Consider the following 65,918-nt stretch of genomic DNA (forward strand, 5'->3'; position numbering starts at 1 on the left):
AAAAGAAGAAGAAATTAGAAATCTAAAAAATATTGTCGGGAATCTACAGGATACTATTAAAAAACCCAACATTTGGGTTCTAGGAGTTCCTGAAGGCATGGAGAGGGAGAAAGGATTAGAAGGCATTTTCAGTGAGATACTAGCAGAAAATTTCCCAGGTTTGGAGAAGGACAGAGGCATCTTAGTACAGGAAGCTTATAGAACCCCTAATAAACATGACCAAAAGAGATCCTCACCACGACATGTTGTAATCAAACTCACCACAGTGAAACATAAAGAAAAGATCCTAAAATGTGCAAGAGAGAAACGTCAGATCACTCTCAGAGGATCTCCAATTAGACTCACAGCAGACTTCTCATCAGAAACCCTACAAACTAGAAGGGAATGGCGAGATATAGCCCAGGTACTAAGAGAGAAAAACTGCCAGCCCAGAATACTATATCCTGCAAAGCTCTCATTTGTGAATGAAGGTGAAATTAAGACTTTTCATAGCAAACAGAAACTGAAAGAATTTGTTGCCACTCATCCCGCCCTGCAAAAGATGCTTAAAGATGTCTTACACACAGAAACACAGAAACATGGTCACCAATATGAAAGAAGGTAAAGGAAGGAAACTTCACAGCAAAAGATCACAGGAAGCTCAATTTCTCTTTGACATAGAATTAAACTCTGATGCTCTGTTAAAGCAATGTGTTAAAGTAATATATTATGTTCTCTTGATGTCTGTTAAATTCTAATTGTTCAAAAACAGCTGAATTTTTATTAAGAGCTATGGGTTATTGAAATATGTGCTTTTTTCAAAAATTTGAATAATCACCTTGTAACAATGATCAAATTTGGTCTATGTTATGTCATGATTTTAAGGAATCTTATTTCAACCAGATATTTTGGATTTTGAGCCTTCTTGGCATTCTTGACAGGCATTCAAAAAATCAAAGTTTCAAACAATCTGGTCTCTAAAATTTCCAGTAAATCCTGGACTTTGGTTTTTCCAGTTTGGGCCCAACTGAAAAAATCGAAGGACCTATGTCTCTCATCTTATAGAGACACCAACTAATCAGTCTATTTGGAGTATATTAGAAGTACTGTCAAGATGTGATGTGGTACCAGACTTTAAGTTTCTATAATGGAAAATGCTATTAATACAAATGTTTGAGAATTAAAAAGTCTAATGATCTTGTGTTACTAGACATGATAGTTATCTTAATGAGAAAGCCCCAGAGGCTTAAAGGGTTAAATACTTGTGAAATCCTACAGGTGCTGTCAAAAATACTGTGAAGTAAGCAAGTGCCTCTTGTTGGTTGATGAGTTTATAATTTTAAACGTGGCGACTTAAAGTCTTTTGTCATCCACAGTTATATATGATCTGCTGCTCATAAAACTAAAGCGTTGTTGGTTCTGTGTTTAGCTGTCCTCCTATAGGTTCCTATGGACTTTTTCCAGCCACTTTTATTGTATTCAGTATTTTGGGATGGCTCTGTAAACAGATGAAGCCAATAATGTATTAACAGTACCAACTGAGAGAAAGTATGGTTAACTGAGGTTACTAAAAAGAAAAAGCAATTCAAATCAATTGGCAATCTACAAAAAGAGTTAAAGATTTTAAAAGCTATTAGTAAAATTGCTATATTGGTCTATTATGCTATATTATATGTGTGTACATATTGTATGTCCACATGGGGAAATTTTATTAAGAGGTTTATTTTAAATGGCTTATAGATAAGATTGTCCATAAATGTAAGCTGCTAAAATCAATCAAAGATACATTTTAATTTGTGGGACCTGAATCTGTGTATCATATGTTTTAGACTTGTTGGTAGAAAGAAACTAAAAACATTTTAGATGGTTGTGCTTAAGTTTACTGGCTAAACAAACTACACCATGTTAGATATTTAAGAGGTGTTTTCAAATGCATGATTCTTAAAATTTATAGAAGGCATTGGACCTTCTGGTAAATGTTTTCTTAAGTTGTTATCTAATGGTTGAAACGGTTTGCTAAGTATTCATGTGATATTGCTATTGTCAGCAAGCGATCTAGGACTTGCTCCCTCATTTCTCTATTCTAAGCCCAACTTGTTCTTTCATTTCTCTATTCTCTTCAAGGTAGGAAACTAATTCTATTATGAAGGAATCTGTAGGATGCACAATTTAATCTTTAGACCTTATAAAAGAGATGGCTAACATTTTTCTGCAATAGCATAGCCAAAATAAGAACTCAAATAATAATCTCATAGCTAGATTCACTTCGCCATCAGCGAAGTTTACAGTAAGTAGAAAAAACCTCCCTTTCAGACCAAAGGGAAAGAAAGTTTTAAAGTGAGAATATAATTTTCCTCATGGGCATTGTCTACCTTAGAAAAACTACTACAGAACATGCCTGTGACTATAGACTTGTAGTTCAGGCCACCGAAGATTAGAGATGGGACACGGGCACTCCCTTGATTTGCATCCTCTGGTCTGCTTTAACACAAACCAGGAGGAAAAGAAAGCTAGGCATCAGAAGCAATGGGTGGCAGGCCTATTAATGGCTGATCTGTACAGTGATCTGCCCTCAAGGAGACCCAACAGGCCAGTCCACTGCAGTGGCTTTCAATGTGGTAAGCCTGGGCTTCAGCAGAAGTCAGCTTGGGAAGAGCCCTGGCAGCTCTGCCAAGAGTTGGATCACTGGAAATGGACCTGCCCTGGAGTCGAAGGATGCCCAGGTCAGAGCCACAGATCTTATTGGCTCTAAGCTGAAAAGCCCTTCACTCAGCCCAACTTCCAAAGTGACCACTGCAGCTGAGGGGATGGTCAAGTAGGGTCAGCAACATTGCAGGCAGAACTGTAAATTTCTTGTTAGAGATGCCCCCTGCCTTTACCTGGCCAGCTCTCCTCCCAGGCCAGCCAAGTAATGAAAGTCAACAGAGTGCCTTCCCCTAGTAGGTTCACACCTCCCTTAGGATATACCCCATGTGAAGAGATAGATAGGTCTGGGCCTCTTCACTTACAAGGCCTAAAGCCCACCAGATTATTATCAAGCCCCTTCTGTGAGGTTCTATTTGCCTCTCAGTCAGAAAACTTAATTGTAGCTTAGACAGCACCTTTCTTAGCTCCTCTAATAATGACTCTGTCCTTTGTTCTAGGCCCTGTCTAGTGCACTTGGGCCTCATTCCTTTGTAATCATAACCTCTACTCTACCACCAATGGCTCTACTCCCAACCTGTGTGTACTGATGGTCCTCTTCCCCACTTAATGCTGTATAATTGTTCAAACCTGGTAAATACCACTGTTAGGATCATTGGTTACTATCCTCACTCTGTCTTTTATGACCTTGTCTAAATATGATCAGAGTCGGCAAACTTGGAAGGCTTCCATAGCCTTGGCAACTCATGACGACAGCCTAGGATGGTTACTGGCGCCATAAACTAGAGTGTCAATTTGTTGGGTCAACAACAGGAGCCTCTGTGCACTTGCTCCTCATGTGGGATCTCTGTCCTTAATGTGCTGTACATTTTGATTTAATGCTATAACTTGTACTCAAACAGTATGTTTCACTTTGTGTTTCTATGTGGGTGCAAACTGTTGAAATCTTTATACTAAATTGATCTTCTGTATATAAAGAGAATTGAAAATGAATCTTGATGCAAATGGAAGGGGAGAGGGAGCGGGAGAGGGGAGGGTTGTGGGTGGGAGGGAAGTTATGGGGGGGGAAGCCATTGTAATCCATATCCTGTACTTTGGAAATTTATATTCATTAAATAAAAGTTAAAAAAAAGAAAAATAACTATTGAGGTCCTTGGCCCATCTCTTCAGTGGGTTGTTTGTTTGTTGTTGTGGATTTTCTTGATTTCTTTGTAGATTCTGGTTATCAACCCTTTATCTGTAGTATAGTTTGCAAATATTTTTTCCCATTCTGTCGGTTGCCTCTTCACTTTCCTGACTGTTTCTTTTGAAGTACAGAAACTTCTCAATTTGATGCAATCCCAAATGTTAATTTTGGTTTTGACTGCCTGTGCTCCTGGGGTCTTTTCCAAGAAGTCTTTGCCTGTACCTATATCTTGCAGGGTTTCTCCAATGCTCTCTAATAATTTGATGGTTTCGGGTTGTAGATTTAAGTCTTTAATCCACGTTGAGTGAATTTTAGTGTAAGGAGAAAGGTATGGGTCTTGCTTCAAGCTTCTGCACATGGAAATCCAATTTTCCCAGCACCATTTATTGAAGAAACTGTCCTTATTCCAGGGATTAGTTTTGGACCTTTGATCAAATATAAGTTGGCTGTAGATGTTTGGATTGATTTCTGGTGTTTCTATTCTGTTCCATTGGTCTATCCATCTGTTTCTGTACCAGTACCATGCTGTTTTGATGACAACTGCCCTGTAGTATGCCCTGAAATCGGATTGTGATGCCTCCGGCTTTGTTTTTGTTGTACAAGATTGCTTTGGCTATTCGAGGTCTTCTGTGTCTCCATATGAATTTCAGCATTATTTTTTCCAGATCTGAGAAGAATGTCTTCGGTATCTTGATTGGTATCGCATTGAATGTATAAATTGCTCTTGGGAGAATAGACATTTTGATGATATTGATTCTTCCAATCCATGAGCATGGAAGATTTCTCCATTTTTTGGTATCGTCTTCTATTTCTTTCTTTAAGGTTTTTTAGTTTTCATCGTAGAGATCTTTAACGTCCTGGGTTAAGTTTATTCCAAGATATTTGATTGTTTTTGTAGCTATTGTGAATGGAATAGATCTTAGAAGTTCTTCCTCATCCGTGGCATTGCCTGTGTATACAAACGCTCTTGATTTTTGTGGATTGATTTTATATCCTTCTGCTTTGCCAAACTCTTCGATGAGTTCCAGTAGTCTCTTAGTAGAGTTCTTTGGTCCCCTAAATAAAGAATCATATCATCTGCAAAGAGGGATAGTTTGAGTTCTTCCTTCCCGATTTGTATCCCTTTAATTTCTTTTTCTTGCCTAATAGCTCTGGCTAAAACTTCCAGAACTATATTGAATAGCAGTGGTGAGAGTGGGCATCCCTGTCTGGTACCAGATCTCAGTGGAAATGCTTCCAACTTTTCCCCATTCAATAGGATGTTGGCCGTGGGCTTTTCATATATTGCTTTGATTGTATTGAGGAATGTTCCTTCCATACCCAGTTTGCTTAGAGTTTTCATCATGAAAGGGTGTTGTATTTTATCAAATGCTTTCTCTGCGTCTATTGAGAGAATCATATGGTTTTTCTTCTGCAGTCTGTTAATGTAGTGTATTACGTTGATTGTTTTGCGGATGTTGAACCATCCCTGGATACTAGGGATAAATCCCACTTGGTCTGGGTGGATGATCTTTCTGATGTGTTGTTGCATTCTATTGGCCAGAATTTTATTGAGGATTTTTGCATCTATGTTCATCAGGGATATTGGTCTGTAATTCTCTTTCAATGCTGCATCTTTTTCTGGCTTAGGAATTAAGGTGATGCTGGCTTCATAGAAAGAATTTGGGAGGATTCCCTCTTTTTCAATTGTTCTGAATAGTTTGAGAAGAATTGGAGTTAGTTCTTCTCTAAATGTCTGGTAGAACTCAGCAGTGAATCCATCTGGCCCTGGGCTTTTCTTTGTTGGGAGGGCCTTTATTACTGTTTCAATTTCTGTGTCAGTTATGGGTCTGTTTAGGTTTTCTATGTCTTCCTGGCTCAATTTAGGTAGGTTGTATGTGTCCAAGAATCTGTCCATTTCTGATAGATTTCCCTGTTTGCTGGCATAGAAGTCCTTGTAGTAATTTCTGATGATTCTTTTTATTTCTGTGGTGTCTGTTGTTACGTTTCCCTTTTCATCTCTGATCCTATTGATTTGGGTCTTTTCTCTTCTTTTTTTAGTTAGTTGGGCCAATGGGGTGTCAATTTTGTTTATTTTTTCAAAAAACCATCTCCTTCTTTGGCTGATTTTTTGTAATGTTTTTTTGGATTCAATCCTGTTGATTTCTTCTTTGATTTTAATTATTTCCCTTCTTCTACTGGGTTTGGGTTTGGTTTGCTGCAGGTTTTCTAGATCCTTGAGATGACTTGAAAGCTCATCTATTTGGTGTCTCTCCAATTTCTTGATGTAGGCACCTATTGATATAAACTTTCCTCTTAACACTGCTTTTGTTGTATCCCATAGGTTTTGGTATGTTGTGCTTTTATCCTCATTTACTTCCAGAAAATTTTTGATTTCTCTTTTAATTTTTTCTATGACCCATTGTTCATTCAGGAGCATGTTGTTCAATCTCCATGTGTTTGAACGTGCTCTGGGGATTCCCGAGTTGCTAATTTCCAATTTCATTCCTTTGTGGTCTGAGAAGTTGCATGGTATGATTCTAATTCTCTTGAATTTGCTGAGACTTGCTTTATGGCCTAGTATGTGGTCAATCCTAGAGAAGGTTCCATGCACTGCTGAGAAGAATGTAAAGTCCTTAGATGTAGGATGAAATGTTCTGTAGATATCTGTTAGATCCATTTGGGCTATAGTGTCATTTAAATCTGCTGTCTCCTTGTTGATCTTCTGTCCTGTTGATCTGTCTATCTCTGAGAGTGGAGTATTGAAGTCCCCCAGTACTATTGTATTGGGGTCTAAGTCTCCCTTTAAGTCCCTTAACAAGTCTTTTAAATAAGCTGGTGCCCTGTGATTAGGTGCATATACATTGATAATCGTTATATCTTCCTGTTGAATGGATCCCTTAATCATTAAATAGTGCCCCTCTTTGTCTCTCCTGACAGTTTTTGTGGTAAAATTTATGTTGTCTGATATTAAGATGGCTACTCCCACTCTTTTTTCATTTCTGTTGGCATGGTATAACTTTTTCCAGCCTTTCACTTTCAGTCTGTATGGATCATTGTTGGAAAGATGAGTTTCTTGTAAGCAGCAAAAAGTTGGGTTTTGTTCCTTAACCCAGTCAGCCAATCGGTGTCTTTTAACTGGACAGTTCAAGCCATTAACATTCAATGTGACTATTGAGAAGGGGTAACTTTGCCCTGCCTTTTGCCAAAGATATTTTCTAATATCTGGTTTGAGATTCCTGTGATCTTTTGCTGTGGGGTTTCCTTCCTTTACCTTCTTTCATATTGGTGACCGTGTTTCTGTGTTTCTGTATGTAATACATCTTTAAGCATCTTTTGCAGGGCTGGACGAGTGGCGACAAATTCTTTCAGTTTCTGTTTGCTATGAAAGGTCTTTATTTCGCCTTCATTCACAAATGAGAGCTTTGCAGGATATAATATTCTGGGCTGGAAGTTTTTCTCTCTTAGTACCTGGGCTATATCTCGCCATTCTCTCCTGGCTTGTAGGGTTTCTGATGAGAAGTCAGCTGTGAGTCTAATTGGAGATCCTCTGAGAGTAATCTGGCGTTTCTCTCTTGCACATTTTAGGATCTTTTCTTTGTGTTTCACTGTGGTGAGTTTGATTACAACATGTCATGGTGAGGATCTCTTTTGGTCATGTTTATTAGGGGTTCTATGAGCTTCCTGTACTAGGATGTCTCTGTCCTTCTCCAAACCTGGGAAATTTTCTGCTAGTATCTCACTGAAAATGCCTTCTAATCCTTTCTCCCTCTCCATGCCTTCAGGAACTCCTAGAACCCGAATGTTGGGTTTTTTAATAGTATCCTGTATGTTCCTGACAGTATTTTTTAGATTTCTGATTTCTTCTTCTTTTCTTTGATTTGACTGTTTCCTTTCCTGTTCTCTGTCTTCTAATTCCGATATTCTCTCTTCTGCTTCACCCATTCTGTTTTTAAGGCTCTCTAATGTGTTTGTCATGTGATCTATTGAGTTCTTCATTTCATTGTGGTTTTTGGTCACTATCTCAGTTTCCTGTTCTACTAATTGTTTTTCATTTTGATTCCTCCTTAATATTTCATTTTCACAGGAGAGATTTTCTATCTTGTCCATTAAGGATTTCTGTAGTTCAAGAATTTGTTTTTGAGAACTTCTTAATGTTCTTATCAATTTTTTGAGATCTGCTTCTTGCATTCCCTCTATCTCTTCATCTTCATAATCTTGCATTGGCGTGCCTTGTTCACTAGGGGGCGTCATAGTGTTGCTCTTGTTACCGCAGTTTTTGCGTTTGTTGTTTGGCATGTTGGAGATAATTTATGGTGTTTGGTTTTTTTTTTTTTTTTTGCTGTGGTGTTTTTTGTTTTTTTTTTTTTCTCGTTATACTATTCCTCTAAGTGAGCTGTCTGCTTTGTTGTTGCCTTAGGGGCTTTGATGGGTGTGGCCAGAGAGCTATGCTTCAGGTAAACTCTTCAGGTTTAAGGCTGTGTAAAGAGCGTCCCAGATTGCTCACTCTCTTGCTCCTTGCTGGCTCGCTTTCTCTCTTTTTTTTTTTTTTTTTTGACTCAGTTGGGAGTGGAGTTGAGGGTAGTTGAAATCTGGCCTCTGTGAGTATTCGTTTGATCTACCCCTGGGACCACACACAGAGTTTATGCAGCCCTCAATGTGTTCTCCAGTTTCGCTAAAGTTACTGAGTTTGGCTGCGCTTTACATATGTAAAATCGCGGTGCTCTTTGTTTTGCTTGGTGAGTGAAGGGAGAGGCCTCTGTTCCCCCCCCCCCCGCCAGTTTTTCGGGTTTCTGAGGTCTTTGTCTTACCCTCCTCGGTTCCCGCGCTGGCGAGAATCTGTGGCTCTGGCTCCTCTCCCGCCGCTCGGCTTCTCTTGGTTGGTTTTCTACGCGGTGGGCTCCCTGCACGTCCTCTGTGTCCCATCCACAAGATCCGGAAGCCTTTCCTCTGCAGTTTTTTTCTTGAGTCTTTTCCTGAGGCTACAGTAATTCCACTTTTATGAAATTTTATTCTCCCAAACTAAAGGCGCACGTCCTCACTATCCGCCATCTTGGCTCCGCCCCTAGACAGAAAAAACTCTGATGATTCTTTTTATTTCTGTGGTGTCTGTTGTTACGTTTCCTTTTTCATCTCTGATTTTATTGATTTGGGTTTTTTCTCTTCTTTTTTGAGTTAGTTGAGCCAATGGTGTTTCAATTTTATTCATTTTTTCAAAAAACCAGCTCTTCGCTTGGCTGATTTTTTGTAATGTTTTTTTGGATTCAATCCTGTTGGTTTCTTCTCTGATCTTAATTATTTCTCTTCTCCTACTAGATTTGGGTCTGGTTTGCTGCAGTTTTTCTAGATCCTTGAGATGCGCTGAAAGCTCATTTATTTGGTGCCTTTCCAATTTCTTGATGTAGGCACTTCTCAACTTTCCTCTCAACACTGCTTTTGCCGTATCCCATAAGTTTTGATATTTTGTGTTGTTATCCTCATTTACTTCCAGAAAGTTTTTTATTTCTTCTATGACTCAGTGTTCATTCAGGAGCATGTTGTTCAGTCTCCATGTGTTTGCATACTCTCTAGGGATTCCTGAGTTGCTAATTTCTACCTTCATTCCGCTGTGGTCTGAGAAGCTGCATGGTATGATTCTAATTCTTTTAAATTTGCTGAGACTTGCTTTACGGCCTAGTAGGTGGTCAATCCTAGAGTAGGTCCATGCACTGCTGAGAAGAATGTAAAATCTTTAGATGTAGGATTGAAAGTTCTGTAGATACCTGTTAGATCCATTTGGGCAATAGTGTCGATTAAATCTGCTGTTTCCTCGTTGATCTTCTGTTTGGATGATCTATTTCTGAGAGTGGAGTACTGAAGTCCCCCAGTACTATTGTATTGGAATCTAAGTCTCGCTTTAAGTCCCTTAACATATCTTAAATAAACTGGTGCCCTGTAATTAGGTGAGTGCCACTGACTTTTTTCTGTACAAGCAAAATGTATAATTTGACAAAATACCTCTGTTCATGCTATACTCTTTTCAAATATTCTTGCATTAATTCCCATTTCTTACCCTCATAATTGCATCTGAAATAGCAAACCTACCCTATACAACTACTTTCATTTTGAAAATAATTTGTTTCCTTTTCTTTAAATCTTTCAGAACTTCTATAACCTACATATTCCATTATCATTAACTTCTCCATCACATCACGAGCCATTCTCCCATCATTTAAACTCAGTAAGTATCCTTTAGCTTAGACAGAGATCTCCTTAGCACTTACTTTCTAAAGCACCAGTACCATCTCTTTCTTTCTGCTCTTAACAAAACTGAGAACAGATAATCACTTCCATAGAATCCTGAGTTTTGGCCAGCGCCGCGGCTCACTAGGCTAATCCTCCGCCTTGCGGCGCCGGCACACCGGGTTCTAGTCCCGGTCAGGGCACCGATCCTGTCCCGGTTGCCCCTCTTCCAGGCCAGCTCTCTGCTGTGGCCCGGGAGTGCAGTGGAGGATGGCCCAAGTCCTTGGGCCCTGCACCCCATGGGAGACCAGGATAAGCACCTGGCTCCTGCCATCGGATCAGCGCGGTGCGCCAGCCGCAGCGCGCTACCGCGGCGGACATTGGAGGGTGAACCAACGGCAAAAGGAAGACCTTTCTCTCTGTCTCTCTCTCACTATCCACTCTGCCTGTCAAAAAAAAAAAAGAATCCTGAGTTTTGACTAAGAAAGAACACCAGTGGTTTCCCTCCAAAATGACTGATGTCTACATTAATTAACATCATGAGAATAGTTATCACCTCACAGTTAAATATATGCTGTTTATTTTCTAAATGATTTATTTAATTTTACGTGGAAGGCAAAGAGAGAAAGTTCTCACTTGCTAGTTAACTTTTCAAAAATGTATATCTGCTGGGATTGGAAAAGGCCAAGCAAGAAGTTGGTAAATCAATGCAAGCTTTCCAGTTGTGTGGCAAGGTCCCAACAACTTGAGCCATCACTGCTACCTCCAAGAATGTGCAATAGAAGCAAGCTAGAATCCTCAGTAGAGTTGGAATCCAAACCTATACACTCTTAAGTGACATGAAGGTGTCTCAAGTGGCAGGGCTACCATGGCTCCAAACATCCACCACTTTCACACAAAACAGGTATCCTCATTATCTCAAACACAGGACATCAATTTCTCTCCCAAATACAAACGTCTTAGCTACTCTGCAGCCTTTCGTAGTAGCTCTACTACACATAGAGGAATTCATCCATGCCATGACCTTTCAGAACCACACAAACACAAAAAGGGTTGTTGTTATCACTACGAAAAGCATTAACGTCACAATTGATTTCTATCTTGATGAGCACACACATACTTCAAACACAGATGCAATATGCATGAGTCGCAGGCTAAATGTCCCTTCCTCACATCATTTCCTCAAATCCTGCCAGGCAAAGACTCCCATACCTTGCTCCTCATCGTGACTGGGGCCTTCCTATCTGGCACCTCACATGACTTGCGTATTTGCTTATCTGATTATTTCTTTATTGCCCATATACCAATAGACTAACTGCATAAAAATTATCTCTAGACTTACAGGAACTTGTCTGCTTCTTTTCAGCTAGTCCTTGGAAATTACAAAACCACAGAAAGTCAATGCGCACAAAACCCCACCCTGTTTTGCACTGCCTGTAGTCAAACTGAACAATCATCCTCAGGTTCAAAATTAGGTGGAAAACTTAAACAGTATGAATCTTCCTGACCCAAGTTTTCTCCACTGCTCTAAAGAACCAAAACAGATGGAAAAGCTCTATGGCTGACTCTCTATTGACATTTGCAGTCACCACATTAGGCCTTCATTTTCTATCCAGAAGTATAAGTGTATGAACTCCTTCATCATGAAGTTCTTAGACATATCAGTTTATAACCCAAAAAACAGACCATGTTTAACTTCAAATGAATTTTAAAATTATAATAATTTTGTATTATAATTATATAATCTAGATATGGGATCTTTTACAAATTATTTCCTCTACTGTTGTAAATAATTTAGATGAAAAAAGCACAGATCCTTTATTCTTTATTATTATTTATTAGATCCTTTATTCCTGTTACACTTCTAAAGACCTCAAACGGCAACCACCATGAGTGTCCAGGGCCTCTTTTGCTTTGTGGATTTTGCCCTGTTCTTCTGGTAACTGTGTCACGTAATTTTGAGAGTACCACTGTTTATCTTTAAATTTGTTTTCAGCTGTTAGTAAATCTTAGCCTTTACACTGCTCTATAAAAGACAAGGTGTGTACTATCAGTAGCATACAATATGCCACACTGTATATGATGACACGAAATAACAAGGCACCAGGCCCTGAGAGGATCCCAGAGTCTTCATGTTTTGCTGCTGTGAACGATTTGAGCAATCGGTGGAAACCACTTGATTTGGGGAAACCCATTCCCCTCATGGAGCTCTCCTACTGAGGACAGGGAAGTCTGACTCGGTCATCCAAGACAATCAGCTACCCACAACCACTCTCTAGCTGAAAACAAGACACACCAGGAAATCATCTTAAATAAACTAACACTATTTTATTTTTTAAGATTTATTTTATCATTCTTATGAAACACATATCAGAAAGCATATCAACAGTGCATATTATAATAAGTCAGTTTACAACAAAACTGAACAAGGCAATTGTACTTACAGGAAAGGTTTTCAGAAAAAAACATGCAATATAGTCCATTGAAATGCAGTGTTCATACTTTGTAGGTGTACAGGAAAAGTGGAAAATAAAAGTTCTTTGCTACTCAGCAAGAGAAAAAATAGAGTAAAAGACTTGAATGGAAACCAGAAATTTGGGGATTTGAGAAAAAAAACTCAGTACTGACCACATCTACATTTATAGTCCCACTTAGTTATTAAAAATAAAACAAAAAGGCCAGCGCTGCGGCTCACTAGGCTAATCCTCCACCTGTGGCGCTGGTAGTCTGGGTTCCAGTCCTGGTTGGGGCACCATATTCTGTCCCGGTTGCCCCTCTTCCAGTCCAGCTCTCTGCTGTGGCCTGGGAAGGCAGAGGAGGATGGCCCAAGTGCTTGGGCCCTGCACCCACTTGGGAGACCAGGAGGAAGTGCCTGGCTCCTGGCTTCAGATTGGTGCAGCGTGCCGGCCGTAGCGGCCATTTGGGGGTGAACCAACAGAAGGAAGACCTTTCTTTCTGTCTTTGTCTCTCACTGTCTAACTCTGCCTGTCAAAAAAATAAAAAATAAAAAAATAAAAATAAAACAAGAAACTCACAAACAGTAAGACATTACAGAGAACAGAGAACCATAGTGCCAAGAAATCCCAAGACTAATTTGCAACTGAAACTGGTAGAAATGTTATAAACAATTATTCACTATGCCTTGTAATATTCTTGTAGTTCTGAGGTGAGGGTAAACCAGTAGAAGAGAATACTCCTTAAAACTGGCTTTGGTTTAAGTGATCTTTCACATTTGTTTCTAGTCACACCTTCTTACCAAAAACATAGCAATTACATGTTACAGAGAGAAAATAGTAATCAGCTTTAATATTTACAACCAGTCACTGCAGTGTTGATGTAGGAGGCCATAAACTGTTAAAGTTTATTGATTATAATTGTATTCCTAAGATGATTAAAAGATAGCAATGATGAAGCCCTTTCTGGGGAAAAATAATAATTCCTTCTACCCCAGATTCAAAACTGTTAAAGAAGACATAAAGGAATGTTAAATTATGTAAGATTTTTCAAAAACAATTAAAATGAAAGAGTAAATCCTGTTGGAAGGCATAATATCTTTATACTCTGCAAAGTCAATTATCTCCTAAATGCAACTTAACTTTTCTGTTATAATAAATGAACACTGGGGCCGGCGCTGTAGCGCAGTAGGCTGATCCTCTGCCTGCAGCGCCAGCATTCCATATGGGCGCTGGTTCTATTCCTGGCTGCTCCTCTTCCAGCTCTCTTCCAGCCTGGGAAAGCAGTGGAAGATGGCCCAAGTCCTGGGGCCCCTACACCCACATGGGAGACCTGGAAGAAGCTCCTGGCTCCTGGCTTTGGATTGGCGTAGCTCCAGCCATTGAGGCCACTTGGGGAGTGAACCAACAGAAGGAAGACCTTTGGCCGGCACCGTGGCTTAACAGGCTAATCCTCCACCTTGCGGCGCCGGCACACCGGGTTCTAGTTCCAGTTGGGGCACCGGATTCTGTCCTGGTTGCCCCTCTTCCAGGCCAGCTCTCTGCTATGGCCTGGGAAGGCAGTGGAGGATGGCCCAAGTCCTTGGGCCCTGCACCCGCATGGGAGACCAGGAGAAGCACCTGGCTCCTGGCTTCGGATCAGTGCGATGTGCCGGCCGCAGTGGCCATTGGAGGGTGAACCAACGGCAAAAAGGAAGACATTTCTCTCTCTCTCTCCCTCTCACTGTCTGTAACTCTCTCTTTCAAATAAATAAATAAAATCTTTAAAAATAAATAACCACTAAGTTCCATAAAGTGCTGTAAATTCATAGCTGGTGCACACTAATGCCACCCACTGTATGCAAAGTGCAAAAGGATATACAGAGATGTCTAATCTCCACTTCCTCTCTGATCCTTGATTTCACAAATAGTGATGAACACCAAATACACAAAGGCTGAAATTCAAATTTTTATTTGAAAAAATAAGGCTGGAGTGAATATGGATATTTAATCTGGTTTCATAAACTCCTAATAGTTATTTTCTGGGGAACCAATAATGAGGAATGTACAGAAAAGTCAATATTTCTGTGCTACCAGTACCAAATCTGGTTTTTTTTTTAAGATTTATTTATTTTACTTGAAAGTCAGAGTTACACAGAGAGAGAAGGAGAGTCAGAGAGAGACAGAGGTCTTCCATTCCGCTGGTTCACCTCCCAAATGGCTGCTACGGCCGGCGCTGTGCTGATCTGAAGCCAGGATCCAGAAGCTTCTTCCAGGTCTCCCACGCAGGTGCAGGGGCCCAAGGGCTTGGGCCATTTTCTACTGCTTTCCTAGGCCATAGCAGAGAGCTGGATGGGAAGAGGAGCAGCCGGGACTTGAACTGGCCCCCATGTGGGATGCCAGCACTGCTGCTGGTGGTTTTTCCACTACGCTACTGCACCAGCCCCCAAACCTGGGTTTTAAAAAGTAAATATAGAGGCCAGCACTGTGGCTCACTTGGTTAATCCTCGGCCTGTGGCATCCCATATGAGCACCAGGTTTTAGTCCCGGTTGCTTCTCTTCCAGTCCAGCTCTCTGCTGTGGCCCGGGAAGGCAGTGGAAGATGGCCCAAGTGCTTGGGTCCCTGCATCCATATGGAAGACCAGGAAGAAGTACCTGGCTCCTGGCTTTGGATTGGCGCAGCGCTGGCTGTAGCAGCCATTTGGGGAGTGAACCAACAGAAGGAAGACCTTTCTCTCTCTCTCTCTCTCTCTCTCTCTCTCTCTCTCTCTAACTCTACCTATCAAATAAAAAAAAAGTAAATATAATTTTTAGACCATTAACTGCATGGAAGATTACTAATACCAGTAAGGGAGCTGTTTTCTCCCCACCCCCCTCCCCGATCTCTCTTTTATATCACTTATCTTTCTCCTCCTTACTCAAACTTGGTAGTCTTCTGACAACCTGCATTAATAATTCAGCCACAGATAACTCAATAACTACAGAGATTTTGAGTCCACCCTGCATGATTTCAGAATACCTCATCATATTTGATGTTATACACTACACATTCACTGTCTTGATATCATGATTATCATGAAGGGGAGACAATCTAAAAGAGGAGGAAATAACAAAAGGGATTACAAATAATCCTCATGGACCATCAAGAGCATAAGCTAGTGAGTAGCTCTGGTTTCTACATAAGAGTTTCTCAAAAAAGCTACAAAAGGTTTCCAGGTCCCCCCTAGAATGTTACTTATTTTCATTATACAAAGCAGTATAATAAAATAAGCTCTCCTCTACACAACAAGGATTTATGGTCACATAAGGCAAGTTAAGATAGAATGCTTTTCTGTGCCCCTAAAGCAGTATAGTATGAACAGATGTCATGAGACATACATGGCCTTCAAAAAAGCCATCCATTTCTCTAGTTATTGTGGCACCATCCCAATTTGAAGGGGAAATAATACTTGGACGACCACTTGTTAAGTTTCCCATGACTTTAGGCATTTATGGTGCCACAAACACAACTGCTGTATGACAACTCTGAAGAGCACAAATAAAGCAAACTGAAAACAAGTCTGCAGAAGCAGTACAAGGAACAATAAAAGTGCTGACCTATGGGAAAATGAACAAAAACTTTGCATGAGCAGAACAAAGGTTGTGTAAACTGTATATCTTATATCTTGAATTAAGGACACATTAGTGACCCTCTATCAACTATAAAGCTTCCTAAATGCTCTCTGTAGCTTATAGAGATTTCTTTTACAGCCCATTTCTCCTATAAAACTATAGCAAAAATAGCTAAATTATTTGCCTTCATCTTAAATATCATAGTATTTGTCAGTTGCATGCCACTGGATGAATCTACTAGTCATTATACAATTTAAAAAACAGTGAAAAACATTTGGAGGAGGTGGCTAGGACACCTAACATGTTATATTCTATGGCATCAGGAAGAGAAGAAACTAACCTAAAACAAAGCAAAACCTTTTAAAAATTTGGGGTATTCCAAAGACTAAAATGTCCATGTTTTCTAAGACTAAGAATGTAACTTATTGAAATATGCCACAAAATGTTCATATGAGTGCCCCATGAAGGGAACTCGGTATTTTATCATCACTGAGAAGAGTTGTAAATAACACTAACTTGAAAGACTACCATCTCAAAATAAAGGTGATTCTTTGAGCACCTTAAGAAGAAATGGGAATTCTTTGGAGCTTTTGTGACCAAGGATGTGGTAAGAATGTTTTAAGTTATTCTAGAGAGCTAGAGCTAGAGTAATCAGATTTGAGAGAGGAATCCCACTAAAAATGAAACTAGATCCAAGGAAGAATTAAATTCTGCCAGGTAATCCTGGCTTTTCCATCATATGTAATGTGGGAACAAAATCAAGAGTAGTTTCAGGCAAACAAAAAAATGGTAAATCAAGGACATTTTGGATTTTACTATATTTCTTGAAGTTGTCCCAACAAAAAGGCAGAGGTGTAATGAACTATAACCATCTGAGAATCTTTCATCCAAATGAATTTCAGTAGTTTCCAGGAAACACAAGGCACTTGCTTAAATCTCTAACTACCTCCATATCCACTTTCATCCAGACTGAAAGTCAAGATGTGATTCCATCTGTATCATAATCTGAATAAAGCCATGTAGCGTGTACCCTTGCATAAGAGTCCAGGTAAAACATGTGGTTACTGGGTGTCTCCCTTGCTTCCTCACCCATGAACTACTCTATTCACTATCAGCTTCTATGGTGCTGATTTTCACTAAATTATAAAAAACAAAGTGCCATGCTGCCAAGTATAACTGATAGAAATTATGTTAGATATGCCTAATTTAATAAAGTCAGAAAATAAAACCTAAGAAAGTGATGTCAAAATGTTAGCCACCTGCTTTTGATAAATGAACTCAAAGGAGCCACAAAAGAGCATCTGATGTGTGTTCTAGCTCAGCCTTCAATTTATTCCAGAAAAGTAACTGATGCCATCTCCAGGCTCAAAGTGCAGTATAATAAAAGTATAATAAAAGTATAATAAAAGCTTTACACCCATAGTTCCTACAACTTTCCCTACCTGCATGGCAGCACTATTTCTGGCAGGTTAATTTAACATATCTCAGCACTCTAGCAGCTAGGGTACAAAATGAAGGCAGCACTTCTCTGGATCACAGAAAAGAGAAAGACAAGAAAAGCTCTGTTTTTGTTCTAAAAGCAGCCACAATGTTGGCTCAAGGTAGAGCAGAGAAGGGATTTCTCTAGAGAGGGTTGCTGTAATGATGGCCACAACATAAGGAAGATCCAGTGATAGTAAAGGCAGATCTCTTATTGCAAGAGGAGAAATTATTTTCAATTCCTTTAAACAGTAACCAGTACTTACTTTTAGCTAGGGCTAAAACCTCTTACTGAAGCATCTAACTCTACTTGCTGCTCCCCTCTAGTTGTTTCTTGTTTTTTTTTTTCCATTTATATATGGTTTATTACTCTTTTTTATGTTTATTAAACTTTTATTTAATGAATATAAATTTCCAAAGTATAGCTTATGGGTTACAATGGCCTCCCCCCTCCCATAACTTCCCTCCCGCCCGCAACCCTCCCCTTTCCCGCTCCCTTTCCCCTTCCATTCATGTAAAGATTCATTTTCAATTCTCTTTGTATACAGAAGATCAGCTTAGTATATATTAGGTAAAGATTTCAACATTTTGCCCATATAGCAACATAAAGTGAAAAAACTACCATTGGATTACTAATTATAGCATTAAATAGCAATGTACAGCACATTAAAGACAGAGATCCTGCATAATTTTTTTTCAAATTAATTAATTTTCTATGCCATTTCCATTTTAACACCAGGTTGTTTTTTTTTTCATTTCCAATTCTCTTTATATACAGAAGATCACTTCAGTATATAATTAGTAAAGACCTCATCAGTTTGTGCCCACACAGAAACACAAAGTATAAAAATACTGTTTCAGTACTAGTTATAGCATCACTTCGCTTTAGACGACACATTAGGGACAGATCCCACATGGGGTATAAGTACACAGTGACTCCTGTTGCTGATTTAACAATTTGACACTCCTGTTCATGGCGTCAGTAATCTCCCTAGGCTCTACTCATGAGTTGCCAGGGCTATGGAAGCCTTTAGAGTTCACTGACTTTGATCTTATTCCGATAGGGTCATAGTCAAAGTGGAAGTTCTCTCCTCCCTTCGGAGAAGGGTACCTCCTTCTCTGATGGCCCCGTTCTTTCCACTGGGATCTCACTCACAGAGATCGTTCATTTAGGTCTTTTTTTTTTTCCATGATATCTTGGCTTTCCATGCCTGCTAACTCTCATGGGCTCTTCCACCAGATCCGAATGCCTTGAGGGCTGATTTTGAGGCCAGAGTGCTATTTAGAACATCTGCCATTCTATGAGTCTTCTGTGTCTCCCCCTTCCCATGTTGGATCCTTCTCTCCCTTTTTGGTTTTATCAGTTAGTATTAGCAGACGCAATAGAAATTTTTAACTATGATTTCTTGCTTTACCATTTAAAACTTTACATTTTCCTTAATACTGACCACCCCTGGCTTTGCCATTGCAAAGATCAAATCCACAGCACTGCCTTAGAATTGAACACAAGAGATGTCTGAGTTTTGCACTGACCATTGTCTTCATCCATTTTTGGCCGCAACATAATACCTGAGACTCTGTAATTAATCAGGAACAGAAATTTCTTTCTTACAAGGTTGGCAGGTCAAAGAGCAAGGTGCCTCCATTGTGTCTCAGTAAGGGCTCCTTGTTTCATCCTTAGCTCACAGGGAAGAAGGCAGAAGAGCACCCATCACCCACACCCCCAGGGAGAGTTGAGTTAAAGAATACTTGTCTGGGCTGACTGGGAAGGCCCCAGCATCTTAGAGTTGTGAGGGCCAAGCATTACTCTGGGTTCATCTTGGCTTCCACATCTCATCCAAGTCTAGTGTTTGGAGTAGACTGTGTGACAGGCCATTATCCAGATGCTACTGGAGACACTGCATAGCTGTACAGGCTGCCCAGAGGATGTGTGTTAGGGGACTCTGACTGGACACACACATGGTCCTGCTGACCTCATCTCCTGGAATGCTCTGGTCTCAGTGGAGGGCCTCTGGGCAGCAGGACTGGGCATCACTGTTCTCCTCAGATACACTGCTTCAAACACAGCCTGTTCCCCCCTCCAGTCATGTCTAGCACGTTCCCTGTCCTCAGGCCTGCTAATGTCCTACTTCCCAGTCCTCCCACTGCTCAGAGAAACCCTAGCAAGTCCCATTTATTGATATGGCCAAGAATACACCTGCTGTGGACCCCCTGTTGCCTCCTTGGCCGACTACCAGAATTTGAACAAATTAAATTTCCTCTCCTCTTTGGGTCATCTTTTCAAGTGGGTCAGGGAACATGGGATTGTTGTGATGATTAAATATTTCCAAACTCCATGAGGTTACCCCAGACATATGGGGTTGGTCCTCATTACCTTCCCAAGGCCCAACAAGAGTCCATGACACTTGTTCCCCACCTAAGAAGTGACCTATAGATATATTGCTGTGCATGGCAATATGCTTTTTAAACATTTATTTACTTACTTGAAAGGCAGAGTTATAGACAGAGAGGGAAATACAGAGAGAAATCTTCCATCCACTGGCTCAGTCCCCATAGAACCTCAATGAGCAGGTTGGGCCAGGCTGAATCAGGAGTCCAAAACTCCATCAGAGTCTCCCAAACAGCTGTCAGGGCCCAAGCTTACACTGCTTTCTGAGGCACATTAGCAGGGAGCTGGATCAGAAGTGGAGGAGCAGGGACACCAACCAGTGATCCCATGGAGGGGTCCCCACAGGTGGTGCTTGAACCTGCTGCACCACAGTGCCAGCCCCAGGTGGCAGTATATCTTTATCTTGGCCTCCAGAGCTCCCATATCAAACAATAATGTGATTGGTGGATGACACGGACAAAGGAAATGCACAATAGTTATGAGACAAAATAGAGGAAGGGAAACATGAGGGATGGAAAACAATGAGCTGCATACATCGACCCAGTGGCTACCTATGGAGGAGCAAGGTGACACTTCTTAGGCACAGTGATGGGAATCTGAGGGCTGGAAGAAGAAGTCAAAGTTCAGATCCTCTCACTCATTACAGAGGTGAAGCCATCTAGGCCCTGGGATAGGGATATAGACATAGGGTCCCAAGGTTGGCCTACATCTTCCAACCAGCAGCAGGGATCCGAGTCCTCCCCTCAAGTCTAACCCTCCCCTTTCCTTCTCTGCTCTGGTACACAGGGAAGGCAACCTGGCAGAATCTGAAAGTTATCCTGGCAGCAGCAATCTAGGGGTGAGTGATTCCTCTTTCATTTTTTTCTGATTCTCTTGCTTTCCTGCTCACAAGCCCCTGGTCTCCCGTGTTCCCTCCTCTCCACAGTGGATGATTCACATCCTGAAGGACCTGGTGGCATCCAGGCAGTGGATGTCCTTGCACTGTGGATGCTGATCCAGTCTCTCTGCAGCCCTCCCCTCTCCCTTCATCAGCCTTGCCCTCACTCCTCACCCCCGGGCTGCACTATGAAATGGTGCTGAGGAACCCGACTGCCCACACAGGGAACTCAGCTGGGGACAGGCAGTCTGGGTCCCAGTCTCAATGGAGGGAGGACTCCAGTGAAGTCTGACTCTGGCCTCCATGCCCCCAGGACAGGGCTTTTCCTTAACGCCTGGTTCAGGAAACATACTTGTCTCCTTCCAGCTGTCCACATGTTCCCTTGACGTTAACTACCCTGAAAGTCTTCAGGACATGGAGGACCTCGATCAAGATCAGGAAATGTGAGTTAAGAACAGGTAGACGGGGGTCAGGGAAGTAACGGCACATGGACTCCATTGCTTCACATTCTTTGTGACACCTCAGGGAAGCCAACAAACTGGAGCCCAGAGGTGGAGAGGCTGCCGTTGAGCCTAACCTGGAGAGTTATGAATGGATGTTCAGGATCCACACAGGTGAGTGAAAGATGCACCCTGAGGTGGTCCCAGGGACACATCCCCATTCCATGGCTGCCCCTAGGGCTCCCAGGCTGAGCCCCTAGTAGCTGCTTTCATCTGAAGGAAAGGCTGGAAATGCTAGCAGGATTGGCATGCAAATGCCTTCGGAAGGGGATGTTAGTTGTGTTGTTTCTGTGGATATCCCCCAGAGCTGTTGAACATCTCCCACTACAGGGCACATCCCTACCTGCCCAGCCCAAAGTCAACAGGCAGCTTCACAGGTGTGGGGAGACACTAGGGGTTGTCCCTGACCTCCTCCAACTCAGGATGATTAGGAAGAGGGCGAGACAGAGAGAGGTACCTTTGGGTGTCTTTTCACACCAGGAAGAGAGCCCACTGTGTCCACTTTTGTATCCTTGTGGGTACCCATCCCATCCTGACACCAAATAGGAGCCAGCACAGAACACAAGAGCTCCAGGCCTTTTGGGGTCCTCAGCCTCCTTTCTTAGAGGCTTTTTAATATGTTGATTGCTTTATTTTTCTGGGTATAAAATTTCCTATGTACCTGTCAAATTCAAACACTTGGGCTGACGCCATGGCTCAATAGGCTAATCCTCCGCTTGCAGCGCAAGGCACCCCGGGTTCTAGTCCCAGTTAGAGAGCTAGATTCTGTCTCGGTTGCTCCTCTTCCAGTCCAGCTCTCTGCTGTGGCCCGGGAGTGCAGCGGAGGATGGCCCAAGTTCTTGGGCCCTGCACCTGCATGGGAGACCACGAGGGAACACCTGGCTCCTGGCTTAGGATCAGCGTGGTGTGCCGGCAGCAGTGCACCGGCTGCAGCGGCCATTGAGGGGTGAACCAACGGCAAAGGAAGACCTTTCTCTCTGTCTCTCTCTCTCTCACTGTCCACTCTGCCTGTCAAAAAAAAAAAAAAAACTAAAAAAAATTTTCAAACACTTGCCAGCAATTTAAGGCAAAGCTCACTTTGAAGAGTGGCAGGAGCAGGGCCACAAGCCCCTCTGTTCTTCTCATTTGTGCTCTAATTTATACTTCAATTACAAATACACATTGGCTGTATGTCTTCAAAAGAAAGTTTTCCATCACCAGTTCCATGCCAAAATATACTAAAGCAATAATGGTAGGGTTTTAATGCCACAGAATAATTCTTTGCCAATAAAATCTCTGGGATGACTTTTACAGGGAGGATAGAAAGAACTTCTACAAGATTAGGGAAGGAAACCAAAGGGCTCTGTGCAGTTATCCACAATTAACATGCAGCTCACAGGCCCCAGACCCGTGGGGTAAGGACTGAGTGGGCAGGGTCAGGACTCCCATTCTGTGTCATCAGACCTCCTGCTCCTCACAAGACCCAGGGAAGTGGGCCTTGGATTTGTAATCCCAGGGGCCAAGAGACCTCCCCCTTCCTGTGCATCAGGTTCACTGCCAAAGTGGCCAGTCCCCTGAAGGCTACCCAGGTGAATGCCTAGGGAATTCACAATTGTAGGACATCCATACCCCATCCAAATGGGCCTCAGTGCCCCATGGCCCTGACTGCTATGGAGTTCAGGACCTACAGTTACCTCCCAGGGCACAGGAGCTTTCTGAGAGCTGCACACCCATCCCATTGTCCCCAGCCCAGCCTCATCCTTGTCCTCCCCACTGACCTCTGATCCTGTGTCTTTCTTGCAGACATCTTTAGCTGCTCAGAAGTCTGCAGTGTGGAGTCCTGGCAATCAGAGGAGCTGGAGTTTCCCACGCCATCGGAAACTTGAACTACACAGGAGGAGACACAACATCAGCCACATCCCTCCTCACCAGTCCTCTGCGAGCTTTATATTAAATTCTTTCACCTAGTACTAGTTGATCTTCACATGCTTTTCTGTAAAATAAATACATCATAAGAAAACACCTTTAGGCCGGCGCCGTGGCTTAACAGGCTAATCCTCTGCCTTGCGGCGCTGGCACACCGGGTTCTAGTCCTGGTTGGGGTGCCGGATTCTATCCCGGTTGCCCCTCTTCCAGGCCAGCTCTCTGCTATGGCCCGGGAAGGCAGTGGAGGATGGCCCAAGTCCTTGGGCCCTGCACCCGCAAGGGAGACCAGGAGAAGCACCTGGCTCCTGGCTTCAGATCAGCGCGATGCGCCAGCCGCAGTGGCCATTAGAGGGTGAACCAACGGCAAAAAAGGAAGACCTTTCTCTCTGTCTCTCTCACTATCCACTCTGCCTGTCAAAAAAAAAAAAAAAAGAAAAACAACTCTGACTTTCAAATAAATAAATAATCTTATAAAAAAAAAGAAAACACCTTAAGCAAAGGCAGAACTTAAAATGATCAGAGAGCAGTCACCCTAGTGAGTACCACCATCATCACTCCCTCGAGAGGAATCTCATTTGGTCTTCCCTGAACAAAGTCACTGCCAGGTTGGCTGTTTCAATCTGTCCTTACAGTAATGACTTTCTAGGGTTTTTGTCTCACATCTGTTCCTTCCTCTGGAAGGGATCATGGGGTCCATCTCACCCAAGATCTCTCACAAAGTCTTGGATGCCAATGTTATTTTTCACCTAATGGCAGCTTGGATGGCACAAAGTTCCTGTCTCTTCTTGAGCATCTTAAATATAGTCTTCTTTTTCCTCCCAACCCAGACCAGCTGGATCATTTTCATTCCCTTCTATGTTACTCATCCCTGTATTCTAGATCTCTGAATATTTTTCATATAATTCCCAGATTTTACTAGACTATAAATGACTTCACTCACTCAAAGTATGACCCAGTTTTCTGTGAAGGAGGAGTTTGAGAGCATATTGTCATTTTCAGAAACAGTCTGAATTACAATTATTAGCTTTAGATCATTGCATTGGTTTTTCCTCTTCCAGCAATCTCATTCATACATATGCAGGTATTCAACTTCTGGTATTCCTCTCTCATCTTCTGAAATCTTTGGTCAAGCTCCTATTCTGTATATTTCCTCTCTCACCTTCTGTTTCCTGAAAGGCACGGATCTGTTTGTGCTTCTTCTGGTTTGCATTTCATGAGTGATGTTAGTTTTTCCTGTTTTCTTCCTTCTTTCCTGAGTCTGCCCATTCATGTCTGAGCTTCCCTGATTCTTAGTATCATGTCCTTCCATGCTTGGTATCATTGTCTCAACCATATCTCCTCATCCTGAAAACTACCCCGCTGAGAACACAAATTACACAAAGATGGAAGTATTTTCCTGTATCAGAGAGTACTTTCTCTCTCTTTATTACTGATTCCTCCCTCTAGTACTTTTGTATGGGGATGGGCATATTCCCACCAAGATTCTGGTTTTGTTCCTTTTAATAGAAAATTTGGTTTTGAGAATTCTGCATGAGCAGTAGGATTCAGAAAGACTTGTCTTACTTCACATAGCTTCCCTCAGTTGCTTTTGTGCAGTTCTGAAAAACATGACACCTGATTTCTTGGCTCTGCAATTTACCATTATTCCATATGAGATTCCCCTCTGAAAACCCATTTTTCAACTTAACCGGATTATTGCTGCTCCATAGGAAGGCCTGTATATAAGGAAACAATGGCCCCCAACTTTGCAAATCTAGATTCATAAAATCCCTTTCTATGAAGAGTCAGTATCAGAATCTCTGAGATTATGCAGTTACTTTCTAAGATGTCTACAAAATTCTTTTCTCTGAGTGACTGGTTAGCCTGTCTTTATCGGTCACCATTTCATTCATAGGATCATTAAGCTTTAGTTTTTTTTTTTGGTTTCTTTGAATCACAAAATTTAGGATTTTTTTATTTATATTTGTGACATTTGAGTTTAGAATTAGTAATTTTCACTTACTTTTACATCAGTCTTATTTCAGAAAAATTTGGTTTCAGTTACCAAAATGTTTTTTAGTTAGTTAGTTTTAGTTAGTGAGTTCTATGCATTTTGAATCCCTTAGACTATCAAACAGGTACACACAAGATCAGGTTCACCCAGGTCCGCAACTCCAGCAGAAATCAGTTTTGCCAAGTTCAAGCATAAACAGCTGGCTTACCACAATCTCTTGTGTTTGACACAGAATGGCAAGGATCATCTTTACTGATTTGCCCTTGTTGTCCTTACATGCACTACCTTGGAAATAAACTCTCAAAGCAAAAGTACTCTCTGAATTTTCTTTGTTGATACATAAAAATTAATGTACAGGAAAAAAAAACCTGTCATCATATAATGTCATGAATCCAATTCCTGAGCAATTAAAGATTTACACACACACACAACAGAACACACACACACTACAGGATGGGTGGCTTGGAAAATAAAATGATGATCTTATACTCACAAACCAGGAGTTCATGAATGAACTCTGGCTCCCTGTAGCCTGGGGATGTTCTACTACTCACTGTCCAGGGACACCCATTGGTGGAATGGCTGAGCCAGGACCACAGCTGCATCTTTCTTTTTCAAGATTTATTTATTTATTTGAAAGGCAGAGTCAGAGAGAGAGAGAAAGACACACACACACACACAGAGAGAGAGAGAGAGAGAGAGAGAGAGAGAGAGAGAGAGAGAGATCCTCCATCTACTGGTGGTTCACTCTCCAAATGGCCATAACAGCTGGGATTGGGTCAGGCCAAAGGCAGAAGCCAGGAGCTTCATCTGGATCTCCCACATTGGTGCAGGGGCCAAGGCACTTGGGCCATCTTCCACTGCTTTTCCAGGTGCATTAGCAAGGTGCTGGATGGGAGGTGGAGCAGCTGGTCATAAACTGGCGGCTATATGGGATACCGGCATTGCAGGTGGCAGTATAACCTGCTGTGCCACAACACTGACCCCCACAGCTGCATCTTAACCCTGCCCCCCAACACACAAACACATCCACATGGCATCACTTGTTAGCAAAAGACAAGATTAATATCATACAAGCTCTTCAAGCCTCTGACACCCTACGAGCATGCACAGGTGATCTCTCCCCAAACTGTCCAGGCACCGGTTGGCAGGATTCATGGATGGCCTGGTGTGCACCTGTGACTTCAGAAACACAGGCATGGCGTGCAGAGGAGGCACTGGGCTGGCCTCCTGATGCACTTGTGCATGGTGCAGACAGTTCAGAGGCAGCAAGTCTAAAAGGGATAACAGTGGATGGAACAGGAGCTACAGCCCTAGACACAGTGAGCAGGAGGCTAGAGAAGTAACTCCTGGAAACCACTCCTGTTAAGCCTCATATGCTTGGAGGGGCATTATGGACCTGTGGCTGGTTTACTGGCTATTCGAAGGGGACATGTGGGAGACAACAAACCCCCACACCAGAGGCTAAGGATAAAGCATGAAAAACCAGGTAGAAGCACAAGGATGGGTCTAATAAAGGACCTTCTGCTGGTGAGTGGGTTATCTCCCTTGTTGGAAGGCACAGGGATGTGAACTGTCTATACATTAGGAGATAGGGACAGAGTGAGCATCTAGATCAGCCATGAGTCCCCGGATCTCATGTCAATGAGATTTCCGATGACTCCTGGTTCATCAATGGGAATTTGAGTGCTGCAAGGGATATGTTGCAAAAGTAACCTTTTTGAACACATTCCTCCCTTGATGTATTTAAGGAAATGTGTGAAAGTACTGAATGAATGCTTAAAGATACATATAGAACTTCATAAATACCTCTACACTTTGAAAAATAAAATTTTGGGGCTCACTATTGTGTAGTAGGTAAAGTTGCTGCCTGTAGTGCCCGCATCCCATATGGGTGCCAGTTCAAGTCCCGGCTGCTCCACTTTTTTTAATATATTTATTTATTTATTTGATAGGCAGAGTTACAGAGAGGCATAGGCATAGGTATAGGCATAGGCAGAGAGAGAGTGAGAGAGAGAGAGAATCTTCCATCTTGGGCCATCTTCCACTGATTTCCCAGGCCATAGTAGGAAGCTGGATCGGAAGTGAAGCAGCCAGGTCTTGAACAGGCACCTATATGGGATGCAGGCACTACAAGAGGTGACTTTAACCACTATGCCACAGCATCAGCCCCTGCTCCACTTCTTATGTAGCTCCCTATTAATGTGCCTGGGAAAGCAGCAGAAAATGGCCCAAGTGCTTGGGCCCCTACACCCTCGTGGAAGACCTGGATGAAACTTCTGGCTTCTGGCTTCTATCTGGCCCAGCCCTGGCTGTTGCGGCCACCACGGGAGTGAAACAGAGGATGAAGATTTCTCTCTCCCTCTCTCTTTCTCTCTCTCTCTCTCCTCGCTCTAGCACTGCCTTTCAAATAAATAAATAAATCTTTTTCAAAAAAGAAAAAGAAAGTTGTTTTTTACTTGTAAAGTTGAATCCTTCCTTCCAGGACGCTTCCCTCTCAAAGGAAGGAGGAAGTCAGGACTACCTTTAATTTACAAATGTGCACACCACAAATACATAAAACATGTATCCTAGAAATAAATACAGATAGAAACCAATCCGTAACACCCACATACCTGACATTCACAACACACTGGGCTTACAAAACTAATATACACAGCCCCAAAGAGCTCATACAGAATTGGACACACACACTCAAGCTCTTCACAGAGGGGCCACTGAGCCCTCCTCTTCTGTGCTGGAAAGCATGGGGGTCAGAAACACCCAGAGAGACCCTTGCTAATAGTTCCATTGACCACGGGATGACACCAGTCACCACGGACATGTCAGTGCATCAGCCCTGAAACCAGGGACTTCAACATTAGTGGAGAGTTGGCCACTCTTTTCCAGATTCTGAAAACTTGTGGCACTTAAAGACTCCCGGGTCCACAAGGATAGGTGAAGCCTGGCCTCTCCCCCTAATCTGTGTTTCTGCAGAGGTTATCTTGTAGGTAGTAAACCTAGGCACTTGTCAGATGGCATGAGGCTGAAGGGATGGTCCTGTCACAGTGCAACCAAAATGGGGTTGTTTGGGGACTTCTCAGAGACCAGGAAATGGCACAGGCCTGAAGGCTACACACTCTGGGAAAGCCAGCTCTGGCCAAAGCAGCATGTCCTAGAGAGACTGCCCAGGAGAACTGCAGGGCCAGCTCACAGGAAACACCTGGAGTCCACATGCTGTACGCCTCCCACACCTGAGGCACTCAGGACCCATGGCTGACAACACTCTTTACTGACAACACCCCCATGTGAAAGATACCCCTCACCAGGTCACAGGCTGGATGTCTGGTCTGAAAGCCAAGGTGGATGCATAAGGAGACTGTCTATTTTAGGGCCCACTAATTCTAGGCCAAGACACTTAGAAAAACTGTTAGATGTGTATGCACATATATGTTGCCCATGGACATAGCCAGAAGACAGGAGCAAGGTGATGGGCCATCCCCCGTCCCCAGTCCCCAGGCCATTAATGTTTCCAGGAGTCCCTTGCTTCTACATTGACAGGTGGAAACCCATATCGTATCCACAACAAAAGTTAAAACAGACAAATACGCATTACACACACATCTGTAAGTGTGTGCATGTATTGAACAAACTGCGGAGGAAGTGTACATACCTGTGTATGAACAGGTTCCTTTAACTGTGGAGCTATATGGGATAATCTGACATTGCAGAAGGGAGGAATTTACTATGGCTGTTATTTCTAGAGCTGTATATACTCAAAAATACATGCAAACATATATGTTTCCAAAGTGAGTAACAGAGAAATAAATACATGAGTGTTAAATCCATGAGTTTGTAACAAGACAATGTACATATACAAATAACTACACATACAACACTAGGAAGCACACACATTCTGACACACACAGACACATAGACACACATATAGTCTATATAATCTAATTGTCCAGGCATTGGGCCCTCCACGTCTCACTGGCAAGCTTGGGGCATAACACACCTGGAGGTCCTTCACTGTCCATTCCAGGGCCCCTTAGTGTACACCAAACCCCAGGGCCTTTTCATCAAAACAGCCCTGACAACAGGGATCTGAATGTTGGTGGAAAGATGGCCACTCTTTCCACCAAAAGAAAAACACATCCTTTGAATCAGCCGAGTGACTCAGATGCCAACAGAACTGAAGCTAGCCCTCTCTGTGGAGAATTTTTTCACACAGAGAGCTATGTTCTGACTTGGAGGTAGTCCATGAAGACCTGAGTTCTGGTGACATAAGGCTGTGGCACAGGTCTGCCAAGTGAGAGTGCCCTGAGGATACCTTGGGACTTCAGAGGGTCTCCTTGGATGTTTATGGCCCCCACACTCTCGTACAGGAAGGGAGATAGTCAGCCAAGGGCTCCTATGACCTCAACCCAAGCAGGGTTGTACATTTCTGGCCCATGATTGGCAGGTTCTGTTCTGTATGGTATTCATAGCTAAAATAGTGCTCTTGTAGAAATCCTGGCCTATATACACTTATGAAAATGTACATAAACATTGAACAAACTCTTAAAGATATATACTTAACTGTCTGATTACCTGTACCACTCTATAAACATACAGAAAATGGTTCCTTTACCTGTATTCTTGCAACCAGGATGCTTCCACTCCCTAGGAGAAAAGAATGCATTAACATCATTATTTCTACAAATGTATGCAAACACAAATATATACAAACATGTACATCACAGGAATAAGTAAAATAGAAAAACATCTGATCCCACATGCATGAGAGTATAACAAGAAAGTGTATATATACAAATTAGTTAGATATACAGCAAAGCACACACAAACACACACACACACATTTACTTCCTTTGTCTAGAGGCCATTTGGCCCTCCCCTCCAGTATTGGCAATATTGAGGGCATACACAGGAAATCCCTTCACTGCCATGTCCATGGGTCCATGGCAACACCAATCACTAGGGACATGTCACTGAACTACCTATGGCAACAGGTAGCCCATTAGGGAGCTGAACGCTCTTTCCAAAGATGTCCACCAGAAGGAAAACCCATCTTTTAGTTAAGTCAGAGCTTAGACTCTCAACTGCTTAGAGTCAGAGCTTAGAATCTCAGCCAATGGATCTGGCAGCAGCTGACCTCTAAGAACATTCCCTCACACTGTGCTCTCAGTTCACCACGGAGACAGTACACATACATGGCATCAGGCTGTATGGACAACCCTACCAGGAATGGACTTCAAGGAGGATGTTTGGGGACTTACAGAAGCCAGACCCAGACCCTGAACACTATGCCCTATTACAGATCTGGCTCTACCTATAACTCCCTTGTCCTAGAGGCCAATGTAGCTACCTGGAGGACGGGCTCACTGACTCATTGAGAAACAACTAGAAACCATGTGCCTTAGGCCTCCCGCACTGAAAACCCAGGACTCCCAGCACCAGCGTGATCCTGGCATTCCTGATTGGAGAAAGGCTTTCAGGAATAAAACAAAGCCTAGAGGACAAAAGGGAAATGACAAATGACCATGACCACTTGAAGTTTAAACATAACACAGAAGCAGCATGAAAACAGCCAACGCTATGGGGACCATCTGTGCGAATGCGCATACACAGAGGATGCTGCCTGCCCAGTAAGTGGTGCCCTAGAAACACGTGTAATTTCTGGGCTTCTTTAAAGAAATGTTTAAAAGATACTGGTTTCAGCATTACCTACCATAATGAAAAAATCTGCTCTCTCTTTCTTGATCTCTCTTGCCCTCTCCTCCAGCCTGTTGGGTTTCCCCCACCTGACAATAAACATTTTCCCTTACTCTCTCATGTTTGGTGTGTTTTGTAGTGACCTTTCATTGGCTCCAAAACCTGGGGCCAGACTCTGCCCTCAACCTTGGTTTCCTCTCGGGGATGTGAGCTGCTTTGGGATCCTGGATTTCTTTCAACCACAAAACCCAGCGCCCACATGGTATGCCAGCACCACAGGTGGAGGATTAACCAAATGAGCCACAGCACCAGCCCTAGGGTCATTTATTTCATTAAGAGCTAGTATAGTAATAATTTGTGTTATTTGAGAAGTTTTTGCCTCAGAACAAGAAGTCTCAGTAATTTAACTGTCACAAACTTGAATACTACACAGTGCTCACATCACATCACACACTTGAAGAGCCAGCTTATGTAAAATCCTAAATTAACAACAGAAGGAATCCTGCAGGCATTATGACAGTAGGCTAAGCCTCTGCCTGCTACGCTGGCATCCCATATGGGTGTCAGTTCATATCCTGGCTGCTCCTCTTTTAACCCAGCTTTCTGCTTCTGCTCTTGGAAAGCAGTAGAAGATAGCCCAAGTGCTTTGGCCCTGCACCCTCATGGGAGGCCCCAAGAAAGCTCCTGGCTCCTGGCTTCTCGCCGGCCCAGCTCCAGCTGTTGCAGCCATTTGGGGACTGAATCAATGGATGGAAGGCACTTCTCTGTCTCTCCCTCTGTCTATAACTCTGCCTCTCAAATAAATAAATAAATAAATAAAATCTTTAGAAAAAATAATTTAAAAAACAACAAAGGAAGGATCAAACACCTTACAACCCTTCCCTGATTAAAAAAAATAAGTAAAAATATTACATAACTTTGTCAAGGTTAATTTATAGATTGAAATATTTCATATCTTTATGGCATATCCACTTCACAACTAGCATTCCAAGATGCTACATCATCCATTACAGAAGAACTACACCCTCATGACTCCACCCTACTAATCTTATTCTTAGCTAGCTCTTGAGTTCTTCACATTGTTTCACCTATGTTGACAACTAAAGATGCCCAAGAAGAAACAGTGTTGTCTTTTATTATTTATTATTATTACTCAAATCTTAATTGCCCATTCATAATTACAAATTCTATACATAGGATAGATGAAATTAACAACTCTTAACCATAAAAGATACAGGACACCAACAATACTGAAGCTGTGAATATATAGATATGATGATTTAAACTCTGGCTCTTATATAATTCCACAGAAGATTTGAAACCAGGAGAATTATTACTGCATACAGTGGATAACAGAGTTGTCATACCTATAGAAATACCAATCCATACATTACTTTCATCTGAAGATGGCTTACACTCAGAAGCTGACACACAGTTTGATCTAAAAACAAATCCCATCCCAAGATGCTTGCGTGAAGCAACCTTCACATCTACTCCACTTGGTTGATATTATGACAATGCTCTGATGTGTGTGGGTCCAACCACATCTCCATGTCTTTGAACTAGCAACACTAAAACACTTTGAAAAATGACAAATATCTGTTATGTCATTATGAATCTAACTAGCATCAGTTTAATACTGAAAGCAAAAATATTTCTGTAATGAAATGCCACAATTAGACTCACCAATATAATTAATATGGTCTCAATAAAATTAGCACTTTATTTCTCCAGCTAAAATTCTCTAACTACACTTAACCCTCAAACCCACACCAAAATACGTTGAATCACCAAGACGAAATCCCATGAGAAACAGAAGGAAGGTGTGCTCACCTTTTTCATTACCCCTACAATAGCAGGATTACACACTGTAATTATCATCTTCTCCCCTAATATTTTAATCCCATCTCCCAACTGCCTGGTCAACAATCAATTCATCTACCTTCAACAGTGATTGGTGCAATTCATGCTTAAACAAATAACCATTCACATCACTGAAAGAAGAACCTGGTCTCTAATACTAATCTCATTCGTATTCTGTGATTCAACAAATCAGCTACGACAGTTACCTTGTACGGCTCACGCAGCCCAATTATCAGTTGTTAAGACTAGCTGTCATGCCTTGAGCAGAAGCAGTAATTACTGGCCTCTGCCATAAAACAAAAGCATCATTAGCCACTTCCTGCCTCAAGATGCACCTGCCTCATTTATTCCTTTGATAGTAATTATTGAAACTATCAACCTCTTTATAATCTCTTCACTTACTCATACATTTTATTGGTGGAGCCTCTTTAGTCTTGACATGCATCAGTTCTGCAACAGCTATAATCAGATTTATTCTTATTCTAGCTGTTCTTTAATTCACTGTAACCCAATCCAAGTGCCCATATTTCTACTTTCATGGTTAATGACCCACCAAACTCAGGCTATCATACAGTTAACCCCAGCCCCTGGCCATAAACAAAGACATTGTCAGCGCTATTGCTTTAAGAATTTACTTATTTATTTATTTACTTATTTATTTATTTATTTGAGAGATAGAGTAACCAACGGAGAGAGGGAGAGACAGAGAGAAAGGTCTTCCATTGGCTGGTTCACTCCTAAATGGCAATAGCCAGAACTGGGCCAATTCGAAGCCAAGAGCTTCTTCTGGGTCTCCCACATGGGTGCAAGGGCTCAAGCACTTAGACCATCTTCCACTGTTTTCCCAGGCCAGAATCAAAGAGCTGGATTGGAAGTGGAGCAGCCAGGACATGAACTGGCACCCATATGTGATGCCAGCATTGCAGGTGGAGGCTTAGCCTGCTACACCACAAAACCCCTTGTCAGCTCTGTTTCTAACATACAGCTAGTGATAGGTTTCCATTTTAATTCTTTTACTCTATCATTCCTGGCCTAGGAACTAATACACTAACAATATACCAAGGATGATGATATTGTCTGAGAGCATACAACTAGGGGCCAGGATTATGATATGAAATTATCTTTTTCATTCTATCAGGAGTTTTTTTTTCCTCTGCTGGATTCTTCTATCCATTCTCTCCCTCTTGGCTAGTCCTAAAGCAAAGGGGCTGCTACCTACCAACAGGCATCTGTGCCCTAAAGCTACTAGAATTGTGTCTAACAATCAGAATTATTAGCCTCAGGAGTATAAATTATCCAAGCTCACCATAGTTTCATAGAAGAAACCAAAAATACCATACAAATTCCACTAATCAATCAAACTTGGAGCTGATTTTACAAGTCTACAAACTTCAGAATATTTCAACATATCCTTTACCATCTCTGAGGCTGTGGATGGTTCAACACTCTTTACAGCCACAGGATTGCACAGCCTATTTGTAATCATAAATCTTACTTTCTCACCTTATAACAATTAAAATTTCACTTGATATCAAACCATCATTTTGGCATTGAAACTGATGCCTGACATAATTTGTGGACATGGTCTGATTATTCTTACACATCTCTTTAAAAGAAAAAGATTTATGTATTTATTTGAAAGTCAGAGTTACAGAGAGAGAGAGAGAGAGAGAGAGAGAGAGGTGTTCCATCCACTGGTTCACTCCCCAATTGGCCACAATGGCTGGAGCTGCACCAATCCAAAGCCAGGAGCCAGAACCTTCTTCCAGGTCTCCCATGTGGGTGCATGGGCCCAACAACTTGTGCTGTCTTCCACTGCCTTCCCAGGCCACTGCAGAGAGGCTGCAACAGAAGTGGAGCAGCCAGAACTTGAACCAGCGCCCATATGGGAATCTGGCACTGCAGGTGGCGGCTTTACCCGCTATGCCACAGCACCGGCCCTGACACATCTCCCTTCACTTATGAGGATCATATTCTTTTAATGTTAACTACTGCTACTGGCTTCCAATGTATTATCTTCAGTTTTTTGGTTTTTGGGTTTTTTTTGTTTGTTTGTTTGTTTTTTGTCAGGCAGAGTGGACAGTGAGAGAGAGAGACAGAGAAAAAGGTCTTCCTTTTGCCATTGGTTCACCCTCCAATGGCCGCCGCAGCCAGTGCGCTGCGGCTGGCACACTGTGCTGATCCGAAGGCAGGAGCCAGGTGCTTCTCCTGGTGTCCCATGGGGTGCAGGGCCCAAGCACTTGGGCCATCCTCCACTGCACTCCCGGGCTACAGCAGAGAGCTGGCCTGGAAGAGGGGCAACAGCGACAGAATCCAGCACCCAGACCAGGACTAGAACCTGGTGTGCCAGCGCCACAAGGCGCTGGATTAGCCTATTGAGCCGTGGCACCGGCCTATCTTCAGTTTTAACCTGAAAAAGAATAATCAACCTTACTCTCTCCCTGACAATCAATATAGCTTTAGTGCTATTTCTTGGAACCACCATAATCTGGTTGCTGTAATTAAATATCTACATAGAAAAATAAAGTCCATACAACATATAGATTTGATCCTATAGCATCGGCCCAGCTACTACTCTCCATAAATTCTCTTTTAGCCATTACAGCCTTTGTATTCAGCTTAGATATTACCATCTTCTCCTGTCATGAGTATCCAAATAAAAAACCCAACACTTACACTTACCATAGCACTAATTATAATTTCCATTTTAGCCCTAGGTATAGCCTATTAATGAATTCAAAAAGGACTAGAATGAGTATAATCATTAAAATAAATTTTTCAATCCATTAGGTTAAGGTATTCTATTATCATCAATATGCCTTCAAATCTGTATAAATATTTTAGCATATATTGCATCCTTACTAGGAATACTATCAGTATACTGATATATGGTCACTTCTGTGTTTTATAAAGCACAATATTATATCCATTCACTTTAGGAATCCTTGTAATCCTTGTAAATCCTGAATGCTCATTTTATCATATCATGTATATTCATTGCCTCCTAGTATTTGTAGCCTATGAAGCCACTGTGGGCCAAACACAGTTAATAGCATCCAACACTTATGGTCAGATAATGTACAAACTTAACCCCTCTCCTACGAATTATGTAACTTACAATTACACTTATTCCCATAACAATGTACTCAAAAACATCATACTCTGAATCAACAAAAACACGGAGCTTATACACTACCTCATAATCCTATTTATTATAAATAAACCTATTGTAAAATAAGCAGTCTCTCACCAGCTTCTTCTCTGACCCTCCTGCTGATACCACCTCACAGCTTCCCTTAATAATCCTAGTGAGTAGCCCCTTTCTAAAGGACCACTTCCATGAATGAAAGCTATATTTAAATATTAATCTATAGTTATTCTTAATTATGACATTCACAGGCACAGAAGTAATTTTGTTCTAAATACTTTTCATCAACAGTAATTTCAACCCAAGTAACTATTACCCACTGAGGAAACTAAATAGCATTTAAATGGAAACCTATGCATAATAACTTTGATAGTAAAAAGCAAAAATGTCCCTTTATGGTCTTCACCTATGATTACCAGAAGCCCATGTAGAGGCCACTATTGCCAGATCAATATGCCTTGCAGTCATACTGTTAAAACTAGGAGGCGCCGGCGCCGTGGCTCAACAGGCTAATCCTCCACCTTGCGGCACTGGCACACCAGGTTCTAGTCCCAGTTGGGGCGCCGGATTCTATCCCGGTTGCCCCTCTTCCAGGCCAGCTCTCTGCTATGGCCCGGGAAGGCAGTGGAGGATGGCCCAAGTCCTTGGGCCCTGCACCCGCATGGGAGACCAGGAGAAGCACCTGGCTCCTGGCTTCGGATCAGCGCAATGCACCAGCTGCAGCGGCCATTGGAGGGTGAACCAACGGCAAAAAGGAAGACCTTTCTCTCTGTCTCTCTCACTATCCACTCTGCCTGTCAAAAAAAAAAAAAAAAAACCTAGGAGGCTACGGCGTAACATGAGTCACTACAATCTTAAATCCCTTAAACAGAGCAGAGAGCCTTTTCACTTCCTAGAGGATCCCTATGAGGAAATTCATAACAAGCGCCATCTCGCTCTATCAAACACATCTAGAATCACTAACCACTTGTTCATTAGTGAGCCACATTAACACTGGTGATTGTGAGAGTTTTTATTCAAACATCATGAAGATTTACAGGAGCTACAGCTCTAACACTGGCCCATGGCCTAATATCAGCAATATTATTTTGTCTTGCAAACTCTATTCACAGGCAAACTTCACTATTTTCCCAAGGACTACAAAACAATTTCACCTCTAGCAGCAGCATGATGAACACTGGCAAACCTAACTAACTCGGCCTCAGCGCCAATCATGAATTTAATCAGGTGGCTGTTCACAATAATGGCATCATTCTCATGGTCCAAACCTACTACCATCCTAACAGAGTCTAACCTGTGAATTAACACTATACATTGGATCTGCTTACTAATCACAACACAACAAGGAAAACTTCCATATTATATCAATAATATCCCTCTTTCATTCACACAAGGAAATCACTCATATCCATCACCTTCTTTCCTATCACTCAGTTCTAAAGTCATTTCATGAAACATGCACTGTAACAGAGTTTAAAGACAACATTAGGGCCAGCGCCGTGGCTCAACAGGCTAATCCTCTGCCTAGCGGCGCCGGCACACCGGGTTCTAGTCCCGGTTGGGGCGCCGGATTCTGTCCTGGTTGCCTCTCTTCCAGGCCAGTTCTCTGCTGTGGCCAGGGAGTGCAGTGGAGGATGGCCCAAGTGCTTGGGCCCTGCACCCCATGGGACACCAGGAGAAGCACCTGGCTCCTGCCATTGGATCAGCGAGGTGCGCCAGCAGCAGCGCGCCAGCCGCAGCGGCCATTGGAGGGTGAACCAATGGCAAAAGGAAGACCTTTTTCTCTGTCTCTCTCTCTCTCACTATCCACTCTGTCAAAAATAAATAAATAAATAAATAAATAAAAACAAATTTCAAAAAAGACAATATTAGCTTATGAAGGTAAAAACAGAACCTTAAGTCTCCTTATTCACTGAGGAAGTATGCAAAAACGGCTAACATGCTCAGAAACATAATAATATGCCTTTCTTAAGCTATAAAGGGTAGAAATAACCCATTGGTTTTAGGAACCAAGAAATTATTGTAGCTCCAAATAAAATAATTATTTTCGCCCTCTATAACACTGTCACTACTTTCACTTCACCAATTATAACAACTGTCCCATATTTATAAGGAGATTGGTGCTTTAAACCTCTAATGTACCTTATTTATTTATTTAATTTTACTTGAGAAACAGAGCCACACTTCACATCTGCTGGCTCACAACCCACGTGTGTGGAGCCAAAAATTCCATCAGGGTCTACCACGTGGGCAGCAGCCGCTCAATGACACGATCCATCCGTCACTGCTGTTTGCCAAGCTATGCATTAGTGGGCAGAGCCGGAAGCCAGAGCCGGGTCTCAAACTCGGGTACTCCAATATGAGACATGGACCTCAGAACCAGCATCGGAACCTCTCGTCTAAACACCTGACCTGCACTGCGGGTAACTGACGAATGCACCTTGCGTGATGTATATTTAAAACTCATGGTATACATAGGGTTCCATACAATCTGATCTGCGTCCTCAGGGGTCGCCTGGGGGTCCTGGAATGTGCCCTCCGCAGAGAGGGGAGGGCGGCTGGGATTTGTTACCCTGAAGTGAAAACGAGTCCGAAGTAGAGCCGTGAACCCCGGACACAAAACCAGACACACCGAAGGCGAGGAATCTCAGCACGGGGCGGGCATCGTGACCCCCACCCCACCCCGCTCCACGGAAGAACGAGGCCCAGCGGGGTCCCCCACCACCCGCCCCAGGGGCGCCTCCTCCCGGATCCTCCTGACCCCTCAGTGTGCACGCCCCGCGGGCACCGCCCGGACCCCGGGGCGGCCGCCCCGCTCCCTCCTCAGAGGCCGAGGCCGCCCGGCGCCGTCTCCGCAGGCGCCCTGCCCGGCCGGGGCTGCGCCGAGAGGAGCCACGCGGACGCCGGCACGACGCACGCACGCCCGGGGCCCTCGCTCTCCCTTCCCGGCTCCCGCTCCGGACGGCGTCAGGGCCGACGGCGCCGCTCCGGCCGCGGACACCGGGACTCGCCAGGCCTGAGGAGCCGGGAGGACGGCGCCGCGCGGACGCGGGAAAGCTCTGGGGCCCTGGGCCGCACCTGCGCCCTCACCTGGCGCACGACCGCGGGCCGCCCTTCCTGCCGGCCACACCCGCTGCCGCTCGCTCGCCGCCCTGTCCGGGGTCGGGGCTGGGGATCCGGACGGCCCTCGGGCTGTAACTGAAAACAGCACCGATTAGACAAAACGGCCGTTGCAACGCTACGTAGCCTATTTATAGACTCACTATTCAAATGACGGCTCAGAGAGGGAGTCGGATTGGATGGAACGAAACAGTACCAACCAATCAGAAAGCAAAGGTCGCGCCTATGCAAATATGGACCATCGCTGGTCTGCTCTGCTGCCCCTTGTGGCCAAGTGCAGAAATGCAGCGCTGAGCCCCTTGCGCCTGCGCCTTGTGGCCACCAGAGTCCTGCTCGCAGGTGCTGGCCCTTCCAGTAGAGTGCTGTGCAGAATCTTGCTGTCAGCATCACTGAGGATGTGCTGCCTTTCAAAGCCCAAGGACACGGGGCCCTAGGCAGTGGCGTCACCCAGATCTTGTTTTAAGAGCCAGTTTTCCGTCCAGCACTGTGACGTGGCAGGTTCGAGTCCCGACTGCTCCACTTCCCATCCAGCTCGCTGCTAATGGCCCGAGAAAAACAGAGGAAGAGATCACAAATATTGGGGCCCCTGCCACCCACGTGGGAGACCCAGAAGCTCCTGGCTTCTGTCTGGCCCAGACCAGGGCCATTGCAGCCATTTTGGGAGTGAAGCAGAGGATGGAAGCTATCTCTCCCTCCTTCTCTCTCTCTCTCTCTAGCTCTTCCTTCCTCCCTCTCTCCCTCCCTCCCCCCTTTCTGTCTCTGCAACTCTTTTAAATAAATCTTTAAAAAAAAAGACACAGTTCCCAACTGAGACAGAGGCTGGCGGACACCAGGTACAGAACAGTGTTTTGGGCTGGCGCCATGGCTCACAAGGCTAATCCTCAACCTGCGACACCGGCACCCTGGATTCTATCCCGGTCGGGGTGCCGGATTCTGTCCCGGTTGCCCCTCTTCCAGGCCAGCTCTCTGAATGCAGTGGAAGATGGCCCAAGTGTTTGGGCCCTGCACCCACATAGGAGACCAGGAGAAGCACTTGGCTCCTGGCTTCGGATCAGCGTGTTGTGCCAGCTGCAGCGGCCATTGAGGGGTGAACCAACGGAAAAGGAAGACCTTTCTCTCTGTCTCTCTCTCTCACTGTCCACTCTGCAAGTCAAATAAATAAATAAATAAAAGAACCTGTTTTGACCTGGTGGTGTTCACAAGAGGGCGAGAGCGAGAGCAGAGGGCTGGAATGAAGAAGGTGGCGCTGCATGAGAGTAGCCCCCTAAAACAAGGTGGCTCCCGCTTGGACAACAGGAGGACCTGGGTCTCTGTGTTGGAGAGAAAATCTGCCAGTGTGGCAGTCAGAGATCGTCAGATCCTCAACGTAGACCCATCATCCCGAGAGGCAGCCACCAGGGACCTCCCACCTGGCTTTGCGAGCTTACCCTGGGGCCCAGGAGACTGCAGGGACAGACAGGGCAGTGTCCAGCACACAAGAAATCACCATGAAGCTGATGGATGAATTCTACTTGCCCGAAATCAAGAGATCGCCATCAAAGAAGGGGGAGCCGGCTGAGGTGTCTGCAAAGACCACGGAGAAGCCTGGGAACAAGGATCTGAGCTGGCTGGAACAGAAGGAGCAGGAGGTTGTCAATGCCTTGCACTGCTTTCAGACCATTGTGGACAAAATGGCCATTGACAAGAAGATCCTGGAGATCCTTCCGGGGTCAGCCAGCAAGGAGCTGGGGGCCATCTTACCCCTGGTGCAGAGCGACCTTTGTGGTCAGCACAGCTCAGCCCTCTCCCCCTGCTATGGCCAAGGGTAACAAAGGCTCACCAACCTCATTCACTGGTCTGACGAAATGATACTGGAAGGTATGAACTCAGAAGATAAAGAGACGGTGACGACTGTGAAGGGGGGTCATCAAGGCTGTGTTGGACAGAGTGAAGGAGCTGGTCACACTGACCATCGAGGGACAGGGGTGGCCATCTCCAACAAGCCCAGTGAAGCCCAGTTCCCCAGCTGCCAAACCTGATGGCCAGTCTGAGCTGCCCCTGACAGACCAAGAGATGGAGATTCTGAGCAAGACAAGTGGAGTGCTGCCGTCAGCTGAGCTGCTCCTGGATCCACAAAGAGGTCATGCCCCCAAGTCCCCTTTACCTGGCGTTCAGCTGGTTGATAATCCACAGCCTTGCTACCCAAGACAGTTGGCTCCATCCCCCACCCACATGGCTGTGGTCGCCCCCATGAGCCGAGCCACCAGCGGCTCCAGTTTGCCTGTTGGAATTAATAGGCAGGATTTTGATGTTGAATGTCATGCACAGAGGCGACTTTCAGGAGGCAGCCACTCCTATGATGGGGGAATCGCCCATCTCTCCCCCCTGCAGCAGCATCGGCAAGCTCAACAAGTCGGATGAGCAGCTGAGCGAGGACAGTGGGCAGTGCTCCCGGAACACAAGCTGTGAAACACTAGATCATTACGATCCCGACTATGATTTCCTCCAGCAAGACCTCTCTAATGCAGACCAGATACCTCAGCAAGTGGCCTGTAACCTTAGCCCATTGCCGGAGTCCTTGGGGGAGTCTGGGTCTCCGTTTCTTGGCTGTCCTTTCCAGCTGCCTCTTGGCAGCTGTCCCCAGATGGAGAGGCAGCAGACCAACACACCACCCGCCCTGCCAGAGAAGAAGTGCCGGAGCACGGCCTCCCAGACCATGGTCAGCTCCGGCTGCAGGGTGTCCTATGACCCGCACTCCTAGCAGTAACCCCGGGGGCCAGCCTGCCCTCTGCACGCCCTTCGCTGCGATCCTCCCCTTTCAGCAAGTAGCGTCCTTAGCCCCTGATGAATTTGTGGGTGATTTTGCTGCTGCTGAATCCGCGGGTGACCCAGAAAAACCACTTCCCCTGCCAGAGAAGAAAAACACAGTAAGCGTTTACAGAGCTGATGTCAGCAAATGCGTTTGTAACCTAAAGTAGTGGCACGTTTTCAGTAAGCCTCAGCCCAGAGCCAAATCGGTGGCCTCACTGTTTCAGAACAGACAGGACCACAGATTCATGGCCACTTGGGGGAGCCTAGTTCTGCCATGGGCTGTGGCCGGTGAATGTTGTCAAAGCTCAGTGAGAACCGGCCTCGCTGTGCAGCCTCTGTGAAACATCCAGTCTCCACAGAGCCCGAGTGCTTCTCCCTTTAGGGGGCAGTCAGCTAACCTTTTGGCCTGCACACACATGGCCCAGGGATGAGCACAGTGGTGTGCAGGCCAGCAGTGCAGTGACACCTGCGGGAAGTCAGATGGATATCTGAGCCCCTCAGAACAGCTTCCCCAGGCTCTCTGGCTGTCCCCCATCCCGTATGTGTGTGTGTGTGTGTGTGGACCCTGCGCACAGAGTTCTTGCAGGGTGACTAAGGGCTGGAGGATGCCCTGCAGGAGTACTGAGGATGCCTCTTGGACCAGACACCTTAATATTAGGGCCTGAGGTAGAGCTGAAACTCTGAATATTTGTGATTTAATTATTTTCCAACTATAAGTTTGCCATGTAAAAGAAAGAAATAAAAGGAAAGGAAAGAAGGAAGGAAGAAACAAACCACTGAGCCCCTGCCGGTGGCCACCAGTGTCTGGAGTGGAACCCTCTCATTTAGTGTCCTATGGGGGGCGCTCTGCCACCCAGGGGCCCAGAATCCTGCCCCTTGCACACAAAAGATCTGAGGTCATGTGGCCTGGGGAGAACTTGGCAGTGATCCTGGACCCAAGCATCAGGCAAGTGGGACATAAGAAAGTGTCCCCAACCTCAGTGTTTGCAGGTGTTTCCTGGGCTACCTGTGGATGCCACCCCCCTCCAGGCTTGGGAAGCCACAGGTAAAGGCAAGCAGAGTTAGGGGGGTCTTCCATCCACCAGTTCACTCCCCAAATGGCTGCAATGAACAGAGGTGGGAGAATCCAAAGCCAGGAGCCAGGAGCTTCTTTCAGGTCTCCCACATGGGTTCAGGGGCCCGAGGACTTGGGCCGTCTTCTACTGCTTTCCCAGGCCATAGCAGAGAGCTGGATGGGAAGTGGAGCAGCAGAGACTTGAACCAGTGCCCGTATGGAGTGCCAGTACCACAGGCAGAGGCTTAGTCCACAGCACCACAACATTGGCCCCTGTCTTCCTTATTTTTGTTTCTTGAATTTCTGCATTTGTTTTTAGGCATTTGTGGATTTGGGGTTTTTGGGTTTTTTTTTTTCCTCTGCTGGCTTTCATCTTTCAGCTGTGCCTCTGTGGCTTAGTGGAATATCTGCACTTTCAGTGCACACCAAGAGGTGTGTGGTGGGTGTGGCCAGGGAGCTCTGGTCAGTGCTCCAGGGTAGGGTGAGTAGCCAGGGTAACACCCAAGTTGGGTGTGGTAGATCTCAGTGCCCAGGTGTTAGTCCCCAGTGTGTTCCACGCCACCATATGAACCACACAAATGATCTGCACAGTCCCCACTGTGAGCACAGTTCCCATTGGAATGACCGGCTCTAGGCAACCAAGGAGCTCTGAGCATGTGGAGTCGCACCCAGTAATTGCCCAGAGACCCAGCTGCACCCTGCACTGAGTCCCCATGGTCTCAGCGCACAAGGCTCCCACAGTTGCTGGGTACAGAGGTTTCTCTGCCCTGCCAGCCTGCCCAGACAACAGAGAGGCAGATGTTCCCCAAGACAGCTCTGCCTTGGCGTCTTGATTTTGGGAGGCTGCATCCTATGTAGTTGCCCAGCCACCTCCCAGCTAGGCTCAAAGTCAGTGGGGACTGTAGACTGTTCCCTGCAGCAGAATCCCTGGATCACACACATATACAAGAGCCACTGGCTGAATGTTGCTCTCTCTCTCTGGCTCTGCCACCAGTACTGCCGAGAAGATGGCATCCTGTCTCAGCCACTTGCTGTATGCGCACACAAAGTGTGCTGCAGATCCCACTCAAACCCAAAATGGCACCCGCCCTTTCTCAGCTGGGCAGCAGGCACTGTTGTGGGAAAGTTGGCGCCAGATCAATGTGCCCCCTCTACTTCTGCTGAGTCCTCGGGCGACCACTAGCAACCGCCAGCCACCAGGGCTCCTGTCTGGACTCAAGCAACACTCTCCCTCTGGCTGTACGACCATGGGTTGCTGCAGTCAAGTCTCATTCCATCTCCAAGCTGCCACCTGCTCGGGCTCCAGGCTGTGGCAGTCGTTTGTAGTGACTGTGTTCATGCTGCGCATCTGCACCCCCCACACAGGTCCATGGCATTCCTCTTCTTGAAGGATTTTGGGTGTGGTTTTCTCTCCAATTCTCCCCCTCCCCACGAGAGTGCACTTCCTACACTTTTTTAAAAATGTTTCTCCCTAGTCTAGTGCGGTATGTCATTCCCTAACCCGCCACCTAGGAATCTCTGAAATTGCATTATGAAAAACATGCACAGACTTAGAAATTTGAGGGGCTGAAATAAACATACCTTTTAATTCTAATTTCTGTGAGTTTTTGAAAGGATTCCACACAGGCTTCATATCAGTCCCCTTTATATGAGGCACTCATTAACCCTATAAATATCAGATAAATTGCAGAATGTGCTATTTCTGGGTAGTTTTATGTTATTCAGAAAAAAAACCTCTGTTAACAATTACTGTATCAAAATAAGATATTCTCCACATTCATCTGCTAAAATTCAACATAAGTTTTGAGAAAACATCTTCTGTTATAATTGTAAACAGATCTAAAATATTTTAAATATACTATAATGTCTACAGACATTAAAAATGACTAACTCATTTTGGATTAGTTCACATTGCCTATATTTTTAAAAGGTAAAATCTCACCAAAGTACAGAAAGTAAGTTAAATTCATAAGACTTCATAATTTAAAAGCCACATGCAATTCCAGCTGGCAAAGAACACAAATCTATAAAAGTCATTTATTTTTTTAAAAAAGATTTCATTTATTTACTTAAAAGTCAGAGTTACACAGAGAGAGTAGGAGAGGTGGGGGAGGGTCTACCATCCGCTAGTTCACTCCCCAGATGGTTGCAATGACCAGAGCTGTGCCCATCCGAAGCCAGGAGCCAGGAGCTTCTTTCAGGTCTCCCAGGCAGGTGCAGGAGCCCAAGGATTTGGGCCATCTTCTACTGCTTTCCCAGGCCATAACAGAGAGCTGGGTCAGAAGTGGAGCAGCTGGGACTAGAACTGGTGCCCATATGGGATGCTGGTAACCATCCACCTGTGCCAGCAGCAGCTGCTTATACTGGGACTGCACAGGTGGATTCCATGGGAACCCCCCAGAAGGGGGACAGTGGGAGGACCATGCCCACTTGCAGATGGCTGACATAAAGCAAGTGACTTCACGTCCCTGCATCCTGGTCACCACAGTTTGAGTTCGTAATTTTGAGGAGCTAGTCAAAAGGCAGAATGAACAAGATAGTCCCTATGATAAACACAAATTCACAAGGATTAAGGCCTAAGGTTACTCTTCTTCTGCTCGTTGCTACGGAAAACACACACCTATGGGTTCTGATCATGTTTTCTATTAATTTAATTCAGTAACACGTTCTTTAAAGGGGGATATGTCCTCTTAACAGTTCCATGAGGGATTGCACCCTACATTACCTGATCTGATTAGTTTAGTTAATCTCCCTTTACATAGGTGGGCAAGAACACATTGAGGTGAGGAGCAAGGCCCCTTGGCTTGACCATCTCTGCCCTCACTCCCCTTACATGCCTATCTTTGGCCATGGACACCTGTGATGGCAGCAAGAACACAGGGCCACAGGGAGGGAGGGAGAGTGGGAGGGAAACAGGCAGGAAGCCTTGTGCTCCCTCAGCATGAGGCAGGACTGTGGAATGATGTGGCTGAGAAGCAGGGGCAGAGCCACACAAGGGGCAGCTGGGTGGGGCAATTTGTCTTCCAGCCTTATTTTAAGCCTGGAGTGGTTGGTCACTGGAAACCAATGAAATAATACTGATCATAGTTACTGCTTTTTAACACTGCGAACTCTTCTGAATGCCACTCTCAAAAATATCTTTTTCTCCTTTTTTGTTGCCATTTCGTAGGTTTGAGTTTGGCTTTACTTTTCTCTCTAAAGTCTCAATGGTACCCCAAATATTGGATTTGACTCCTAATTTAATTGATCAGAGTGTAGGGCTGTGGACTGACATAAAGCTGTCCCATCAGTCTTCTGTACCAAAAAGCAGCCTCTTCTTTTTTTGACAGTTGAAGAAGCATCCATAGGGAACCCAAAGGGGGCATTCACGAAGATATTGCAAGCCCAGAAGAACAACACCAGCAAGGAGCTGACTATTGAGCCAGAGAACCCAGTATCAGAGAGAAACAGCGTGGACTTCCCAAGCCACATGAGTGAACAGCCGGACTTCAACGATGGAAGTGACGTTATTAGTGCACTGATTTATCTATTGCCTTATTTCTCAGAGGAAAATCTACAAAATGTAGAATCAACATTATTACCATACATTAAACTGCTTTCTTCAAATGTGCAAGAGAGAGATAAGTCCCTGAGCTACGTGAAAACCCACATAAGAAGGCCCTCTCGTCCTTACAGAAAAAAGTTGAGAAAGCTCTATTTCCTAGAGAATTTGTTGGATGAAGAAATTCAAGGAAAAATTGGTGAGGTTAAGAAGGAAAAAAGCCATGCTTATGCAGCCTATCCTGTTAGGTCCTCAATTTAACCCTCAAATCCTCCTAAAGAAATCAGAAACTGCACCGTCACAGCAGAACAGCCTGGCAACCATGCCCAGTGTGGGGTACAGTCTGCAGAGAGTGAACAAAGTCATCAAGGGGCCAAAGGGCTTATGGAAAAGGCACCTCCAGGAGATGAGGAAGAAGAGACTCGGGAGGAGACAGGGCACCTGGCCCTTTGCGGAGAGCATCGGGGGAAGAAGGCTTGGGAGAGCAGGCTCCAGGGAGCTGAAGGAGCTTCAAGTGGCTCAGAGGCCCAGGGAGTTGGTCGGAAACTCCTTGCACACAGAGCCCTTGCTCACAAAGGAACATGGGGCTGCAGCCTCCTCTTTCCTGAAGAAACACATCCTGGGCAGGTCTTTTACAGATTCTGCTGGGACCGAGTTCAACCTAATGCCGACTGTGGACCAAACCAAGGAAACACAGTGGGAATACCCCAGCGAGGGCACTGAAGCCCCCACCATGCCCGCAGGCTTCACCTACCCCGTGATGCTGTCCCAGCGGGAGCAGTTTGAAATTCAGCTGAATCAGCAGCTACAGCCTCTCATCCCCAACACTGACGTGAGAAGGCTCATTTCTCACATCATCCGCACTCTGAAAATGGACTGCTCTGAGGCCCAGGTGCAACTGCCCTGTGCCAAGCTCATCTCCAAAACAGGCATCCTGGTGAAGCTCCTCAGTGAGCAGCAGGAAGAAAAGATAGCCAAGGAAGAATGGGATACAGAGCAGTGGAGGACTGAGACCTATATCAATGAGAGTACAGAAGCCCCAAGTGGACAGAAAGAGCAGGAGTCGAGTAAGGTGAGGACAGGAGACCTGCACCTTTCCATCACTTAGGAGACCCCACACGGGAAGACCAGGGGCTCCCAGTCCAGATCTTGTCTCAGTAATGTAAGTTTTGCCAAGACGGTGACACTTGGTTCCTTTAGGGAAGGAGGCAGACCTAACACACTGTAGAAGAAAATGACAGTACAATCGGGGGCGGAGCCAAGATGGCGGATAGTGAGGACGTGTGCCTTAGTTTGGGAAAATAAACTTTCATAAAAGTGGAATTACTGTAGCCTCAGGAAAAGACTCAAGAAAAAAACTGCAGAGGAAACGCTTCCGGATCTCGTGGATGAGACACAGAGGACTTACAGGGAACCCACCGCGTGGAAAACCAACCGAGAGTAGCCGAGTGGCAGCGGCGAGAGAGGAGCCAGAGCCTCAGAATCTCGCCAGCGTGGGAACGGAGGAGGAGGGTAAGACAAAGACCTGAGAAGTCCGAGACATTGGGGGGAGGGGGACAGAGGCCTCTCCCTTCACTCACCAAGCAAAACAAAGAACACTGCGAATTTACATATGTAAAGCTCAGCCAAACTCAGTATCTTTAGCGAAATTGGAGAACACATTGAGGGCTGCATAATCTCTGTGGATGGTCCCAGGGGTAGATCAAACGAATACTCACAAAGGCCAGATTTCAACTACACTCAACCCCACTCCCAACTGAGTCAAAAAAAAAAAAAAAGAGAGAGAGAGAGAGAGCGAGCCAGCAAGGAGCAAGTGAGTGAGAAATCTGGGAGAGTTGCTCTTTACACAGCCTTAAACCTGAAGAAACAAGCATAGCTCTCTGGCCACACCCATCACAGCCCCTAAGGCTCCAACAAAGCAGACAGCTCATTTAGAGGCATAGTATAACGAGAGAAAAAAACAAAAACAAAAACACCACAAATTATCTCTAACATGCCAAGCAAGAAACATAGAAGCGGAGGTACCAAGGACAGGGAAGGCACTATGACGCCCCCAAGTGAACAAGACACGCCAATGCAAGATTATGAAGATTATGAGATAGAAGAAATGAAAGATACAGATTTCAAAAAATTTATGATAAGAACATTAAGAAGTTCTCAAAAACAAATTCTTGAACTACAGAAATCCTTAATGGACAAGATAGAAAATCTCTCCCGTGAAAATGAAATATTAAGGAGGAATCAAAATGAAATGAAAAAACTAATGGAGCAGGAATTCGCGATACTGACAAAAAACCACAATGAAATGAAGAACACAATAGATCAAATGGCAAACACATTAGAGAGCCTTAAAAACAGAATGGGTGAAGCAGAAGAGAGAATATCGGAATTAGAAGACAGAGAACAGGAAAGGAAACAGTCAAATCAAAGAAAAGAAGAAGAAATCAGAAATCTAAAAAATACTGTCAGGAACCTACAGGATACTATTAAAAAACCTAACATTCGGGTTCTAGGAGTTCCTGAAGGCATGGAGAGGGAGAAAGGATTAGAAGGCATTTTCAGTGAGATACTAGCAGAAAATTTCCCAAGTTTGGAGAAGGACAGAGACATCCTAGTACAGGAAGCTCAGAGAACCCCTAATAAACATGATCAAAAGAGATCCTCACCACGACACGTCGTAATCAAACTCACCACAGTGAAACACAAAGAAAAGATCCTAAAATGTGCAAGAGAGAAACGCCAGATTACTCTCAGAGGATCTCCAATTAGACTTACAGCTGATTTCTCATCAGAAACCCTACAAGCCAGGAGAGAATGGCGAGATATAGCCCAGGTACTAAGAGAGAAAAACTGCCAGCCCAGAATATTATATCCTGCAAAGCTCTCATTTGTGAATGAAGGTGAAATAAAGACCTTTCACAGCAGACAGAAATTGAAAGAATTTGTCGCCACTCGTCCAGCCCTGCAAAAGATGCTTAAAGATGTGTTACATACAGAAACACAGAAACACGGTCACCAATATGAAAGAAGTTAAAGGAAGGAAACCTCACAGCAAAAGATCACAGGAATCTCAAACCAGATATTAGAAAATATCTTTGGCAAATGGCAGGGCAAAGTTACTCCTTCTCAATAGTCACATTGAATGTTAATGGCTTGAACTGTCCAGTTAAAAGACACCGATTGGCTGACTGGGTTAAGGAACAAAACCCATCCTTTTGCTGCTTACAAGAAACCCATCTATCCAACAATGATCCATACAAGCTGAGAGTGAAAGGCTGGAAAAAGATATACCACGCCAACAGAAATGAAAAGAGAGCGGGCGTAGCCATCTTAATATCAGACAACATAAACTTTACCACAAAAACTGTTAGGAGAGACAAAGAGGGGCACTATATAATGATTAAGGGATCCATTCAACAGGAAGATATAACGATTATCAACATATATGCACCTAATCATAGGGCACCAGCTTATTTAAAAGACTTGTTAAGGGACTTAAAGGGAGACTTAGACCCCAATACAATAGTACTGGGGGACTTCAATACTCCACTCTCAGAGATAGACAGATCAACAGGACAGAAGATCAACAAGGAGACAGTAGATTTAAATGACACTATAGCCCAAATGGATCTAACAGATATCTACAGAACATTTCATCCTACATCTAAGGACTTTACATTCTTCTCAGCAGTACATGGAACCCTCTCTAGGATTGACCACATACTAGGCCATAAAGCAAGTCTCAGCAAATTCAAAAGAATTAGAATCATACCATGCAGCTTCTCAGACCACAAAGGAATGAAATTGGAAATTGGCAACTCAGGAATCCCTAGAGCACGTGCAAACACATGGAGATTGAACAACATGCTCCTGAATGAACAATGGGTCATAGAAGAAATTAAAAGAGAAATCAAAAATTTTCTGGAAGTAAATGAGGATAACAGCACAACATACCAAAACCTATGGGATACAACAAAAGCAGTGTTAAGAGGAAAGTTTATATCAATAGGTGCCTACATCAAGAAATTGGAAAGGCACCAAATAGATGAGCTTTCAAGTCATCTCAAGGATCTAGAAAATCTGCAGCAAGCCAAACCCAAACCCAGTAGGAGAAGAGAAATAATTAAAATCAGAGAAGAAATCAACAGGATTGAATCCAAAAAAACATTACAAAAAATCAGCCAAACGAGGAGCTGGTTTTTTGAAAAAATAAACAAAATTGACACCCCATTGGCCCAACTAACTAAAAAAAGAAGAGAAAAGACCCAAATCAATAGGATCAGAGATGAAATGGGAAACGTAACAACAGACGCCACAGAAATAAAAAGAATCATCAGAAATTACTACAAGGACTTGTATGCCAGCAAACAGGGAAATCTATCAGAAATGGACAGATTCTTGGACACATACAACCTCCCTAAATTGAGCCAGGAAGACATAGAAAACCTAAACAGACCAATAACTGACACAGAAATTGAAACAGTAATAAAGGCCCTCCCAACGAAGAAAAGCCCAGGGCCAGATGGATTCACTGCTGAGTTCTACCAGGCATTTAGAGAAGAACTAACTCCAATTCTTCTCAAACTATTCAGAGCAATCGAAAAAGAGGGAATCCTCCCAAATTCTTTCTATGAAGCCACCATCACCTTAATTCCTAAGCCAGAAAGAGACGCAACATTGAAAGAGAATTACAGACCAATATCCCTGATGAACATAGATGCAAAAATACTCAATAAAATTCTGGCCAATAGAATGCAACAACACATCAGAAAGATCATCCACCCAGACCAAGTGGGATTCATCCCCGGTATGCAGGGATGGTTCAACATTCGCAAAACAATCAACGTAATACACTACATTAACAGACTGCAGAAGAAAAACCATATGATTCTCTCAATAGACGCAGAGAAAGCATTTGATAAAATACAACACCCTTTCATGATGAAAACTCTAAGCAAACTGGGTATGGAAGGAACATTCCTCAATACAATCAAAGCAATATATGAAAAACCCACGGCCAACATCCTATTGAATGGGGAAAAGTTGGAAGCATTTCCACTGAAATCTGGTACCAGACAGGGATGCCCTCTCTCACCACTGCTATTCAATATAGTTCTGGAAGTTTTGGCCAGAGCTATTAGGCAAGAAAAAGAAATTAAAGGGATACAAATCGGGAAGGACGAACTCAAACTATCCCTCTTTGCAGATGATATGATTCTTTATTTAGGGGACCCAAAGAACTCTACTAAGAGACTGCTGGAACTCATCGAAGAGTTTGGCAAAGTAGCAGGATATAAAATCAATCCACAAAAATCAACAGCCTTTGTATACACAGGCAATGCCACGGCTGAGGAAGAACTTCTAAAATCAATCCCATTCACAATAGCTACAAAAACAATCAAATATCTTGGAATAACCTTAACCAAAGACGTTAAAGATCTCTACGATGAAAACTACAAAACCTTAAAGAAAGAAATAGAAGAGGATACCAAAAAATGGAGAAATCTTCCATGCTCATGGATTGGAAGAATCAATATCATCAAAATGTCTATTCTCCCAAAAGCAATTTATACATTCAATGCAATACCCATTAAGATCCCGAAGACCTTCTTCTCAGACCTAGAAAAAACGATGCTGAAATTCATATGGAGACACAGAAGACCTCGAATAGCCAAAGCAATCCTGTACAACAAAAACAAAGCCGGAGGCATCACAATACCTGATTTCAGGACATACTACAGGGCAGTTGTTATCAAAACAGCATGGTACTGGTACAGAAACAGATGGATAGACCAATGGAACAGAATAGAAACACCAGAAATCAATCCAAACATCTACAGCCAACTTATATTTGACCAAAGATCCAAATCTAATCCCTGGAATAAGGACAGTCTATTCAATAAATGGTGCTGGGAAAATTGGATTTCCACGTGCAGAAGCTTGAAGCAAGACCCATACCTATCACCTTACACAAAAATCCACTCAACATGGATTAAAGACTTAAATCTACGACCCGAAACCATCAAATTATTAGAGAGCATTGGAGAAACCCTGCAAGATATAGGCACAGGCAAAGACTTCCTGGAAAATACTCCAACAGCACAGGCAGTCAAAACCAAAATTAACATTTGGGATTGCATCAAATTGAGAAGTTTCTGTACTTCAAAAGAAACAGTCAGGAAAGTGAAGAGGCAACCAACAGAATGGGAAAAAATATTCGCAAACTATACTACAGATAAAGGATTGATAACCAGAATCTACAAAGAAATCAAGAAAATCCACAACAACAAAACAAACAACCCACTAAAGAGATGGGCCAAGGACCTCAATAGACATTTTTCGAAAGAGGAAATCCAAATGGCCAACAGACACATGAAAAAATGTTCAAGATCACTAGCAATCAGAGAAATGCAAATCAAAACCACAATGAGGTTCCACCTCACCCCGGTGAGAATGGCTCACATTCAGAAATCTACCAACAACAGATGCTGGAGAGGATGTGGGGAAAAAGGGACACTAACCCACTGTTGGTGGGAATGCAAACTGGTTAAGCCACTATGGAAGTCTGTCTGGAGATTCCTCAGAAACCTGAACATAACCCTACCATACAACCCAGCCATCCCACTCCTTGGAATTTACCCAAAGGAAATTAATTTGGCTAATAAAAAAGCCATCTGCACATTAATGTTTATTGCAGCTCAATTCACAATAGCTAAGACCTGGAACCAACCCAAATGCCCATCAACAGTAGACTGGATAAAGAAATTATGGGACATGTACTCCATAGAATACTATACAGCAGTAAGAAACAACGAAACCCAGTCATTTGCAACAAGATGGAGCAATCTGGAAAACATCATGCTGAGTGAATTAAGCCAGACCCAAAGAGAAAAATATCATTTGTTTTCCCTGATCGGTGACAACTGAGTGCCAAAGGGGAAACCTGTTAAGTGAAATGGACACTATAAGCAACAATGAACTGATCAGCTCCTGTCCTGACTTTAAATGTACAATGTAATACTTTATCCATTTTAGTATTTGTTGTTATTGTTGTTGTTCTAGTACTATTGGTTGAACTCAGTAATTAACACACAATTATTCTTAGGTGTTTAAATTTTAACTGAAAAGTGATCCCTGTTAAATCTAAGAGTGGAAAAAGAGAGGGAGGAGATGAACAATTTGGAACATGCTCAATCGGACTGGCCGCAAATGGTGGAGTTAGAAACGTGCCAGGGGATTCCAACACAATTCCATCAAGATGGCATGTACCAATGCCATCGCACTAGTCCAAGTGACCAATTTCAGCTCACAATTGATAGCTCTGATAGGTCTAAGACTCAAAGAGATCACACAAACAAGACAAGTATCTGCTAATACTAACTGATAGAATCAAAAAGGGAGAGAAAGATCCAACATGGGAAGTGGGATACACAGCAGACTCATAGGATGGCAGATGCCCTAAACAACACTCTGGCCTCAGAATCAGCCCTCAAGGCATTCAGATCTGGCTGAAGAGCCCATGAGAGTATAGCAGGCATGGAAAGCCAAGATATCATGGAAAAAAAAAAAAAGACCTAAATGAATGATCTCTGTGAGTGAGATCCCAGTGGAAAGAACGGGGCCATCAAAGAAGGAGGTACCCTTCTCCGAAGGGAGGAGAGAACCTCCACTTTGACTATGACCCTATCGGAATAAGATCAAAGTCAGCGAACTCTAAAGGCTTCCATAGCCCTGGCAACTCATGACTAGAGCCTAGGGAGATTACTGACGCCATGAACAGGAGTGTCAAATTGTTAAATCAGCAACAGGAGTCACTGTGTACTTACACCCCATGTGGGATCTGTCCCTAATGTGTCGTCTAAAGCCAAGTGATGCTATGACTGGTACTGAAACGGTATTTTTATACTTTGCGTTTCTGTGTGGGCGCAGACTGATGAGGTCTTTGCTAATTATATACTGAAGTGATCTTCTGTATATAAAGAGAATTGGAAATGAAAAAAAAAAAAACAACCTGGTGTTAAAATGGAAATGGCATAGAAAATTAATTAATTTGAAAAAAAAAATTATGTAGGATCTCTGTCTTTAATGTGCTGTACATTGCTATTTAATGCTATAATTAGTAATCCAATGGTAGCTTTTTCACTTGATGTTGCTATATGGGCAAAAAGTTGAAATCTTTACCTAATATATACTAAACTGATCTTCTGTATACAAAGAGAATTGAAAATGAATCTTTACATGAATGGAAGGGGAAAGGGAGCGGGAAAGGGGAGGGTAGCAGGCGGGAGGGAAGTTATGGGAGGGGGGAAGCCATTGTAACCCATAAGCTATACTTTGGAAATTTATATTCATTAAATAAAAGTTTAATTAAAAAAAAAAAGAAGAAAATGAGTAATACCAAGATTATAATATTACAGTAGATTTTGTATGGTCTTTTAAGATCTTTTAAGCCACTCACCTGGAAGAATGGGGATCTGAATATTTAGCATTCATATTTTCTAGCGCTTTATTCTGTCTTTTTAAACTGTGCTCTTTCTTAATCGCAAAAGGAGCTCAAGATCATGGCTATCACCACAAGCTCATCGTGGCAATATCTGTGACGGAGTGGTCACGATGCTGGTTATCATATTCTGTCTCATTGAGGTAAGGACGACTCGTTCAGATTTCCAGAGTGCATCCTTCCTTTGTAATAGATTCGGAATCCACAGACCGAACATCAAAGGCACTTTCCACGTACCACAAGCTGACCTTCCTCTTTAGTCACCAAGACTGAGATGCGCTTTATTCTTTTCCTTGAAAAGCACATTCCACAGATTTTTTAAAGGAACCCCACTCTCAGGAAATCTCTGTGCAACTGGAACCAAGATAACAAGGGACTGGACATTTGGAGAGGTTAAGTGTAAGAAAGCCAGAGTAAAGTGGTAGAAGTTCTCCAAAATTATGTCAGGGATTTGATGTACTCTCTTCTACCACTGAACTCTTTCCTCATTGCTGAAATGATGAGATTAGGAACTGTCACTGCCCTTGGGAGAATGGACGCAGCCAAAAGAGAAAAGTATTATCTTACAGAAACATTAGATCTACGTAGCATCCTACTGCTCCAATGTCTAAGACTTTGTCTAAATAAGTTCAGCTGATGCACTGCAGCTGATTCCTGCATCAAGCTACTCTAAATATGTTCCCTCCATGGAGGTTGCCTGCACCCTCCCACACAGCCCAGTGTTTTCACAGTCCCACCACACAAGGCTCCCACAGTCACAAGCACCCAGCCCCCTGTCAATTCTCCCAGAGTCCGGCATCTCCTCTAGGTTGGTTGCTGGGTTCGCGGTCAGTAGCTCGAGCAGTTGTTACGTATCTCCAAAGTGGTGCCTCTCTTGGCTAGTTACAGCATGCCAGTGCCTGTGGTCAGGGAGAGAGAAACGTGAAACCCCCCTCTTTTTTTTTTGCTCTAGGTTGGCAGGTACACCACCTCCACAGGGCTCCAAGCCAGACCCATGCCAGGCTTTCCACAGAGCTTTACTGCCAGTGGCTTGAGCTGCTGCAGTATGGTCTCACCTCATTCCAAAGCTGGTGCTGAGGCTCTCAGCTGCTGGGATCTCAAACTGTGCAAGTCCACACCCTCCACATAGGTCCACAGTGTCCATCCAATTTGCATGGAGTTTCCTCTACCATTTTCCCCCTAAACCTTCCCTGAGATTGCACTCCTTCCACTTTTTTTAAACTATCCACACCTAGACTAGAGAAGCAAGCTGCCTCCTTATGCCACCATACTGAAAAATCCCTGAGATGTATGATTTTAAATAGCCCTTGTCTGGACTGTTGAAGAACAGTGAATTTTTTTCTTCATATTATTTGTTGAACATTTTACTTAGTGTAGGGTTAATCTTAGGAGTATAATGTTAACTGAAAATAGATCTTCATAAAAAATAAGAATGGAAATAGGGGGAAGAATAAGGGATGGGAGTGTGGGTGGGAGGGAGGGTAAGGTGGAAAGCATCACTATGTTCCTGAATCTGTATCCATGAAATCTGTATATCTTCAATGAAAGTTTTTCAAAAGACATGTCTAGGCTCAAGAAGTAAGTGATAACAGCACAGAGGAGGTGAGAAAGAGACCAGCACGGGCAGTGCCCACCCTAACACTACACAGTTTCAGTGCAGGGCAAGCTCCTGTTCTCTAATCTTTTTCATAAATTTAGTAGTTTTTCTCATATATTTTTCCCTAAAGGATGGCAGCTTCTTGGTTTTTGTAAAAAGTTTTCTTGGGGTTTGAGTTAAGTTGCATTGAATTTGTAGATTAATTTGAGAACTGATATCTTTATGCTACCCTAGAAACATGACATTTTATGGGCTTCAGAAGAGCATCCTCATCACATAAATCTTATAGAACTTTCGTTGAGTTTATTCCAAGACAGTTTATTACTTTCTATTGCTATTACAGAAGGGCTCTGTACTCCATTTTCCCTCTAGTCACTGGTGGGTCGAAACAAACAGGAGATCCACTGTACTGCTCTCCTGACTCAGCACCTAGTCACCTCCCCAGACCCACACATTTTGTCCAACAAAATGCCAGCTGATTACCTTGGGCTTTTTTTTAGGTTGTCCACCATCTCCTATGCAAATGTTGACAGTTTTGTCTCTTCCTTTGCAGTAATTATACCCCATTTATTTTTCTTATTGCATTGATTTCAGCCTTTTCAACAATGATGACTAGTAGCAGTCTAATAAGTATCCTACTCCTGTTTTTGCCTTTAAAACACCATTGTTTAGGTTTCTGGTCCATACTTTCAGCAGGTTAAGGGTGTTTCCTTCTACTCCACTTTGTTTTCTTCCAGATTTTTTTTATTTTGTTTAAGGACTACAACTTCCATGTTCCCAAATTTGTATATATTAAATGCATGATGTTGCACTCCCATTCCACTTTTAAGAGGACTCATTGATGAATGGCTCTCAATAGAATGTATTAAGACCCAGAGGCATTCAAGACCAAGGACTGTGGAAGAGTGAGAACTATTAACAAGACAGAATTCCTGTCCTCAAAAAAAGTTATCTTATTGGGCAGGCAAGGCTTTTAGAGAAAGAAAGGGAAGGTAAACGATTTGGAGATAGTATCATTATGGTGAATAATGATTGCTTTTCCTTACAAAACAGATTTACTCTCATAGAGGAAGAGTAACAGAAGACATAGAAAAAGCTTCAATGTAAGTATCAGTCTGACAATTGTTACATTAGAATTTTAGAAGTAGAGGAGTATTTAGAACTCATCTATTTAAACCTGCTCACTTTAGAATGAGGACGCTGCCAGAGGCAGAAGACTACCCATCCGAATGTTTTGCCTCATTCCAGCAAAACTGGTCCTCAGCCACGGCTGGGGAGACGGGACCAGCATGGAGACATGTGCTGTCAGGGGTCCTTCTGAGACACAGCAGCTAGGGAGGGGCTTTGGCTGTGCTGTTCCTGCTGCTGGTGGGCATCTGGCCAGTCCAGAGGCCTTCCCAGAGGCTCAGAGAAGGGCTATGGAAAGTCACATCACACTGGGGGAAGGGGGGCAGTCGTCCTCAAGGCTGCTGGAGTGTAAAACGTATGAGGTGGCTGGAAAACTTACCTTGTCAACTTACTGTTTCCAGACCCCCGCTGCCTATGCCTTTTATTCACACCTTCTCAGACCTTTTGTCTCTCCCTGTTATGGTAAGGAAACAAAAGGAGAAAGGGACAATACCTAGTCCCATAGTCACACTGCCACTGAATATCACAGAGAGGATGGTTCCTCCCCAGTCAGGGACTTCTCCCTTTGTCATAGTGAGCTTGGGCTGTGCGCTATAATTTCTATTGCAAATCCATAGCAACACACTCTGTAGACACAAGCAGTTGCTAAAACAATGCACTCTTTTTCTGTTTTAATCATATTCAAAAAGGGTACCTTGTATTTCCACGCTGTTTCTGTACTTTAAAGTGGTTTCACAACTCCACCTTCCATCAGTGACAGACACCCTGCAGTGAGAAAAATCTATGAGCTGGGTAACGTTGCTATTGGACTCGGGCATTGCTTCATAGGATTCAATTGATAGGGGACTAGAGCAGCTATGGAAACACAGCATGTTGTCCATACACCCCAGTGAATGAAGCTTGTGAGGCTCAATCCTAAAGGGGCAGGTGTCAAATGCCTCTGGGGAGAGAAAATACTTCTGCCCGGGGTGGTGGTGCAGTGTGTCCACTGCACAAGCATACTTGCCTAAGAAAGGCACTGGGACTGATGACAGACAAAAGTCTCCCCAGAGACACTGCAGGTCTGTGCAGACAGAGGGCTCCTGGAAGCCCAGTGCCCTGGGAATTGTGTCTGAGACCCCGGCTTGTAGTGACTGCTCACTGCAGTGATGGCTGAGGTGCATGTGTCATCCCAAGAAGAACGGAGATGCACACTGTGAGAAGTGAACAATGGCACTAGTCTCTAATGGTCTTGTGTGTGTTTTTCCCCAAGGAGCTTTCACGAATGAGAGCCTAAAAAGTGTTCGGAAGATGAGACTCAGGTAAATGGGAGGAGGCTGCAGTCTGTGGCCAGAGACAGCAGGGAAAATGCGCAATTCACATGTCTTTTTCTCTTTCCTAGGGCTTTTTCCGGCTGAGGTGGCCACTCTGGCTGAGGCGTCTGCTCAGTCCTTTCGGTGGCACACGCAAGAAAGCTGAGGTCTTGCCCCTGTACAAGGAGCCTTCCGTAAAGGAAGAGCTTTTTGACAAGGACGCAGGGTACGTGACAGGGCCACTTCACCGTACCGAGCTTGGGGAGGTGGGGAGAGTGGCAGGAGAGGAAGCCTTGCTCTGCTCTCTTCTCACAGGGAGCTCAGCAAGGGCCCCGCTGAGAAGACACCACCTCCAGAGTCCTCGGCAGAAGGTGAAGAGAGCGAAGCCCCCGAGGAAAACACGGAGTGACCGTCCCGCCTCTGTCACCTGCAAGTCCTATTTTCTGATATTGGCACCTCAGTGGTGCTTATAAAATACTTATTTTCTTACATTCATGGGTGTGATATTCATAAGCAATTCGAGCCAGGTGGCGAGAAATTAAAATGTTGTCAAATATTTACTATATGCAGTAACAGAGGCCACAGGCAAGAAAAGCAGGACCACTTCTAGAAGCCTTGGAGGGAGTCAAGCCCTCCACAGGGGCACAGCACCAGCAAGAACTCTCACCTCTCTTCCTCCATGAAGTAGAGGAGTATTGAGAACTCATCTATTTAAACGTGTCAGTCTCCAAGAACCCGAAAACACATCCTCAAGGCACAGACTTTTAAATCAAATACCAGGTGTTCTGGTGCTTTCTCTCCCCTGGATCACTGAGAACCAGTCAACAGAGGGGGACTAGACCTCCGGCTCACAGAGGACCCACTTCCTCTGGTTGGTCTCGGAGGGTCTTGGGGTGGTCAGAATATTTGGATCATAATACCTCCCAAGTCACTGTCCAAAGTTCGTCACTGGGAGTGAGAAACACTTCAGCAAGCAACCAATATTCCTGAGACAAAATGGTACTAATAACAATGTGCAGAGGCTGGCGCTGTGGCACAGCGGGTAAAGCTGCCACCTGAAGTGCTGGCCTCCCATATGGGAGCTGGTTCAAGGCCCAGCTGCTCCACTTCTGATCGAGCTCTCTGCTATGGCCTGGGAAAGCAGTGCAACATGGCCCAAGTCCTTGGGCCCCTGCTCCCATGTGGGAGACCCAGAAGAAGCTCCTGGCTCCTGGCTTTGGATTGGCTCAGCTTGGGACATTGCAGCCAACTGGGGAGTGAACCAGTGGATGGAAAACCTCTCTCTCTCCCTCCCTCCCCCCCTCTCTGCCTTTAAAATAAATAAATAAATCTTTTTAAAACAAAAACCAATGGACAGTGGCAGCAGCCACTGCCATTCAGGATTTTCCTACTTTTTGCCAGGCTCTATGTCAACCATTTTAAATTTTTGTATCACGTATCCCAGCAATCCATGGAAGCAAATGCCTTTAACATTATTTGACAGATAAAGAAACAGGGCTGAAGGCATGGCAGTGACCTGCCCAAAGTCACACATCCAAAACTGCTAGTATTTTTTTAAGGATTTATTTATTTGAAAGTTTAGAGTTACGAGCTTCCTGTACTAGGATGTCTCTGTCCTCCAAACCTGGGAAATTTTCTGCTAGTATCTCACTAAAAAGGCCTTCTAATCCTTTCTCCCTTTCCATGCCTTCAGGAACTCCTAGAACCCGAATGTTGGGTTTTTTAATATTATCCTGTAGATTCCTGACAGTATTTTTTAGATTTCTGATTTCTTCTTCTTTTCTTTGATTTGACTGTTTCCTTTCCTGTTCTCTGTCTTCTAATTCCGATATTCTCTCTTCTGCTTCACCCGTTCTGTTTTTAAGGCTCTCTAATGTGTTTGCCATTTGATCTATTGAGTTCTTCATTTCATTGTGGTTTTTTGTCACTATCACTGTTTCATGTTCTACTAGTTGTTTCATTTCATTTTCATTCCTCCTTAATATTTCATTTTCTATCTTGTCCATTAAGGATTTCTGTAGTTCAAGAATTTGTTTTTGAGAACTTCTTAATGCTCTTATCATTTTTTTGAGATCCACTTCTTGCATTTCCTCTATCTCTTCATCTTCATAATCTTGCATTGGCGTGTCTTGTTCATTTGGGGGCGTCATAGTGTCTTCCTTGCTCTTATTACCTCAGCTTCTATGTTTGTTTTTTGGCATGTTGGAGATAATTTATGGTTTTTTTTTTTTTTTTTGCTCTGGTGTTTTTTTTTTCTCGTTATACTATGCCTCTAAGTGAGCTGTCTGCTTTGTTGGATCCTTAGAGGCTGTGATGGGTGTGGCCAGAGAGCTATGCTTGATTCTTCAGGTTTAAGCCTTGCAAAGACCGAATCTCCCAGATTGTTCACTCCCTTGCTCCTTGCTGGATCACTCTCTCTCTCTCTTTTTTTTGACTCAGCCGGGAGTGGAATTGAGGGTAGTTGAAATCTGGCCTCTGTGAGTATTGGTTTGATCTACCCCTGGGACCACACAAAGAGTTTATGCAGCCCTCAATGTGTTCTGTTTTGCTAAAGTTACTGAGTTTGGCTGTGCTTTACATATGTAAAATGGCGGTGCTCTTTGTTTTGCTTGGTGAGTGAAGGGAGAGGCCTCTGTTTCCCCCACCTCCCCAATGTCTCAGGTTTCTGAGGTCTTTGTCTTACCCTCCATTGGTTCCCGCGCTGGCGAGATTCTGTGGCTCGTCTCCCGCGGCTCGGCTCGTCTCCCGCGGTTGGTTTTCCATGCGGTGGGCTCCCTGTAGGTCCTCTGTGTCACATCCACTAGATCCGGAAGCGTTTCCCCTGCAGTTTTTTTCTTGAGTCTTTTCCTGAGGCTACAGTAATTCCACTTTTATGAAATTTTATTTTCCCAAACTAAGGCGCACGTCCTCACTATCCGCCATCTTGGCTCTGCCCCCCTGCTCTACTTCTGATCCAGCTCTCTACTATGTCCTGGGAAAGCAGTAGAAGGTGGCCCAAGTCCTTGGGCCCCTGCATCTGCGTGGGAGATCTGGAAGTATCTCCTGGATCCTGGCTTCAGGTCAGCACAGCTCCCACCATTGTGGCCAGTTTGGGAGTGAACCATCGATGGAAGGTCTCTCTCTCTCTCTCTCTCTCTCTCTCTCTGCCTTTCCTTTGCTCTTTTTGTAACTCTGACTTTGTAATAAATAAATAAATCTTTACAAAAAAGATAGAATACACAAAAAGGCCAAGTTGCCCTCCTTCAGCTCTTGTTCACCAGGGAACAAAGAGCTGCACAGACAATTTCTCACAAAGTTCCTAAGTAGTTGTATCACTTATTAACAGCATGAACTAAGTAACCAAGTTACTCAGTTTGATCTCCCTCATCCACACAATAGGGGTCATCATTTCTAAATGGCAAGAGTTGTTGGGAAGATGGAAGCACCTGTATAATCATGTACCATTTTCCAAGCACTGTTGTGTGGTCTTCATGTTATCTCACTTGTGTAAGTACTTAGTATAGTGCCTAAAATGTAATAACCTAACAAAAGGAGGAATTAAAGATGTATATGGTGGGGGCCAGCGCTGTGGTGTAGCGGGTAAAGGTACTGCCTGCAGTGCCAGCATCCCATATGGGATGTTGGTTTGAGTCCGCATTCCTCCACTTCTGATCCAGCTCTCTGCTATGGCCTAGAAAATCAGTGGAAGATGGCCCAAGTCCTTGGACCCCTGCACCCATGTGGGAGACCTGGAATAAGCTCCTGGCTCCTGGCTTTGGATCAGCTAGCTCAGCTCCAGTTATTCTGGCCACTTGGGGAGTAAACCAGTGGATGGAAGACCCCCCTTATCACCTCTCTGTAATGCCTTCCTTCCTTCCTTCCTTCCTTCCTTGATTTATTTATTTGAAGGTCAGAGTTACACAGAGAGAGAATAGGTAGAGAGAGGGAGAGAGGTGCAGGGGCCCAAGGACTTGGGCCATCTTCCACTGCTTTCCCAGGCCATAGCAGAGAGCTGGATGGGAAGTGGAGCATCCAGGTCTCAAACCGGCACCCATATGGGATGCTGGTGCTTCAGGCCAGGCATTAACCTGCTGTGCCACAGCACCAGACTTGCCTCTGACTTTCAAATAAATGAATAAATCTTAAAGAAAAAAGTAAAAGAAAAAAAACTAAAGCCAATGAAGAGAATACTTTAAGAAAAGCGTATGGAGCAGAGGAAGAATTACCTTAAGAGAAAAGAAGATCTCTTGCTACACAGATGAGAATATGGTGCAGACGAAAAGACTATGAGAAGAAAAGTGTAATAGTTGCAGGAAGTGACAATGTGAAAACTTGTGAACCCTTAAAAAATACCCCAAAGGGCAGGCCTGAGTTGTTCTCTTCATCTGTAAGGTTTATGCCTCTCTCTGAGTTTGGGGAGATGCTGTTTGGATTCCAGGACACACCACAGAGGGATGACCATGCCAGCAGTGTGCAAATGCAGGTGCATCCACAGCTTGCCTGAAGGAAGCGATGCCCATGGCTGACCTTCAGTGTACGACCACACCCAGCTCACCTACCGTGTCAACAGTGGGGTGAATACCCGAGGAGGGAGAAAGCCTGGACTCTCCTCCTAGTTACCCACAGTGCTTGTGAGTAACAGACGAGTGAGCATGTGGATGTGCTCTGTCTGGATAAGGCTGCAGCTCTCTACACCCTAGAGTCCTTCCATTACTAAACTATGAAACTTGTATTGTGAGAAACAATGAAGTGCCTAAAACAATTTTTAGAAAGAAGCCATTGGTTTAAGACTTAATGTACATGAATGAAGCAGAAGAAATAAAGTATACTTAATGTTTAGAATTATCAATTACTGCTGATTTTCCATAATATATTTCATTTCTGATTTCAGCTGAAAGATTGATGAGTATTACTATTCAAAGAGTGTTATGTCACTGGTAAGCTCTTGGCATGTCTTTGAGGTAGATTTCATATTCACAATAGACTGATCCTACCACACTGCTGTTTTTACACAGAGGCTTCATTCAGAAGAATATTTACTGGACTGCATGTAGTATGTGCAAACTAAGGGTGAATGCAAATTTTGCTGAGCCTGAGCCTTACCTAATTTGGGGAATCCCTTATAATGAAACATGCAAAATTATGAATATAAAAATTGCTCCAGCCCCTCCCAGGACCTTGGAAGGAGCACGTGCAAGCGTAAAGCCTTGAAGCTTAGGCTGCAGTTCATGATGAATCCAGCTCAGCTGGAACTCTTTTCTGGACTCTGTAATGCAGTGAACAGGATTGTTTTCACTTTAAAAACCCTAGTCTTTGGGCACAAGATTACTGGTGTCTTCCTGGAGCAATGGGCCTTTGAGAAGAGAGGCAGTAGGCTTTCATCTCAGGATAGCAAAAGTTTCCTTGAAGCAGATTAGCTTTGTCTAATAAAAGAATATGTTCCCAAATAAAGAAGACCAGCTCCCAACACACACTTGGTGTATTACAGCCATTATGCCCATTTTTGAAGTAATCATGAGTTAGATATGTTCAGATTGCATGATAAGAGAATTAGTTTCCAATACCAGCTAGCTCTGGGTTTTGCATCACCATGAAGCAAATGCTTTTTTTCTTTTGCTTAAGATGGACACAGAATCTTGAGATAAATGAATCGGTGCCTCATCCACTGTGCACCATCCCTAACTCTGTGCTCCTACTTTTTCAACTCCTCTCTGGCCTAGCTGTGAAGATGCTAGCATGGCTGTCATTCATTTTCCCATCAATGTCCAACTTCCCCCTACTGGCATGAAAGTCTCTTGGAGACAAAACTTCTGTCCCATTCCAATTTGTACCCCCAGCACTTAATACAGCACTTGTCACTCAGTGGGCCTGGCACTCAGTGAATGTTCTTAAATGAATTCATTACTTTTCATCCACTGTGATTCCACAGATTTTTTCCATGTGTTGTATACAGAAAACTGTACTGGAACTCAGCCCCTTAGGAGGGAATCTAACGCAATGACATATGTTGAGGCCATTTTTACTGATGCTACCAAAACCACTTGGTGTGGGGGCTCCAGGAACCAGCTCCCCGATGTGTGGGTGAAGGAAAAACAGACTCTCAGTGTTCTTCCTCAAGATCTGCAGGCACTGTTGGTCCATCCCCAACACATCCTAAAACCTTCCATCATAACCAAAATGTATTGTGTTTGACTGGGATTCTGAACCACAGAACAGGTGGATAGTCTTTCAACGTCAGGTTTAGTGGAGAATCTTTATCTTGAATCTAAAATTCCCTCAGGCCATTGAACATCACAGAATTATAGAGCTGAAAGGGAATAAAACTCACTTTCTGTTGCAGTTTAGTCAGGACAGAACATGTGGGATTAGGCTAGAGCAGTGCTTTTTCTTATTTTTTATACTACAATTTAACATATACACCACCCCCTTCCTATTTCAAAGGTTCTTAGTATCCACAGATAATTTATAAATTGAGAGCTAAATACATTTCGGAAAAAGCTCATGATCTGGGTGATGGGGAGAGACATGCCCTTTGCTGGGTCCCAGGAATTATTTTTGCATTATGATTTAAAAGCAGGTAACCCTGAGAAAGCACAAGAATGTTTTTCTCCCAGAGTACTTGGTGTTAGATTTTTGAAAAAAAAATGAATGGAAATGAAGACCTTCTTTGCAGAGTTTATAATACAGGGCTTAATACCCAGATAACCATAACTGTATACAATTTCTACACATAAATGGTTTTTAAATATATATTCATCATCTATTTCACTTACACATTGTTGAAAAACTGCATTCCATGCCATGCCTGAAATGTCCCAAAGCTCAGTTCTGTCAGTAAATTGCAACCAAGATTTCTGCAAAGAAGGACATAAGGCAAAGAAGATGAAGAAGAAAAAAAGATATATTTTAAGAATACTCTTCTTTCAGGAGCGATTCTAATTTTTATAGATGAAACAATACTTCCGCATTTTATCTACACACTAAAGAATTTACTGGTACTGGAAGATTTGGCTTCT

The 65,918-nt window shown here is 43.7% G+C and overlaps 1 protein-coding gene and 1 pseudogene across 1 annotated transcript; both read left to right on the plus strand.

Moving 5' to 3' along the window:
- Positions 1 to 40,508: 40,508 nt before the first annotated feature.
- LOC133746894 (rap guanine nucleotide exchange factor 1-like) lies at positions 40,509 to 41,978 on the plus strand (annotated as a pseudogene).
- Positions 41,979 to 44,112: 2,134 nt separating this feature from the next.
- On the plus strand, positions 44,113 to 59,332 carry LOC133746895 (leucine-rich repeat-containing protein 37A3-like). The gene is made up of 5 exons (XM_062175131.1): positions 44,113 to 44,230; positions 46,195 to 46,427; positions 47,185 to 47,478; positions 59,013 to 59,149; positions 59,239 to 59,332. Exons 1-5 carry the CDS (start codon positions 44,113 to 44,115, stop codon positions 59,330 to 59,332), a joined length of 876 nt encoding a protein of 291 aa, XP_062031115.1.
- The last annotated feature ends 6,586 nt before the right edge of the window (positions 59,333 to 65,918 follow it).

Source organism: Lepus europaeus, chromosome 18 (genome assembly GCF_033115175.1).
Source record: "Lepus europaeus isolate LE1 chromosome 18, mLepTim1.pri, whole genome shotgun sequence".
NCBI classification, from domain to species: Eukaryota; Metazoa; Chordata; class Mammalia; order Lagomorpha; family Leporidae; genus Lepus; species Lepus europaeus.

What these genes read in the sequence shown, in the direction of transcription:
- LOC133746895 (XM_062175131.1), top strand. Translation starts at nt 44,113, where the DNA reads ATGGGTTGCTGCAGTCAAGTCTCATTCCATCTCCAAGCTGCCACCTGC. An exon ending in AAGAGCAGGAGTCGAGTAAG is followed by an intron (nt 47,479 to 59,012) that starts GTGAGGACAGGA and finishes TCTCTTTCCTAG; the next exon opens with GGCTTTTTCCGGCTGAGGTG. An exon ending in CTTTTTGACAAGGACGCAGG is followed by an intron (nt 59,150 to 59,238) that starts GTACGTGACAGG and finishes CTCTTCTCACAG; the next exon opens with GGAGCTCAGCAAGGGCCCCG.